We start from the raw sequence: 69336 nt of genomic DNA, 5'->3' as shown, positions 1-69336 counted from the left end.
CACCACATGAACGTGATAAAAAAAATGTCACACCATATTCTGACATACTGCTGTACTATCAAAGAATGCTTTTATAACTCCCAAATTATTTAAAGCTGCAATAATCAATATCTTTATATTAATAATGGACTGTGTGTAAAGTGAAAGAGGCCACCTGTAGTAATAAAATTAACCCCTGACTTTCCACTCCCCTGAGATTTTTATAAAGATATTTTAGCATTTTTAGCTCATTGTTTTGGTTTTGTGACCTACAACTTTGCTGTATGGGCTCAAACTCATGGTTGGCCTCAATGTTTTTATAGGCGCGAATTTTGAAAACTTCCTTTCCAGCTACAACAGACAGTCAGCAGCTGGCTGTTGAACATATAGGTGCACTCAGCAGCTAAATGGAGCCTGAATAATGGACATGTGCTCATAAACGTGATTCGTAATTAATGCTAATGTTGCCGTATGAGCTGGATGTGTACCTGTACTAACAAGTAACATCAGGCGAGGCATTTGCAAACAGATTATGTATGGTATGCAGGCATTTGATGGCAAACACAAAGCTTTAAAACTAATTTAGTTGTTCTTTAAATCTTGAGTGATGAATGATTTTTTTTTTGCAGCAGAAACAAGTTGCTTACTGTTTGAGTTCATGTTAGTACACAGTTCCCTATTTCCACATCGGTCAGATCCAAAGCACCATTTTCATTTATCTGGAGTTGTGCCCAATATTTTCTCTGTTCACATTGCTTTTGATTTTCACTGAACTTCTGAGAGAAACAATCCATCTTTTTAGCAGCACTATGTTTACCAGCAAGCTGCTGACTTTGTCCATCTGTGATGAGAGGCGGGAGCAGTACATAAGTGCATAGTAAGTTGTTAGATCATTTCCACTTAAAACAGCTTCCTCTTGCAGCTCAAACAAGACTATGAGAGTAGTGAGAGTAAACAACAAAAAAAAGGGAGCTGCAGGATGGAAAACCAAAACATTGAGCTGAAAGATACTAAAAAGCCCTGTTTGGAACGGCAGGTTAATAATCCTCCCTGCACAGGTCAGTCAATTTGATTGACCCTTTTCACATACAAGTGAACATGGGATCCATTGTTAACCTAAAGATGAGCTGCTTTAAGTGCCGTTTAATGAAGAAGAGCGAGCCTCTTTTCAGAACATTTGCTAATAAGCTCAAATAGGAAGCAAATAAACCTGCACGACAAACACACTTTAATGATTACTTGTTTTACGACCTGAAGCACAGGCTGCCTCTTCCTGGATCAATTCCAATTAACCTGCAATGTGTCATCAAGTGAAAGCAATTATTCTGATCAATGATGAGGTTAATGAGTTCTCCAGAATGAGCTCCACTGTGTTGCATGTTGGAAGACACCAAGAGTAAACTCCAACTCCTTGAATAGTTCACTCTTTGTTCATGTATGACGTAACAAAACAGCGCACCGGGTTGACAGTGTGGGTAGATGTTTCCTGGGGCTGAAACGATCCAGGGATCAGAAGTGCTCTTTCTACTTTGTTTTACTTGGACAGGCAGCTTCTGCACGCCTCTGGGAAGACAAAACTGTCTTATGTTCCTGAGAACATCAGTATGAATCACACTGATGTCGATCCCTTCAGTGACGAGAAACTAATATGAATTGAAGCAGGCAGAGGCAACCACAAGGACTGAGTTCATGACCTGAACCACAAACACTGCTGATTAAAGGCCTTTTATGACACATGGCCTCATGTTTAAATAAGGAAGAAAAATAAATAAATCTTAATGTCCATCACCAAAGCCACTAAAATAGCACCAAAGTCCGAATTTGTACTATTGAATATTGAGCGGGGTTTTGTTTAGACACGGTTGATCGACACATTTCTTAGGAATTCAGAAAAACTGAATGATTGTAAACTACTGTGGGAACCGAGGAAGCGCTTCATAACGTTTGACATGGTAAAAAACTGGAATTACATGAAAAATATATCAAGGTCTTGAATGTGAGTCACGAGCCAACATTTTTTTTACATGAAAGAAAAATGTGAAATGAGAATGAAGTTTATAATTTCGGATGAAATATTTGAAACGGGACATAAACAAACAGACATTCAAACATGGAGGGAATTTGAATGGAAGGTCTAATGGATGTTGGAGGACTTGTGGCTTTGGAAGGAACTTTAGTGAATCCACCTAATTTTATATGAAGATGATGGAGAAGTGCTGCTGGGTCTTTGTTGTGATCACATCCAGGTATGTCAGGTGTATCGCGCCCAATGCCCCCATTCATGACCCTGATGGAGACTTACAGTATGTGGGTCACAACACGTTGGTCATTCTAAATCCATATTGCCATGTATTGATTAAAACCTTTTAATTTTGCACAAACCCCACAGTGTGCCTTCAGTTGTTTTGAAGGAGAATGAAACCATATTCAACCCAAACAATGAGTCCTTCACAAGATGGAACCAGCACTTTTTACTTTAACACCATAGAAAAATACAGCTGAAAATGATTTGAACTTCTTATTAATGATCATGGCCTCCTAAAGCGTGGCCCTCCAACTTTAGGTGAAGGTTAAAAATGGTGAAGAGTGCATAAAGAAGGTTTCAAATAACTAATCATTTTTTCATGGAGAAATTGGCAGACTGTATCCAACACCAGTGTGTGTCTCTTATTTCATTAGTTTTGATTTATTGTTTCTTTCTATTTGTCTCAGTGTTTGCAGTTGTCCTTTTTTATGTTAACCTGATGGAATAGAAATCAACTTAAAAAGAAATATAATAATTAAAATAATCTCTCTGTAGTTGTAATATAAAATGTGCGCTCCTAATTATGGTGCAATTATATGGGTTTTTTTCTACAAAGTTTGTATTCCTTTTGTCTTTTGCCTATTTTTCCCTTTATTTTATTAGTTTGGCTTATACTACTATATGCCCTTATTTTTTTGGTCCGTGTTCTCTGTTCTTCATTGATTTACTACAAAATAAATGTTAAAAACCAGAAATATTTAGAACATTTAAATAAAACCTTTTCATCTTTAACTCATTAATCAAAATGTTTTCACTAAAAGTGAAAAAGTCATGTTTTTTTTTTTATTTCTTTTTATTTCATTTCTGCTTTGGAGCTTTCTAGTGCCAATGAAAGGGTTCACTCAACTGTAATTGTTGTTTAGCTTGGACTTAAACAAAAAGGGAAAGATTGTACCATGCTGGTGCAGCTGCAGATGTTACCCTCTGACCGCCTGCCAATACACAAACACCTTGAGCACACAAATATGACGGGGCTGCGCTCTGAATCCAAATAAAAAACAAGGCTTCCATGTAAGAAAAGTTAAACAACACCGAATGAACTCTCAGTTTTAATCAATGAAAAACAGATGGTAAATATTACAGAAGAGTTTTGTTCTATAATGTAAATATAGCAGAACACATTATTATGTGAGCTGGAATGTGAATAATTTATCTTTTGACATTTAACCAGGTCGTGAACATCCAGAAAAAGCACCAACATGAAGCATAAACAGCTGAAGAGAAACACATTTTTCCTTTAAATCTCTGCAGTCTTAATTCAGCAGTTCACAGTTATGGTCATATTTACATTTTGTAGGGGACAAAATAACCTTAAGGACATGAGTTTAAATGAAAGGAGAAGATGATCCTTGAAGTTCTATCAGAAGATTTTCAACTGGTAGAACAAAATTGGTCATCTTATGAAGTCCAGCTTCCTGATTATCACAATGTTAATCAAAGTGTGACGGAAAAAGTCGCTCCAGCTGTTTCCACAACATCCTCCGCCTCTCATCACATATCACAGAGGCAACAAAGATTATCATCATATCTATTCCTTTGGGTTAACAGAGTTCACAAATGTTGCTTTTATTGCAGATAAAAGCCTCAGATCAGAGGCAAATTGCATTCGCTCGACCTTTCAGACGGGATCTAAAAGACTTGCTAAAGTTTACAGAGGCCCGAAAATATGAAGCAGGCTGGATATCTGGACCCGCCACGGAGTCCAAATCCTGTTGTGTGTAAATTGTTGTGACCGGGTTTGCGACTGACAATGAGGGCGGCAGACACCGGGTGAAGGAAAACCCGGGATATATTGGGTTTCCCATGTGAACGTCCTTAGAGTTACGTGAAACAGCTTTCTTCGTGTATCCTGTCTCTAATCGTTCCAAAGCAAAATACTTGTCTGTAAACCTGAGTCCTATTTGCTCTTGGTTATGACTCATGTATGGTAAGTTTCCTCAAAATAGGATACCTTTAAGCATCTGGTAATTGTTAGCAGTTAGCATCCAAATCTGCATTTCTTCAAAGAAAGTCAGACATCGACACAAAAACCCAGGAATGCACATTACACAACAAAAAGTTTGACTTTCCCAGTCATAATTATGTTGACCAGAATGCTATTTACAAGTGGGAAACTGGTCAAATATACCAGTTGACATGTGAACGTGGTCTTCCCTTCAGTTAGCTTTGGTGGCTCGCTCACAGCGTCCACTTGCTCTACTTTTGTCATTTGTCTGGAGGAAGTCAGGTTAACAGTTCCCAGCAAGACACTGATGGCAAACAGGTGTGGGGTTTGTCTCAGTAGAACAATAGATGACATATCACAACAGGAACAGGTGTAATATATAACAACATGATTGTGTTCAAGTTTAGGTGAACTCTGTTGCGGTGTTGGTTTTGTGAATAGCTTTTGTGAACACATTTAATAACATGCTTTTCCTTCTCTGACAAGTCAAATGTCTGCTGTAAAAAAAAAAAAAAAAAGGTTTATATCTTAATCCACCTGGAGTTAATTGGGCAGCCCCGCCCATTACCACCCAGCTTGTCACAGTTTCACTAGGGAGAGGACAAACTGCAGACAGCAGGTCAAAACAAAAAACAAACTTTGCTCACAGTTAGGTGGTACATAGTGAATTTTTTTTTTTTTTTTTTTTTAATCCAGGAAAACGAACAAAGCCCTGAGAACAGGCTGGGGCCGATTCCAAGACAGGCAACGAGCAGAAAACACAGACAAGAATGAACAGGCGGGTAAAGAGCCTCAATGCTGCAAGAGTTCAGCAATAAAGACAACATAACAATCTAGCAACAGAGCAGTGGTGAACTATGAGTGTATTTACACTGAGGAAGGTGAACTGAATGGTTTCAGGTGGACTGATTGGGGAAGTGGGAGCAGGTGTGACAGGCAGGAAACCAAGCAAACAGAGAGACCAGCAACATTAAAATACCAAGAGGCAGCACCAACATAACCAAAAAGAAAGAAGGAAATTATAATTGTGAATCTGTTTAAGAAACCCTAATAGTTAACCTAACGCCATGTGGAGCTTTCATTTTTTTAATGCGATGTAATTTGTTATTCTGACTAACTACATTTCACCCCACAACCCTGTTAATTTCTTTCATTTGAATTGTAATAAAAAAGTATTTATTTCAAAATATAGTTAAAAAAAAGAAGAAGAGTGTTTTGATACGATGAGTAACTCTCCAGGTCAAACTGGACTGAAGTCTGCAAAAGTCAATCCACTGTTATGAAATGTGCCCGCTTTCCATTTCACAGACATGTTTGGTGTAAAAGTGAGAGATAATCCCACCTTTTAACTTTAAGGTTTGCACGCAACCACTGATCCATGTTGACGGGATTAAGCGTCTGGATTTTAGGTGCCAAATATTTGAATGAATTAATCTATATAAGGATGCACTGCGGCCCTCCTGGGTCTCCTGGGTCTTGATATTTCCACAAGGCTTCCTTGACATTTGTTTTGAATCTTCTGAGAAGCCAAATTTGGAGTGGAACTGAAGGTAAAAACAGGAAAAGTTCTTATCTCTGTCTTGAGATTAGATCCTTGGACCCCCGAGGTGCCGCATGAATACCCAAACTCGCCCTATTGTTAGCCTACAAAGTCGCACACAAATAAACCAACATACCCCAAACACACACAAAGCAGGAAACATCATTATTTTGTGCAGTTAAGTGAGAATTTTAACAGTAAACACACTGAAAATAACAGAAAAATCAGAGTCAGACTATCACAAGTACAATTGAGAAACACTTCAGCTGTGTGCTCGCAACAGTTTACTTTATAACTGCACCACACAAAAGACATAAATCAGCACTTTTTTTTGGCACTATGTGTCTCAGTTGTTAAAAATCCATCAGCCTGACGTGCCAGTTAAAGCCTCGTCCACATTTGAGGGTGATGAATGATGGTGGAGGTGAAGTGCTGTCTCACAGCTGTTCAGACCACTCTCAATCTCCAGTGAGCTCAGTCCTGTTAGCATTCGCCCTGGAATCTGACATGAGTACACTTTCATCATTGATGTCTGCCTGCTAATCAGGGGGGCTCACGGCCTTACCTGCAAAGCCCTCCATTCACTTGATTTATGAGACATAGTTCATAGTCAAGAGTTTTATGGTTTTCTTTGAGCCATGCTAGTTTCCTGGCCTGGGACTGCTTTGGTAACAGATGAAAATACTGTATCTAAACAACTATTGGATGCTCTGGGACAACAGACATTAATGGTTCCCAGTAGATGACAAATCAGGAGAGCGCTCTTTTATCTCTAGGACAGTCAACGTGGTTTTTGATTGTGGTTTTAAATGAGAAGTAACAGCTATGGATCATCATGGTCCATCCATTCATGTGGCGCACATGTCTCCGGAGAGGAGTTCAAAAAAGAGTCACAAGAAGAGTCGAAGAGGAAACGAGTGATCTCCCTTTTCTTTCTTTTTTTTTTTTTAATGTTTTTTTTTTACGTCCAAATTGTTAAACTTTGACAAGATGAAGATGACTAAAGATAAACCGTAACAACTGTGATAATCTTTTCACTTTTTTTTGTATAACTTTTACAGCCAAAGTAAATGTTAACATGCTCACGCACTAAACTAAGTTGGTGAACATGGTCAAAATGTAGCATTGCGATAATGTTAACGTGTTTGCATGCTGACATCAGGAATCAGCTCAAAACACTGTTGTGCCTGAACGCAAAGAGCTTTACTTACTCACTAAAACCATTTAGAAAACTTGAATGTAATCACTGCTTCACCCATTTAGTCGTTGAATGGATGGAAAAGCCATTCTGTTGTACATTACAGTTTTAGTTGTGGTGACCTCCAAAGAGGTTCAGTAAAATATATTAAACATTTTGGAAGAAAACCAAAAGTCTGCAGATTTCTGAGAGTGTTTATGTGGTCAGGGAAGGGCCGCTCTGGGAACATCCAGATACATGTTGAGGTGAATTAACATTATTTTTTAACACATAACACTTGTGCAGTGTGGGTGCCAGGAAAACATTTGCACGCCATATGTATGGTAGTTTAGTCTACATGGAAGATGGTGTGGGTTTGATGGAGGAAAAATGTAAAAACAAAAACAAATCCAGTTTTTACAGTTATTCCATCTCTGTGTTTGATCATAATTTTGTATTGTCATTTATCTAAAGAAAAAAAAAAAAAAGGTAAAAATGTATGTGGGGCTGTGATATTGTCAAATAATAGTCAAATAGGTCGGTGGCAAATATCGGACGGCATTTTTACTTGAAATGCGCATCCCTGCTTTAAAGCAACACCGTTCCATTTTGGCCATTACGCTTATTTGTTTGCCTGCCTTGTGCTAATTGAGATGACTAATACCACACTCACGTATGCACCGTTAGCTGGATTTTTCCAAGGACAGCAGCGGGATGTCCGGCCTGAAGGAGGGCCTAAAATCCAACGTGACCGGTCGTTACATTGTGCGAGGTTCACCGTGGCAAGACAAGAGGTTCAAGAGCACCCTGCCTCACACTGAGTAAAGCTATTAAGAAGATCAACTTGAATTCAAGAAGAGAGAATAGCTATTTTTGCTCGATGCTATTGCCTTGATCCGTCAGCTTTTAATATCACAGGCTCACGGGATAGTGAGACACGGAGCAGAAAAGGCTTAATAGTCTGGTTTACGATGCCTCCAGGATGTCATTCATCATCGGGGGGGAGGGGGGTTTGTGACTGGGCTGGCCGGCACACATCGATATGTAGCCCACAGCTATCTGTGCGGCCTGACTAGCCGACTGATGGCTCCCTGAGGGGGAAAACCTGCTCTCTGTCCCCTCAGTCCTATTTAGATCACCACTTCTGGCACTATCCCTGTTTAGATGGACACAAAAACACATACAATTAAGTCTTCTTTTGAGACAATGACAGAAAAGAGGAAATAACTGTAAGCTGTCTCTTCTGTATCTGTGTTTGGTGTTGGGAGCGTTGTGTTTTCTGGCTCCGCACCGTGTAGGTGACTGCTGCTGAAAACACCACTTTTATTCACAGAGACACGCCACTGTGGAACGTCTTGTCTTCTCTGTCCTTCAGGAGCAGATATGTTTACAGGAGATACTGTGCAGTCATAGACAGACTTGACTGAGAGGACAGCCCTAAATTTACGCGCGCAGCTTCCTTGCTTTTTCCAGATTCTCATGTCAACAGAGAAGAGTGCAGTTGGTTTATCTGTCAGGGACAAAGTTCAGGGTGCACGTGCTTTGATTTTGTTGTATCGGCTCCCAGGAGATGCACTGTGTAAATGAATTTCTTTGGAAACATTTGATCTGTATTTGGCGAACTGTCAAACGGTGTCACTGTGAAATTCCGATTAATTCGGAGGATTAACAGAGTAAACAAGTGAATAGCTTTCAGCTGGAAGGATTTTGTCTTTAAGACTGTAATAAGGGAAGATAAATTATAAATTATACCTAGTTTTAGTGGTTGTTTTGAAATCTGAAAGTATTTGTCTGCAATAACCCTTTATTTGTAATTAGACGATTAAAGACCCCTTTTTTTCAGATTCTTATTTTTTTTTACACTTTAAAATCAGATTTTTTTTTCAACTTCAGATCTATTTTTTTACTTTCAAATTGTATTTTTTCAGCTTCAAACTTTTAGATTAGGCGTGTGTGTGTGTGGGGGGGGATTAATTTAAATTAATCAGTTATTCAAAAGAATATCAGAGTTGAATCAAAATTATATTCAAGCTGAAAAAATGTCTTTTCTTTCTTTCTATTATGAATACATAGTTGTATTTTTTTAATTTTTATTTTATTTGATCTATCTATGTTGGAATTAACAAAACATTTGGCCCTGACAGGCCCATACAGGCCGAGCATATTGGGTGCATTCACACCTGCAGGTGCTCTGCAGAGAGCTGTTGACTTGTGATCGCGTCACCCGAGATGCATTTTAATGTCAGCTCTAAACGGTGTAAGATTTCTGTTACTCATATCATAAAAATAAGGGTCAATCTTTTCCTGCCTTCTTTTCTTGAAACATGAGTTTGTTTGGCTGTACTATAAACATATCCAATTACTCTTCTGATGTATTTCTGACATCAGAAGATGATCAGATTTCTTAAAGAATAGCTAAACAGAAAATATTTTTCAGCCTTAGTTTCCTACGTAAATCACAGGTATACACACAGTGAGCTTCAGTCCAATGAGATGTAAATTCAACATTAGCTATGCACTCATACCCACTTAGTTAAGTTCAATGGTTCTGCTCCAGGATGCTGAGGTAATATCAACCATCTGGAAAGGTGAATGCTGATTGACCGCAGCCAATAAAAATTAAAGTCTGTGATCCCTGGAGCAGGATTATGAGGAAACACATTAGCATCTCATCACCTGCTTCTTAAGGGCTTTAAGTGTCACTTGTTCCAGGGAGCATCACGGGTTACGAGTCACCATGTGTCCCTTGCTCCCATGGAAATGAGGTCGAGGGTGTCATCCGGGGATATCTTATCAATCTCAGCTCTACTTTAAGCAGCATGAAACTTTTCTGATACAGGATCATTGTGTCGTCAGCAGCTGATTCGTCCCGCTAGGTTTTAATTGTAGTACTTTTATTGTCATGTTTACTGTTATTTATCACGTCTGCGATTTATCATGTCTGATATATAATAATAATGGAAGATACGTCATTGCACAAGGGCAGAATTTTAAACGTTTTGGCACTGTGCTCTGACATTAAAATTTTGTTTTTTATTAGACTCACGCTCTAACTAAAGGTCAGAATTTTATGCTTTTTAAAAAGCCATAACTTCTGTCACACAAGTTTAATAATGAGGGTGAGAGGTAGCAGCTTGCGTCACAGTGGGAGAAGTCTCATCTCCTTAAAAGAGGACGGTTCCTGAACATCTCATCTGTTCTGCTTCACTCTCACCTGTAGTTTTTAACATAATTATTATTTAAAGCTTCCAGAGGCATTATGAGGCCTGAGGCTGAAAGCCATTTTACATGGACAAACTGGAGTTTCAGCTGAATGGGTGTAAGTGAAACCTGTATCTAAAAACATGCTTTCAGCTCTGCGAGTCAGTATTGATCTGTTTGGATGCGCTCTCTGAAGTCTGGGGATACATTAAGAAGACGAGCGCTCCCAGAGCCACTCCATGGATGAAAAGCAGAAGCAGTAAAATGATAATTAGCCACCAAAAGGCTGCAAGGAAGGGAAAAGATAATTGGCTCATCGATTGCTGATGAATAGAGTGCAAAATGAAATAAGTCATATTCTCTGCCGGAACAGTCATAATTGCTGTGGTACAATTGTTCCTGTTACTGCAGTTTGGATGGGGCTTATTCCCTGATTAGTATTTAAAGCTTGTGGTTGAAAATATGATCATTAAAGCTTAAATTTAACCTCTGTTATGCACCTATGGTTAGATAATTACCATAGACTGTACATATGAGTGGATGTAGCTCCTGCTTGTGAAAAGTGAAGCCAATGCACAAGTGCATTAAAGTGCAATACCACTGAGGACCTCTAGGGGCTGGCTCCAAAAACCCTCTCACTCCATAGACTTCCATTTAACTTCTCATGAAGTACAAAGTCAATTATTTCACAAGTCCTCAGGTTATAAAGCTGTCATTCACCAAATTCGCTCCTTCTCATCAGTGTTCTGGTGTTCCTTCTGAAAATAATTCCATCAATAATTATATATTAGACTTAAAAAAGCAGTGTGTTTGAGGGGGGTGTCTGTTTGTATGACTTGCCTTGGGTGAAATCAGGTTTCCCATAAAGGTGGACGGGCATAAAGTCCTCAGATTCTCAATCAGATTTGAGACAGCTCCGCTGCTCGCTCCGCCCCAGCTCGTCCAAATATGGTCAATTCTGCCTCTATGAATACAAGATGGCAAAGACCAAAATGTGAGCCTACAAAACGTCAGTTCACAAACCAAATGGTGACATCACAGTGGGTTTGATGCTTGATAATTACTGATCATTTTAGATGATACGTCTGACGCAGTTGGTGTTGTAAACTGTCCATGTGCCGATGGAGAACAGAGAGCTTGACAGGAGTAATGACTACAGAAGACGGGATGCCTCAGATGGGAGTAGGACTGCCTCCACTGCAAAGGGTTCAATGGAAGCAAGAAGGGAGTTTCAGATTTGCATCTTCTCTTTATTTGTATAGGAACAAAAAAGAAGCAACTCAAGAAACGATTATGTACACAGACACCAAACATGACCTCTTATTCCTCCGAAAACTTTAAATAACTGGTTTGCTTCTTAATCTTGGAACGACTGAGTTTAATTATTTTCCTAGGAATGTGTCCTCCACTGCTTTCCTGCTTATCCTACTTTAGTTCGTGAGAATAATTTTCTTTTGTCAGCTTGTAGAAGTGTCATTCAACCTTCATTCAAGTTTTGTTTGTGTTTATCAGTGACTATAATCTCCCTCTTGCAGTCTCAATAGATAAATATCCGAAAAGGGCACGTGTCATTTATTTTTTTCTGTACACTGCCTGTGATTTTAGCAATAGCAGGATGGAGGAGTTAATGTCTACACAAATACAAGTATTTATTATCATTCACTGTTCTCTATTTGGTTTATTCTGCATATATCATACCCTGATTAGTAATTTTAATCTTATGTAACAGAAACTTTTTGAAACAGCACTCAGTGTATGAAATATGATTCTAATAAATTCCCTCCTCATTCAAAGGTTTTATTTCTTTTACTACACTGTTATTTACGAGCATAAATCTTTTTATTTTGATTTTTTTTTAAAGTCACCAATGGCCAGTTGCAGGAAAAAAATGTTTGTTTTAAGAGGGGAAAACATGTGGTCTGTGGGCACAGTTATTGATATGTTTCTGGACCAAATGAAAGCACATGTTGGAGAGCTGCAGTGGAATTAATATGGAGGCTGGTCTCCCATCAAGCGCGGTTAAACATAGCTTCGAAAGAATTATATACAGACATTATTAATGTCTATTGCCCTTCCGTTATTGTCAGAGGTTTCTGGTATGTGTTTTATTGTCTAATGATGGAATGACATAAACATTTCAGCCCATGTCTGTCCGTCATTGTGACCTTTTATTCTTTGATCCCGAAACAATCTAATTGCAGCAAATCATCAAGCAACACACAACATATTTCCCTCTCCTTGGCTGTAATGAGCCACATAAATCTGATCAATAAAAGTGTTGATGCAAGTAATTCTGGACTGTTTAGTCATCAAGTTGGAATCACTTGGGATTGTTTGTGTATAATTGTTTTATTTCTGCGCCAAATTCCACAGAGGAAACTTTGACAATACCATCCTTCACCATCATCATTATAATCATCAGAACGTTATCAGAACATCATGTCTGTCTGATTTCATGTTGTTAGATCTGACTTCGGTGGAAACTTCCACATATTTCTGTGTTTTGTCAGTGAGAGTGATGAGTCATGCTCTCAGGGTTTTTGAACTCGCCTCCCCGTACTGCAGCTCCCTTCAGCCCCCTTTCAAAAAGACTGGCGAGCAGTCAAGGCCTCTTTAGGAACTAATTTTTTACGCACTCCCAACACTTCCGCTAACCTTTGGATAAGAGGGGAGGATATGATCAGCGCTTCCTCGAACGAAAGGATATTTGGTTTTTATCATAGGAGGAATTTTGGGCAACTCTGGCACATGTTGTGGAGACAAGATGTCCTGAGATGTGAAGAAAATTAAACATCCTTTGTCTGTTTTGCAACAGTAACATGTCAGAAACTATTTTTTTTACAATTGACTGGTTGATTTAGAGTCAATATTTTCAGTATTTGCCATGTTTAGCTTACCTGCTATCCTTGCTTGACCCGCAGTGTCTCCTCTCAGAGTGGAAGGGCTGAACAGAAGCAAGATTGTGAGAATTGCTGGGAATAACAAATTATGTAATCTAATGGCTCCGTAATGGAGCCTTCCTGCGTTTTAGCGAGAGACATAGTGAGTGCCATAGATGTGACTTTGAACAGGACTGTTCAATTTTAAACTCGGGGAGGGAAAGGATAAAAAATAGCACCAGTACTAGAAGTGATGCTGCAAATGTCCGGATATTTTGGGGTTGTTTATATTTTTTGCAGCCGTTAAATAACCAACACCCACTCTCTGTTATGTTACAACTGCTGCTGCACATCAGGCCATATTGCAAAATCATAAATAAAATGACTCATCAAAAGTCCAACATCATTGCAATTAAATAAAGTCAAAATTAATTTTTACACAGAGAGCTGGTGTAGAGATTATTGCGCAGTTAATTGTCATAAAGTTGGGAGATAAGTGTGAGAATTCCCCCGGCGGTTCAGTTTTACTGATACGATCTTTATTTATTTTCCACTTGTTGACAATATAAGTGAGGTGGCATCAACTCCACATCTGAGAGGAAGTCCTATCAATTCAATAGAGAAGATTTATTAGGAGTATTCATTCAACTTAACAAGAAAACTTCAAACTCAAATTTACTATCAATTCAAGGAGTATGTGGCAATACTAACATGCTGGTGGATAGCAAAGAAAATGTTGGTTATGTTCAAGATCTTGGTTAGGCATGTTAGCAAAGTCAGAGGATCATCAAAGTAATGAGGATTCATCCTGCACTTATGGACTTAAATTCATTGCAATCCATCCAGTAGTTGGTGGGATGTTTCACTTAAAACCCAAATTGATTTCCAAACACAATCACCTGCTTTATCCTGAGCAGGGTCATGGGGCTGGTCATTCGGGCGAAGTCATTGTACACCCTCGATAGTCACAGGGTCTGACACAGAGAGACAGACAGAAACAGATAACCATTTATTCACACTCTCATTTACACCGACGGGCAATTTTAGAATCACATATTAACCTGACATGCAGGTCTTTTGGAAAGTGGGAGGAAGTAGGAAAGAACCCACGCAGGCACAGGAAGAACACAGACTGGCAGAGGTTTCGAACCTTCGCATCTTCTTGCTGTGAGGCGACAGTGCTCGCCACCACACCACTGTGCACCTATCACCAAAGTCAGTAGGATGCATCCTGTGGATTCATCAACCTGTCTGTCAGTCTGCACCAAAGTGGTAGACCAGCCAATAATGTCATCCGTTGAGCCATGCAGCGAGTGCAGTTCATAAGATGGTTGTGAGCACTATGAGCCTACTTCAGTTGGTAACCTAAATACCAACTCCACATCAGTACTGGTATCTTGGCTGATGTTCACCCTGTATTGTGCAGAGTGAAGGTCAAGGGTCATTTGGATGGGGACTGTCCTAACTGGTGTGGAGCAAACACACACACACACACACACACACACACACACACACACACACACACAGTTTGTAGAGCTACATTTGGATGGTTTAAGGACCTCCATTAATCGTTATTAGCCTGTTTTTCCCGATCCAAATCTTGTAGACACCAAAAAAGGAACAGCACAGGAAACATGATGCAAAGGTTCCTTCAAGACTACAAGAGTCTGGTTTTGTGGGATGTTGCTTTTCATCCTTCACACCATGACAGTTTTTATGCAATGGAGAAGCAGAGGAGGTAGCGACCAGTGAGGCTCCACAGCTGTGCCGATTAACAGGGGGGCCGCAGCCTGACCACAAAAGGAAAAATACGGCACGTACTCACACAGTGCAGTACCAGAGAGTGAGAGAGATGATCATGCCAGAGCAAAGTCAGGCCTCTGTAATAAACACTATCGTTGAATTTCATCTTTACAACTAGTAATCATGTCCTCAACACATTCCACACGACAACATCAGGACCTTTTACTGTGATCAGGTGCACAATCTCCAAAAACTATGCCCTCTTCAGATTACAATAGAAAAGCCTCTGATTTTTACAGGAATTTGAAACAAATCTTCTTATTAACATCGCTCCGAGAAGAGAAACAATTTGTCAGGACTTAAAACAGTGTCAAGATGAAGACCGTGCATTTGAAAAGTGTACTTCACTGATCTTGCACAGAACTCTACAGCATTTGTCAGATCACGGTCAGATTAAAAATGACCAAAACGGAAGCAGCGGAAGTAGAGGCATCTTCCTTGTAAAAACCTGACATCTACGTTAGGCACAACGCAACTCGACCGCACACAGTTCAGCAGGAAGCTCAGGTGTGTTATGCTAATAGCACCTAATGTAGTTGTTGTGTGAAGAAAAAAGTTAGAACAAAATTTGTAAAAGTTAAAAACAAATTTTGAATCCTGCTTTTCTTTCTCACTTCCAGACACCATCTAATCACCACACAAAGTGTGCATGTTTGTTGGATTGTCTGCTTTAGAAAATAAAAATATAAACGTGTTAAAACTGCTTTTAATTGTTTGTTCCCACTGTATTTTTGTCTTACATTCACTTTTCTTTCATTATCTAATATTTTTTATGCTTTCTCGTGACCCCAGTCTAACTTCGCTGTGATCTTTGGCTTGAGGCTTTGAAGAATGCTCATCGTGCTCCATGGTGGCCAAAGACAAGAGGTGTTGAGCAACAGCTCAGACCCTCCCTTGTTTGTATCTGTATTAGTCCTATTATTAACACTGAGTTATTGTGCTGCAAACCGAAAAACATGCAGTGACCTGGGAATACGGGGACAGTTTGGGCTTCAGTGTGTAAGTGTTTATTGTTCTCACATAATGACTATTGTTGGTCGTCCGCTGTTTAGCTTTGTTACCCACTTCCCCTGCGCCATGAAATGAGGTTATACCACTTCAGAATGTACTCGAACATTATCTTTTATGAAACGTGGAGGGACACAATAATTTAGTGGTTAAAAAAAAACAGAAGCATGTGAGGTCAACAGAACCAGTGCTTTTGTCCTGTCTCTTGTGACCAGAACACGTGAAACAGGCCTCCCTGAAATACTTAATGAAAACCCAACAGTAGGGGACATGAGACTTCTATCTAATGTGGGTAAAAATAGAATAAAAAAATGTAACAGACATATCTCAACATGTTGAAATTAGAATAGCTGGAAGCAACCACAGCAGCGTGACTCTCCCTCTATTCAAAATCATGGCGGAACAAAAAAAAATGACGGTTGGTATGAGTGAACACAAAACAAATCCATATTTCAGACTTTTGGCTGCTTAATCCTGCAGAAAAAAGTTTCAGTTGGACTTTGTTTAGATTCCTGAGTGTAAATGGATGGATGGAAATCAGCCTTTCACAAATCCTGAGTGTGCGGACCTCCCCTGGAGAGTCTTTTTCAAGTCAAGTTATGTTTATGGATTTAGTTGGTCTCTAATTTAATGTTGTTTTTAAGAGTTTGTTATTTCCCCTCCAGGTTACAGTCTTTCTGACTGGTTTCTAGACAAGGGCCCACTGTTTTGGACAAGACACCGGTTATACAACTCAGTACCTGAAAATAGTTTTCTCGTGTTTGACCCTGAGCTCTTCTTTCTTTTTAGCAGCACCGTCACAGAAATCCACTCTTTGATGAATAAATTATCATGGTGGTGTGCGATAATGTGGCAGATGGAATCAGTAAGCACTACCTCATCTAAAAGGCATCGGTAATGAGCTCATTCACACCCCAATAGTATTCTTGCTGGTTGATACATGAGTGGAGATGCTTATTTGCCAGTAAATACCAAAGCATCTGGAGGCTACTGCCAATTCCCCTCAGGGAGAGGAGGTGGCTGATACCACAGCATGTGTTTGTCTGATGAAGCCTGTCACTAAAAATGAACCACGTCACGTGTGCTGGGAGAGCCGATTTTACTGACATCTGGATGACAAAATAAAATCTCAATTTGTTTTAAAAATGAGTGTTGTGTTTTCACTCACTGTGATGTCAGCTGTCGGTTTGTGACCTGCTGTTTTGAAGCTTCCAGTCTGGCTTTTTGACCGTCGCCATTTTTCACCATATTTGGACAAGCTAAAGAGGATTGAGGGGTGGATCTGACTCAGAACCCAAAACTTTGTATTTCATGAGAGAAGTTGAGGGTTTTTAAAGTGGGAGTCTAGTGCAAGAGTTTTTTTTTTAACCAGCTCCTGCTGGCCCTCGGTGGTATTGCACTTTAAGGCACTTCTGTATTGGCTTCACTTTTCAGACCCGGTGATTACGTCCATTTATATGTGCAATTTATGTTTTTTACACAATGTCGGTCTGCTGGTTAGTCCCCCACTTAGGTCCGGACTGAACTATTCTGCATTGCCATGACATTTTTAACAGATATTTTTAGAGCTCAAGGTTGAATCCTAATGAGATCAGTGATCCCCTGATCTTGTTTTTTAGTGAAAGTTTTTGGACTTGACATGACAGGATGAATGTGAAAACTCTGGTGATCACTTAACTTTTCACCTAGTGCCATCATTGTCACATCAGACATGAGGTTATGTTATCTTTTTTTTCACATATTTTACCTTGGTCAGCCACTCCCTCCTCGTTTCAGGTGTCTTGACTTCCTGCCCCCTTGTGTGATTATCTGTCTCCACCCAGACTGTTTCCACCTGCGTTTAAATGTCTGCCCGCCCTCTTGCATATATAGTCTGCGTGCTGTTGGCAGTCTGTGCCTGTTCATTATTGAACTTTGTGCTCATTATTCCAGCCATTTGTTCTCCCAGGATTTTCTTAATGCTCTTTACATTTTATTGATCCTCATTGATCCTAAGTGCCCTTCTTGTACTGCTTTCAGTTTCTGACTGCATAATTTAAAAAAAATCCTTGCCTGTGTTTTTATAACGGTCTCTACCTTGACCTTTTATTAACACACCTGTTCTGACTTGTACATTTGTACATACCTTGTCTTGTGTGAAAACTTTAAGTTTGACTTCACCGTTACAGTAGTCAAAATTCCCACTTCCCTCAGCTGTAGTTGTTTTATTTAGTAATTGTAAGTATTTAGCTTACATCAGAACTGCTGTGCTTGAGTTCAACTTTGGGCTGTAGACTTCTACGACAGCATATTTCCCACGTTCTTATCCATTTTATCTAAACAAAAATTAAGTGAGTTATTTTCATGGCTAAATCCAGATCAAAGTTGCCTTCGGTGAAGCAGGCTCGCGTATTACAACAATGAGTTTGAAAGAATATCCATTTCAGGTGCAGAAACAAGAGAGGTTCTAAACCTGTAACTGAGCTGAAGGTAAACAATTAGGAGGTCGGTGTGCCGAATGCAATTATCTGTTGCCATTACATGGATGGTAAAGTGCTCTGTAACTTATCCAGAGTCTGAGAATTGGTTTTCAGTTGCACACATGTTGTTCTTTTCTGTTATGTCATCCACATCTGTACTGCAAGGTTCAAAGTCTCAAAACATCATGAATGATAAATCAAGTCTCTGCAGCTGCAGACAACCTCGTCTGAAGCAGCATCCGAAACTGGGACAGTGAGTCCTCAGTCAGTGAGTATTTGAGCTCTGGGCTGCTGCTGCGGCTGCTTTAAAGATCAACACATGATAACATAGGCGCAAAACCTGTCGTCCCCTCCTCCTCTGTTTTACAAACTCCATTTTAACCCTCGTGTTGTCCTTGGGTCAAAATGACCCGCAGCTGTGTTCAACCAAGTTCTATTATATTTCTATATTTTTATATTTTTTTGGGATCATTGGTCATCATTCTTTAAAGAAACCCTCACAGCCTCCTTGTCACCAATGATCCCAAAAAATATGAAAATAAAATAGAACTTGGTTGAACACAGCTACGGGTCATTTTGACCCAAGGACAACACAAGGGTTAAAGAGGATTTTGTATGTATACATGCATTTATGTTCCTCCATGTTGGTGAGTGTAGAGAAAGTTGAGCTCTTGGTCTCTGTAAAAAAACAAAAAAACAATGCAAATAGGACATCTGGGAAGTGTCCAAATTTTGAGTGGACCATGGTGCTCAAGGAAACAAGCACTACCCTGAGAAGGCTGGTGGTCAAGGTCAAGAGGAAACTGCAGCAGGTGATTGGATGAATGATACAAAAATGAGAATGATTGCAAATCAAACTGTTTGACTTTTCAAAGGAAGGGGAAAGGAACAAGTAGAGATAGTATCTTTCAGTGGTGTTATTGTTTTAGTTTGTGTCAGCAGGGACTTTGTGGCCCAATGACCTCACATCACCGGGGACTGCAGCTATTTGTCATGTGTGTTTCTGCATGATCCAAACCTTCACAATTCACCCAATGTATGCCACTTAATGAATGTGACAAACAACATCAACTGTCTTGCACCAATAAGCATTACAGCTTATACAGTATGGGCAATTGATGATTTATGACAACCATGTTAGCAAATCACAATGTCCTGCATTATTTCTTATGGTTGCAAATTTGTCAACGGAGGATTTGTTTGTGAGAGAAATCCTTTCAGTATTTCAGTTATCTATTAGTTTTGCTCATATAAGATATAATTTTTGAAACTTTCCTAAAAATGGGGCATCTGCCAGAATCATTGATGGAAACTACATAGTTGTAATGCAATAGTGGTAAGTTTGGAAGGTATAACATTTACAATAAGCAAAGCCACTAGCGGAGCAACAGATTGAGAGACCAGAGTTAGCACTGTGAGGCTGTGTGCACCTGGCATCAAGATCCGATCTGATCCGCCCTGGCATGATTTAAAAATTAGTGGTCTGCTAAAAGTACAGGTGTATATGCACTGAGGAGGCATTGAGATCCGATGTGGTTAGGCCACATTAGGAGGTGGTCTGGGAGGCAGGTCCACATTCTTTTATCAGTGTGTTCCCAATGCACCCTCAATGCGTCTCGGTCCCACTGGAAAACCGCCCACTCAGCTGACATCCTCTGAATAAGCAATAAAAATAGAGGCAGCTCTTGATGCCACGTTTCTGTGTTTGTATCTGACCCGATGCTTCCATGTGTTAACGTCACGTCACAGCAGGTTTGTTAGTTTTGGATGTGTTTTTTTTATAATGCAAGGTGGGAACAGATGGCTTCACGCTGGTCACTTATGATCCATTTAGGTTGGATTGATAATGCCTGCTGTAAACAGCCTCTGTACCTACACATTACAGCCTGTTATTGACTCATATAAGCTACATTTTCACTTCTCCATGCAGTATCTACTGCAGATCTATTAAATTTAATCTCTTAGAATAACCCACACAATATAAATGTTATTCCTGGTGTTTGACTGCAGCAGAAAGTGACAGACAGAGGGCTGCGCTGCACCGATGTGCTGCAGAGGGAAGAATCTGCTGCATCTGGTCTCAATCGAAGAGGCCGCAAGCAGGAGAGACCGTTCCACTCCGACTGGCACTTGGTGAATGAGGCCTTTATGAGAGTTTTGGACACGACATTTAAATTAACTGTTGCTCATGCACATGTCAGGCTACCACACAAACACAAACATTTTGGTAGGTGAGTGAGTGTGGCTTACAAAACAATATTCCAGTATATGCAGTGAAGAACTTATCGGTCGTGCCTAAGAGGGATCATCCCTCTAAAATTAACATGGTCAGGACAAGGTGCTGCTATTTTGCTTTAAAATGTAAGATTCCAATGTTTCTCTACACTGCACTCCTCCTGAGAGACGTGTGGCTCCATTTTAGTACCAGCCTACTTGTTTTATTTTGACATCCCTTGCTGTTGCAGCGAAGACAACTTGTCAAATGTAAACTTTTTTTGAGAGACTTTGCCCTCTAACAAGGCATCGTAAAATATGAATGTTAAATGTAACAGATTGTATGCATTTATGCAAAGAAAACAAAGATGGAAAGTTAGGAATGATAATAATGGAAGTAATTGTTGCCAGAATTCAAAATGACAGATTAAGTCAGAATGTTTAAATGATACAAACGAATTTTAAATTATGTAATCATTCTTAATTTGGACCTTCTGGACCATAATTTTGAAATCAACATGAAAATGTTTGATGTAGTGTGTCATAATTGTGTCTTAAAAATTCATAGTTTTGACTAATTCAAATTTGAATGTGGTGATAAACTGAATTATCTCATAAAATGACCTTATTCCAAATGTTTTTAATTTTGTTATTCCTTACACTTTATCTTTTATTTTACTGACAAAAGCCAGCTGCACACATGATGCTTCCATATCATGTTACAAATAGTAAGAGGTAATCTCTTTCTGACAAATTTGAGCAGAAGGTTTGCTCAGTAACCATTCAGCTAAAATGGTTCTGGGAAATCATGCTGGTCTCTGTGGACGTTCTTGACTCCTGTTCACTTGCACTGTTCATTCGAATTTGCTCGAGTGACATAGAAGGAAAAGAAAGAAAAAGGGTGTGGCCATCGAGTTCCTGTGTTATGGGAACAGACGTCCCTCGGGATGAATCGTGTAAATGGCTCGGGGAGATGTGATAGTGTGAAAACTCATGTAATCATGTATCATTTCAATGAGGGCACCAACACCGCACAATACACACAATGATAAAATCACTGGACTGAAGGCTTTTCTGCCTGAGGGATGAGCTGAAAATATACGATGATATTTAACATGTAATGGAGTGAGAGTAAACACATGAGCCAATAACATTAAATTTATAGTCTCAGTAAAGCTAGATAATTGCACAGAAGTGTTTATTAGCTTGATTTATGGTGCAGTGTGGACAGAGAGGGTTACTTTGGAGAAATGTGCAGTAAACACAGTGTCATGTTCTGCTACTACAACAAAAGACGAGCCTCGCCCTGCTACCAAAGGAAAAATGGCACAGAACAAAGAGCAACCATAGTTTAAAATCTCGTGAAAATCTGCTCCTTTTCCACCTTTTTTTCTGCCGAACCTTCTCTTGCTCCTCTTTACACCCTTCCAGTTCATCCAAGTCAAATATATTTCTCTCAAATGGTGCTGAGCATCAACTAGGAAAATGGCTTTTATCCAAATATTTTAGTTTGTTTACAAGAAAACACAGACATTAAATTACTGCTGTATGTTGTCTTAGGCCTGCAGCACAGTTTTAAATTGTGCTCCAGGCAGCAAAACATGGCACGTGTTGTTGTCGTCAATTCCTATCGCATACCTATTATGAGTAATAATATGTTGCAAAGAGCCGGTATTTCTGATTTTGCAGTTCCTCAGTAGCTCTGATATTTATTCAAAACAAGGTACATAAGAGTAACAGTGGTTCTGTGAAAAACCTACACCATTTAACCGTATGCAGTGTTTACCCTCGCTGTGTGAGGTTTACAGTAAAAGACAAGCTGAGTGTGTTTCCGTGAAATGTGAAAGGCCAGATTGATCTCAGCTCACTGCTTCATGTGGCCGAGCACTGAAAGCGCATTGTCCAGTTTTGTGAACATTTGTGGAGAAGTTATGCACAGTTTCTACATCCGTCAAATTTTGCAAAAGGTGCACAAAACTGGACTTGCACTTTCAAAGAGGTTTCCAGTAACACAAGGCCAAGCAACTAAATGTGAGAGGAAAAAGAATTGGGTGGAGGGAGTGATGCAGGGAACAATCTGAATGAAAGAATCAAAACTGTGACCGTTTCTTCATTTCTTCAAATTGTGCCACGCTGTTGTCCTTACGTTATTGACACCTGACAAAACACAAACGTTACCACGGCGTTGTGAGCTGAATGTTGGTTTTGCTTTTGGGTAAGACTTATCTTTGTAATGAAAATAAACTGTGTTACAACACTCATCACATCAAAGGCTGCAACTCTAACTTAATTTCATAGATCAGCTCCAAACAAGTATGGGAACTACAGATTATATTTGGGTCTTACATAAAGTAACACCTGGTCCAATGAGACCTGATTACTAACATTTCCACTGCCCGGCTTTGCCGGTTTTTCGTGATTAGTAGTCTTCGCTCTGCTGGCATGTTTCGCCGTCATGTCTGACTTATGTTGACACGCGTGAAGGCTCTGCACACCCGGAGCCCTTCAAGTGACTTGGCGGTGGAAAAACTGAGGACAGAGAAAAAAAAGTACAGTACAATTGCAAAAGACAGTTTTGGACTTCACACTTGAGTGAAAGTCTTCCCATGATCTCTTAAAGGTTGCTTTTGTGTTAAGTCTGAAGAGAAATGTCAGAATAAGAAGAGGATCTTGTTGTTGTGTCGTTTGTTTTCTCTTTTAACTTAACACGGCACTGTTTGGAAATGTAATACTTTAAAGCTATAACGCTGAACTTTTACAAATAAATGAACATCTGTTAGATTTAAGACTCTGTTAAGCGGTTTCACACAATGATGATTAAACCCCAGCCAGGTAAATCTTTCTGTATTTCACAGTTTTTACATTTGGTGTCTGGTGAGACATTCCCCTGCTGGTCGGATGAATGTGGACTAGCCATGATTTATGGACAGAGCATGTGCACCAGACACTTCTGCCAGCCGAGATGGCTAACTTTTAGTTTAGTCAATGCTAACTTGAATGGGGATAAATGACTTGTACACGACAGCCCCAAAGTGGCTTTAAGAATCAACTAATGCAGATTTAATGAATTTAAAAGATAGGGAATTAATTTATCTATCTACACTGCTAAAATGACAAAATAACAAAAACAGTCCTGCACATTTATTACACATAAAGCAGAGATGAGACTCTGAGAATTAAAGATCGCCGTAGTCAAGCTTCATTCAAGTGAAACACAATCCAACTACTACTCAGTTTAATGTGACAATATTTAGGGGCAAAGGCATGTAGGAACAACACTAATGTCACTGCCTCAAGCAGATATTCCCAATGGAAGACCAGCAGTGAAGATAAAAATAACTCAGACTGAGCACGTCAGCGTGTCTCAGAATGTGAAAAGAAACTGAGAAAACATTTGTGTTTCCCTCCTCTGAAGGACAAAAGAGTGAAAATACTGATATATATGGCTATCTATCTGTGAACTTGTATTTCAAATATGCTATTTCAAAAGCATGTAATGATAATAAAAATGACTTATAAATGGAATTCCCTCATGGACATATTTTTACAGTGCTGACCAGGCATCAGTGAACTTGAACTTTGAGTGTCTGAGCCGGACATTTAAGAGTCATTGCAGCAAACCCATGGGCCACTGGGCCTTGATGACGCGCTTATCCTGCAGGTCTGCCATTACATAACCACACACTACACGACAAGCCTCATAAACCAACAGTAATTTTTACCGCCATAACTGCAGACAGGCTGGGCTGAAATGAGACAGACTTCTGCATTAAATGGAGTTATGAATCGAGGTCCTCTGCCTTGGTGACTCTCTTTCTGTCGATGACCTTTTCAGAGTGATGCAGTGTCTCTTACACACTGAATAGAGCCTGTTTTTTCACATTCATGTTCACTAATGGAGTTTTCATTTGATTTATACAGTAACTGAATGATAAGTGGTCTCTGCTTTTGCGCCATCGCTATTTCACACTTCACTGAGTCCAGGAAGTGGCCAGTCATTAAGCGTGCTTGGTAAAAGACAGGAATGATAATGTGAGCAGTTTAGTGACTACTGTTCACTCAAGCAGGGGAGATTATATAGGCAGAGCCCTGCATACCCACAGAACAGTAGACAGAAGAGGAGTCATGTGAATGTTTTAAATGTGTGGTACGATCCTTTGACATCAACCTAGTTATTCAAATATTTATATTGTAAATGCATCAGTGATAAACGGTGGGGGTTTAAATCTGCTATAGTTTTGGCAGTGATGACAACAGGGGTCCTGTTGGAGAGGTCAGCTGAGGTGCTCTGCAGAATTTGGTGAGGTTAGAAGCAACAAATCTACACGAGCTGCTCTTTTTGAACAGTCAATAACTGAACAGTAATTAATGGCAGAAATGGGATGATGATGGAGTCAACTGTAAGCATGAAAGAAAGTGAAAATCTAAAGAGCCTTTCAGGCATTATTAGCTGATTTTTTTTTTTTTTGGCCACTTGTTTGTGGTGGAACAAGCTGTACACAACACTGACATATGGTAATTTGAATAATGTATTAATAAACAGTCAGGGAAAGTATTTTTGAAGAACATCATTTTGAAGCAGTTTTAACAGATGTTTTAGGCCACTTGCACAAGTGAAAAAAGCTGTAAAAGCAAAACTAACATATTACCTTACATGTGTTCTGCAGCAGTCTGTTAATTATACATGAAGCATGAGTAGAAAATATATATAGAATACATTAGTACTAATTTAGAGTCACCATGGATTATTTTGTGTGTTTGTATGAGATACAGTAAGCCCGTCTTCACATTGATAACATTGCTAAATTGCTAAGGAGTGGAGGAGGTTGGTGGATTAATTACAGGACTTTAAATCAGCAGGTATTTATTCTGTGTGAAAGCAAAAGTCAACGTTAGACAAATTTTACTCCACGTAATGTATTCGATGTGTGTCACTTATGTAGTGTAATTTGTGTTACGTAATGACTCCCTACATAACTACATCATGTAACTTCCTTAAAAAATTTAGTTAGTTTGTCCCAAAACAAATTTTTCTAAACCTAACAAAGTAGTTTTGGACCCTAAACCTAACCAAACTGCGACTGTGTACAGTGTTTATTATCAATAACAGTTCTGCTATTGTTACCATGACGACAAATGTGTGGTACACCTGGCACTGATACTCTCTAACAGCAAATTTATTTTTCTGTGGTCGTGCATAGAGGTCGATTAAAAAGCTCATATGAGGTGAGTGGAAATCAAGCCATTGTGACGTTTCTGTATGAGGATGCATATACAGTAAATAACTATTCAAATCCCTTCACCTTTTGTGTGCATTATAGAATTTCTTTTAATGGATACAGCTGCATTTTTGTCCATCAATTTACATAAAGACACCAGGTACATCTTTAAATCTTCTTGGATAAATCTCTCCTTACTCCTGAAATTGGCCAGTTTATGAAATTCTTCCGAACAGATTGTCTCAACCTCAGTGAGATTGGATGGAAGCATCTGAACTGTCACCTTTAGGTGTCTTTCAGATGCTCTGTTGGGTTTTATGTCAGGACCACTTATACAATAGAGAGATTTGTCCGGGAGCCACTCCACTGTTGCCTTGGCTGTATGCTTGGGGGACCAACAGTAGCAAGGAAGTTGTGGTCAGCTGGTCACTTGCTGAGGACGCATCCCCAGTGTATGGATCAACTCCCACGGACCCTGAGCAAGACTCTTGATATTCAGGTGGTCTGTCAAGCCTGCAGACCACTACACCACCCACATTGCTGCTATTTTGTTGCTTTGTGTTTTTATTGGGACTCATGGGGTGGTTTTCTTATCTGGTGTATGTGGTTTCAGTACGTGCAGGAATACACTGTAATGCTGACAGCAGGAATTCATATTATTTTGAATGAAAAAGTTGGAAAATTCCAGGATCAAAACAATTAATCTTTTGTTGTATGCGTTTTCTACTTTCTTTTAGTCTCTCAATTGCTTTGTTCTTAACAGCGTACTTACGTACTAACACTCACTATTTCAGTGTACTTTTTTGTGTTTCATTGATCTTTCCCTTGCCTCCTCAGACTAGCCCCTCCCGCTTTCCTGTATTCACACCTGTTGCATCACCTGACCTGAAACACCTCTTCTCTCACCCATTCCTACTAAGCTAATCAATCCCGCAGTATTTATGAGGTATAAATTCAAAAGGTTCAGTTCAAAAGGAGTCCCTTGTAAGGTTCAGTATGTCTTTCTTAGGGATTCTGTTCAGTAAAGTTGTTCCTTTGACTGCCTGCTTCCTGATTTAGTTGTTTTTTTGTATTTGGAACCAAAAAGCTGTTGGTGACCTCATGCTGCTGCACCACAAGCAGCATCCTAACAGCAGGTCGTCTCTGGCACACAGAAGATCACTGGGATACAGCTCCCAGCCCTGGAGGACATCTACCACTCATGCTGCATCAGTACAGCTGCCAACATCTGTGAGGACTCCACACATCTACGCAATGGTCTGTTTGAACTCCTTCCATCTGTCAGATGATACGAAACCATGTACACCCGCACAGCCAGACTGAAATAGCTTCTCTCCCAGAGCCAAAGCTGCTTTGAATCAGTCCACCAACTATCTCCTATAAACTGTCTGCCTGCCACAATAATAGTTTGCCACAACTGACTTCACAGCTGACTTCACATGCACACATAGCTTGCACTATGCCATCAAATAAACTCTACAGTGTAGCAGCCCACTCCCATCTTACTGTGTGTCTGGATGTTGTGTTCCTATCTTCACACTGCTAACAGAACATTGGTCCATTTGGTACTTTAAATTAATCTACATTCATTGTACTGTAGGTTACTGGTTTTGCTGTTGCATTGCATGTCTGAGCCTGACTGTTTATACTGTTGTATACCTATTGTGTTTCTTCATTATGATCGTTTCTTATTTATTCTAGTAACAAAGCTGCAAACTTACTTTGTTATAATTGTGCCATGACTATAAAGACATCCTATTCTTTTTTATTCCAACCACCTAAGTTTTGTTTTTCTGTTTTTTTATTTGTTTTTGTTTTTTTGTATTTGAAGCCTAATGTTATCATTAAAGCTTGTTTTTTTTCTTTTTGGACCTGCCTTTGTCTTGTGCACGTGTTCTTGTGAACCCTGGCAGTAGCACCATTTTAAAGATGGGACTCTAAAATGTAACTTTCTAAAACGGAAACACCTCTGCCTCAGACTACAGGAGCCTATATATATTGATCTCAAAGAAGTTGCTGTGATTTCCGAGACTGACTATTTAGCCTCAACACTCCTGTATAAAGTTTACTTATCAGAGAAATTAATTAGATAGTTTGACAAAAAAAAATACAAAATACTAGCTACAAGTGATAATGTGATAAGCGGATGTATTGTTTGTTTCATTGATGACAAAATAGGGTAGAATACAAGTGAAGCCACTTATGAAGAATGATCACCAAAGAAATTACGCTTTGACCACACACACACACACACACACACACACACACACACACAAACAGACTTCTGCAGACATGGATAACATTTTGTGCTTCAGTTAACTGCTCCTCAGAAACATTGAACTTACTTCCATCACTATTCTCTCGAAAACCCAACAACCACACTACTGGAAGGACAGACAGATCAACTTTTGCTGCGTGTGGTCAGTGGTGAGGTGGCTAGAATGAGCTTTTACAGGGCTGCGTAGGCAAGGTTATCTCATTACATTACTTTATGCATTTTGTCCTGCTTTGAGCATAATATCTTTTGAAACGAGCGAAAGAGTTTTCTGAGACATCCATTGAGATTGCTACAAGAATGTTACAAGTATATAAAAGTTTTGTGAAAGTGAATTTTTTTTGTTTGTCCTACGTTTTCTTTGCTAGCCCCCCCCCCTTTTTTTTTTTCTTACAAATACAGTACACTCTTTAAGACAGTAAACAATTGATTGTAAAAAAAATAAAAACAAAAACCAAATGAGCATGCATAATTATACAAAAATTCCTGGACTAAAATGGTGGTAATTATGAGGTTCTCTGCAGATAAATCCTGAAGTTTTTTTCTTGCATAAATGCCGAGAATGGTTTGACAAACAAACTGCAGCCAACTGTATCTGAACATGCTGTGTGTCTGTTAAAAATTCACAAGTAGAAATTAAGCAAACCAGAAGCCAGCAGGAATGCACGTCTTTTCCTGCAAAATCCAGTGTTTCTGCTGATGTGTGTTTTTACGAGGCCCAGGGTGGTACCATTCAGCCAGCAGATTCCTGTGTACTGAGGTGAGGCATTCAAGACCCAAAACATAACTGGACAAGGATGTGCTCCTTGTGTTGGAGGTAAATCAGTGAGGCGGAGCTAGTATCCAGCTCAAGTAATAATTATTGCTGGATTGATGTGCGTGGCTGTACGTTGCAGCGTGTCACACAAAACCACTCAAGACTTATTTAGTCGTTTGTGGTTTCCTGTCTGTCTGTCTGCCTGCAGAAAGACAATGGGACAGAAGTGGAGAAGAGTTCTTTGAGGCCAAGTAAAATCGACGTTTGGTTGTAATTCTTTCAGCTTTCACATTGATTTGATCAAGTTAGTTTTCCATTTTTGTGGAAACTTTCTCTAAAATGTCGACCTGAAATGATCACGTTTTGTTGCCAAATAACACATTATATGAATAATAGTGAGTTACTCATGAAGCTTTTTTTCAACACAAAGGAGGAGCAGTCTTTTACTGCAGACCTTTGATAGCGTTTGGTGATGCTACCTGAGAAAACAAACTGTTAATTCTTTATTTTTATCTGTAGCTTCTACAAAAGTGGTCACTGCATGGGCTTCCTTGGGTCCCCACAAAAATAGCAAATAAACAAACAAAAATCCACATTACATCAATAAAACAGAAAAAGACAAAAATGTCAAAATAAGTAAAGAATTATACATAATTTTTAATGAAAAAATGGCCCATAATTGTCACCCCTGCCTATTTTGTTTAGCACAGCAGGCGGATTTCCTGCCTCTAAATCTTAATAGCCTGTCGTCTGAGCAGATCACTCTCCTGTGCCTCCAGGTTTTATAGCACAGCAGACTGACAGGACTACATTAACCCAGGCTAATGTTGCCTTAGGTGCACCTGTCTCTAGGTAAAGCTTTGGCAAGCTTTACATTCACATTCAGGCAATGCATTATTCAGATTTTAATGTGCGCCTTTAACAAACGTATTGAAACATATTGATTGAACATCAGTCCTTGCTTCAGTGCTCTGCCAGTCAAAGAAGAAATTTTTCCACACACAGCTGCAGTGTGTGTTTGAACAAAGAGCCGCACTTTGTACTTTATCATTTCACAGCAGAGTCCTCGTACTGTTTTGACATAAGATGACCTCTCCCTGGAGGAGGAATTTCAGATGAGTGCAAAGATTCGGCTGAGGATGGGAATCTGAAACGCTTCAGATTCCCTCTTGTCATCCTCTGATAGTGCATCCTTAATAGTTTGTATGTTCATTCTGGTTGTATTACCCATTTAAAATTACCAGTGGGCTTCTTTTCCCTGAAGTGAAGCCCAGAGCATCACATCCTATAATGTCCCTGAGTCTGGCCGGTTTGATGGAGAACTGGAAAATTCTCTTCGGTCTGCAGCTGGAGTTCCAGACTTGGAGAGAGATGTTTGTAGTGGTGGGAACACAGCTGGTTTACATTGATGTGAGTTGACCACGGAGACTCGGTAGACAAGGGTAGTGTTTTAATTTCTAAAGAATTAACAAACAAGGGAAAGTCTGTCGGGCTGTAAAAACAAGTATGTAATGCAGGTTCAACTCCCTCAGTTTGATCAGTACAGACTGTCTTATTTTCTGTCCATGCAGCTGTAATACAAAGTCAGACTTAGTTAAAACACACCACTTGAGGAAAATTATTCCTGCAACCTCATACAGGTCTGTCCTTAGATTTTACATTCTACTCATTGCTTAATATTTAAGCCTCTCCATCTCGTTTAATTGTTGAAGTGGAGTCAGAGGCAGCTGCTTATTAAAATATTAATATGTTTCTCCGAGTAGCCCATTCTCTTCATATACTCCAGAGAGTCTCCGCCTGGAGGAAATTATTGGTTTTCAATGAGTGAGACACCCAGAGGAGATGTGAGCCCAGTGCAGCTCTGGAGTATAAAAAGAGCCGATCGCACTCAGAGGAACAGAGAACATGCTTGTGCAATGTAACAGGGAGGCTGCTTGTTGTGAGAGAGGAGCTGCCACAAGGTCTTGGTTTCACAGTGAGGAAACACTTCAGGTGAAGAAGTCCACGTACTATGGATCAACACAAGATCATACCAAGAGCAACCTGGATTAATATATTTCAAGAAGCATCAGTTATGACTGACTGTCAGAATCAAAGTGATCCTGATCATCTCCATGAGCTTCTTTTTTCAAAGGTAAGTCAAATATTTTTTATTTAACGATAAATTCAAAAGACAAAATGTATCCAAATTTATTTAGTTTTTTTTTTTTTTTTCAATTTTGAATTAATACTTAATAAAATGTTAACTTTGGTTTCAAAAGATCTACAAACAACAGACAACAGAGAATTTCAAACTTTAAAGAATGGAAATATTTAACAAAATGGGAAAAAAAATGCTCTTATATTAACTAAAAAAAAATTTGTTTTTTTGCAGGGGAAATGCTCACTTAAACTGTATAAATTTAGGTTTTATGTGTCATTATCGTCATCAGTTTTTATGTTTATGATGGCATATTGATGTTTTTTTTTAGGACAGGCACAAAACATTCAAACATTTAAACAAAGAAATATGTAAATTTAAAAAGAATTATAACAACACATCCTCTTGTTTATATACAGAAAACATAAACCTACTGTTTATTTTCGGTGTGTTTTAATGGACTCTTCACGGATCATCAACAACAAGTCAGCCAGCCTAAAGTATGTCTGACTCACTTAGACCTAATCATCTTCGTTACATGTTTGTTTTGCTCTGATTTGATTTGATTTAATGCAGATTTGTTGCTGACGCTGCTCTGTGTTTTAGAGGAATGTGTGCAGCTGTGTTCAGTGTCAACTGAAACTGTCCGAACTTGTTCAGAATTCCCTTGTTGCCTTGTGCGAACCTCAGAGAGCGCTGATGAATAATCTGTTGTTTTAAAAATGGGTAACCTTGCCCTGAACAGCTTTGTTTACCCTGACAGAGAAGTTATTAAGTGTGAGGTACATATGAACTGAATGAAATCCACCAGGGATGAGGGGGACGTTACTGCCAAGTTTCCTCTAGTTGTTTGACTTTTCCGGGACAGCAGGTGGTGAAGGAGGTGGTGTGTGGATCTCCTGGATGTTTTTTCATCTCAGTATTTATAATGTATTTTAAACTTCCCTTGACAGTCACGTGAATAGCTTCATCTGGCTTATGTGACTCAGTCTATGAGTGGGTTATGGCACAGAGAATCGCACATACACTGCATAATTTAGATATGTCAAAACGTGGTTTAATGGACATTTATTTTTTTACATTGTAATCTGGGTGAGGTAAAAATATTACAGCTCAAATTCCTCAGTGATTGATTAGGAGCTCTTGAATAAACAATAAAGTTGCTGGAATATTTTGTTGTGTTTGTGATATAGGACCTATAATATCCGCCACTTCAGACATTTGATATCTTTTATACGTGCAATGGTGGGTTTTGTTTCAGGGATAATTATGTAACATTGGGATACTGTTGAGATACTGGGGTATGCTAGGGGGAAGCTCCAAAGAAAATATTAGTAACGATGGAGAGGGTCTTGCTTTATTCAGATTTATACTAATAAATTTCAACATGCTAATACGCTCCCTTTTCCCTCTCTCAGTATTTTCTCAGCTAGAGGAACCATATCAGAGCAAGAATCCAGCGGTGATGTTGGAAATGCAGCACTCCAATTACTCCGGCTTCACTGTCCCCGTCCCCCTCTCTAACAACACCACCATTTTGCAGAAACCCGAGGTGGGGGCCGTAGTAGCACACAATGCCACCGGTCCGCCGAACAACCCCACAGCTGCTGGCCTCACCATGACTCTGGGCATCCTCTTCAACGTGGTCGCCCTCATCATTCTGGCCAAGGCTTACAATCGCTTCCGGCGGAGGTCAAAGGCCACTTTTCTACTCTTTGCCAGCTGCCTGGTGGCCACAGACCTGGCTGGACATGTTATCCCTGGAGCTCTGGTACTGAGCAGATACTCAGCAGGCACCGGGTCCGCAGCTGCCTCGAACTTTCGGGAGGATCCTGCAGACCCAGACACCTCCTGTCTGTTTCTGGGAGGCTGCATGGTGTTCTTCGGCCTGTGCCCACTCTTTCTAGGCTGTGCTATGGCTGCTGAGCGCTGCCTAGGCGTCACCAAGCCTCTGCTGCACGCTCGTCTGGTGACCACAGCACGGACTAAGATGGCACTGACCCTGATCTGGCTCCTGGCTCTATGTGTGGCCCTTCTCCCATTCTTTAGCCTAGGTGCCTACACCCACCAATACCCAGGGACATGGTGCTTCATCAGGGTGATGGAGGACACTAAAGCCACAGACCTGGCCTTTGTCATGCTGTTCTCTGGACTGGCTTTGAGCTCTCTGGGCCTGGCCTTTGTGTGCAACACCATCAGTGGGATCACACTGGTGAGAGCCCGGCTAAAGAAGAGGTCCTGCTCCTCGCAGCGCTGCTTGGCCAGGTCTCATGACACAGAGATGGTGGTCCAGCTGGTGGGCATCATGGTTACCTCCTGCATCTGCTGGAGCCCTCTGCTGGTGAGTGTGAGGGAAGTCTGACCACAAATCAGGAATATTTTACATGATTAAATGGCACCAGGATGATACAGTTTTGATTTGTGTTGGGAGTTGTCAAACTGCAGATCAGTATTGTAAGTTTCAAGAAATTGCAACAACTTTAATTCATAACACTACGATTACACATTAGTTTTAAAAAGGGACACAAACTCATCAATACATCATCATAAATAATGTATTATTTCGAATAAAATGTAGTTCAATAAAACTAAAACTCTGAAAACACAGTGCCCTATGGCAAAAGACTAATTTTGTTCATGTTTTATTTGAATGAACTTTATTTGTTCCAGACAGATGAAGTGATTTGTTCATTCAGTAGCTCTAGTATCTCCATTATCATTGTAATAATCTACAGCTGTTTGACTATTATAAGACTTTATTACACATTTTATTTCCCACTAACAGGCCTTTGGAACCAGGAAACCATTAATGAGTCAAAGTCTCTATGTCAGGCACCAATAAATAAAGGTTAAAAGCTGAACAGATCATTTGGATTACAGCAAGATTTTCTCTGCAGCAGGAAACAGGACTTTTAGACTCTCCCAATCATTCAGACTGATTATAGGCACCATTTAAAAGGCAGCCACTCACAACATAGACATTTCTGGAGAGAAACCTCTCTTGGAGATCATTTTAACACTGAGGAAAGTTTATTGCCTGGATATGATTTAATATTTTTGGTTCATCCTGACATGCAATTTTTCCGTTACATTCCACTAAAGTATAAACTTGAAAATAACATTCATCTGGACTGCCAGTATCATATTTAGATGTTGTGTATCAGCTTGTTTCCTTGGTGAAATAAAAATATTCAAACCCGGTAATAGATTTTAAAACTCCACCATATTCTAAATATTTGGTGTAAGTGCATTATTTAACGCATATGTCAAGTTTTAAACTGACATATTTGGTATATTGGTTTCTCACCAGGTTTCGAAATAAAGTTCAGCAGAATGTTTAGCAGCACACTGAGCTTGTATTGACAGACCCACCTTAATCCTCACCAGATAAGTGACGTTTAAGATGCTTAAAAAAAAAAGCTATCTTTACTTCTTTTATTCGTAATAAACTGAATAGAATTGATCAACAGACGCATTCAAGTATATTTATGTCACAATATTTTTTTTCATTATTTGGTCATAAATTTAGATTTTTTTATTTATTTATTTTTTTTTTTTTAATGTACCATCTCTATGGTTTGAACTCATAATCCTGTAACTTATATACAAATATACCTATTGAGTATATCAGATGATATGAGATGAGCCTAATGCTGTTTCCTTTTTGCTTTCAGGTCTTTGGACTGATGTCAGCCATACAGTCTTACAGAGACTCGCTATTTGGTGACAGAGACACTTACAGGGGGCTCATGGTGACGGGTGTCAGAATGGCAACCTGTAATCAGATCCTGGACCCGTGGGTCTACATCCTGCTGCGACGTGCCATCCTAAGAAAAATCTATCGCCTCACTAAAAGGCAGGCCAGTTTAAAGGGGAGTACGTTCCGGTCTGTCCGCTGGGATGTCAGCTCCTTTCAGAACTCAGACAAAAACAGCGTTAAAAAGAGTTAGGGGAGGAAGAAAGGGGACATGGCACATGTCTGTTTTAAAGGGAGGCTCTTTCACTTGTTAGTGGGATCAGTAGTGAACACAGCGGCCAATCATCTGGACAAGTGTTTAAGAGTCACAATTTAAAAGATATTTCTGTTTTGACTTGTGGGAAAACAAGCCACAGTGTTTGTGTAAGTGAAGTATCATGAGTGAGGATAAAAAAAAATTCCAGATCTGAAATATTACTGACCCCTGTTGTGGCTAAAACTGGATTAAACAAAGGACAGAGACTTAAGATATGTCTTTCTGTAAGTTTAATTCAGCATCTGCAGATGGACTCACAATGCAGTTAAAAGAATGACCTGGAACAGGAGATATTAAGTTTTATACACACTGACAAGGCATGATGTCAGACAGAGGGTGAGTTACACATTATCTGGTGTCTTGAACAAGAACAACTACTTCTTAGGGAAAACAAAGCAATTCCCAACTTGCCTTGTCCTGTCCTGTCCTTGGACACTTAGTAGTGTTTCTGCAGTTGCTGTGACAAAAAGTGTTGTGCGTCCCGGTTATATATTAATTGAAGGAGAAGTTCTGTTGCATGTGAGGGGCAATGACGATGTGAGTGAGTGGAGAGGTGGAAACTAGAAATTTTCACTACACCCTTTAACTCTTAGGTGGGTCTATGTATCAGAATCAGAATCAGAATCAGCTGTATTGGCCAGGTATGTTTATACATACAAGGAATTTGACGTTGAGTCTAACTTGTTCTCTCAATGTGCAAAAAAACAAAAAACATAAATAGACATGTCAAACATAAATAGACATATATACAGCTAAGAAACATATATACATATATATATACCTAAACAATGGTGCAATTGGCGTACAGTGCTCTGTCGCGCCTACCAGAGGGGAGGAGCTGAAACAGAGGATGTCCAGGGTGAGATGGACCTGCAGAGATCCTCCTTGCCCGTTTCCTGACTGGATCTGTATAAGTCCTGAATGGAGGGCAGGTCGGCACCGATGATATTCTCTGCAGTCCTGACTGTCCGTTGTAATCTGTTTCTGTCCTGTTTGATGGCCGATCCAAACCAGACGGTGATGGAGGTGCAGAGAACAGACTGTATTATGGCGCTGTAGAACTGGATCACCAGCTCCTGGGGTAGGTTGAGCTTCCTGAGTTGCCGCAGGAAGTACATTCGCTGCTGGGCCTCCTTGATGATGGAGTTGATGTTGGACTCCCACTTAAGGTGCTGGGAGATCGTGGACCCCAGAAACCTGAAGGTTTCCACTGGAGATTTATGAGCCAGTGTGACACAAAAACGGGGAAAAGCCCCAAATCATCATGACCTGCCAGTGTGTATCAGAGTGCAATGGCAGTCTGTCCTCTATGAGAGCAGACTTAAACAAAAAAGAAGTGTCAGCTAGACTATAATGTATTAACTTTCTTTTCTAAAGTGAAGACTTTATCTAGTCTTCACGCAAACAGCTCAACTCCTGTCTCTAAATATTGGTTTTGTTATCTAACACAATGACATGATAACAAAAAGAAAAAGGCTGTGCTTTTACCTCAGCTTGAAGATGTGAAAAACACCACAATGTAGTGCTGTGACATGAATGTGAATGTGTGTCTTTATTGTGTGTTTGTGAATACAGTGTATGTTTTTTTTCCCCAAATGTCTGGGTACTGAAGTGAAGCTAAAAGCTAATTGAATGTGATATTGTCCAGAAAAGGGAATGTAGGATTACTTAATAAATGGTTGTCTGTCAATGTGTTGTCTCAGTCTGGATTGTAATTGAAATAATATATATTTTTACAGCAATGTCAGTATGATTCCTTCCTTTAATTAAAGTCATGTGAAATTTCATTGTTGGTTTTGAACAAGCAATCACTTGATCCTCTGTGAAACAGCATCTACAGATAAAGGTGATCTACTCAAATGATGGTGATACATAAAATTTACATTTTGTTGCCATTTTGTTATTTAAATGAATAAAAAAAACATCAGTCACCCCTACATTCATCACACCTTCAATCCCATGAAATTAGAAACAGGGATCGCAGATTAAGTGCTAATATATTATGACCTTCTTTGGGGGTGAAAAATGTCTTAATAAAACCCTGGACATCCAGGAGCTGCTGGTATCTTTACTGTTGAAAGTGATGTGTCATCATGCTCTAAAATGATGTCTAAAGCCTTCAGAAAAAAGGTTGGGTGCCCCTGCAAGGCATTTAGATGAATGATATGAAATAAATCATTCCAGTGAGGAAAAGTATCTGAAAGTAGTGCAGATTTTAAACGTCTGCAAGTTTGTCCTCGGCATGTTCAGCCCAGGGGCAGACGATTTGATTAAAAAAGGGAACCCCCAAATTTTGTCTCAGGTTATAAGTCTTGCTGTTGCCGGCAAACTGTATGTGTCCACAATCAGAGGGCTAAATTTGATTATATCATCATATACGTTATCATCATATCAGCAAAATGATGATATCTTTCATTTGGCAATATTATTTTCTACAAGTGTCATTTATGAATGTATGTTTATGTAGTCTAATTTCTCTGCAGCTCCTACCAGGGGATTTGCACATTTGATGCCATCATCATGTTTGACCTAGGTTACATTTTGTGCATCAGCTCAAGAATGTGAATCTTTTTTTAAGTCATTACCATATTTGTCTGCAGCTGATTTTTTTTTTTTTTTTTTTTTTGCTGCAATAATTTCAAAGCGAGAGGCAACTGTCATTAAAATAAACTGTATCAATATTCTTGGAGCGCAAACTGGAGATTTCCCATAATAAAACTCATGCACTCCAAATAAACATAAATATTCTGTCGTAAATAATTTGTTCAGTGAGAAGTTGCTATTAAGCAGCTTTCATCTGCGAGACCACTGAATGATCCAGACAGCTTTTCAGACGAGACAATTCATTTCAACTCCACGGTTCTAGCCACGCCCCCATCGTTCGGAACTTCTATTTTCTTATTGGTTGCAATTGCAGTCAGTTTTAATTTCTGTCCAATGAGCACCGTGCTTTCCCGGCTCGTGGGCGTTACCAACAGACACTCGGCGACTGCCGGAGACCGGGGAAGCTAGCGGGCAACACGGTCCACTTAGCAGTACCGACACCACGGTAAGTAAAGAAGGAAAACACATCCATTTAGCCCTTAACACTGAGACGGTTAAGTGAAAACAACCAATTGAATTAAGAGAACTTAAGAGGGGTATTCTTTTATTTTAACATGGCCCCATGTGCTGGCAAAGTTGGTTGTATTTGCCTTTGTTGAGCGGAGCTAAGTTGCTAGTGCTAACTCCGGATTCAATGGGGTCTCGTCTCTTCGACCATTTTGGTGTCTGATAAAGCAACAGACCGATTCAGACATTCAAGAGTCGGCTCCCTGTTGAACGTCGACCTCCTTCTGGGTCGAGCTTCTTTTTTTTTTTTTTTTTGCGGTTCGGCAGAAACGGTAAGTAGTAGTTTCGTCTGTGTCTTTTGCGTGTGTGTGTGCGTGTGTGTGTGTGTGTGTGTGTGTGTGCGTGTGTGTGTGTGTGTGTGTGTTGTTGTTGTTGTTTTTTGCGGTCCGGTGAGCAGGTCGACGCGACGCCGCTTCAAAGAGGTGATCGTCGGGGTTGAGAGCTGTCGGCGCCGGTCGGGCTTCGCACTGAATTAAAATGGCGTCTGTTTTTAATATCTCCCCCCCCCCCCTCTCTTTCCCCCCCTCCTCCCCCTCCTCCACCTCCTCCACCTCCCCCTCCTCCCCCATACGGTGGTTCGGGTCCGGCTTCAAAAAAGCGCACTCTTCGTCCGGATGTCGGTCACGTTTCGGTGTGAGAGCCAACAGGTGTATATCGGGTAGAGCTTGTCGGTCTTTGACTGCGGGTCAGCGTGGCTCGGTGACAGGAGCAGTGCTCGTGATGTTCACGGTGTCGCCTCGTTTTACCTTTTTTTTTTTACCTTTTCCTGCAGGTGGGAATGAGATATATATATATATTTTTTTTTTTATATAAGTTTGCACCACAGTATGTGAGCGCTGCAGCTCTGTCACGATACATGTCGTTGTAGCAGTCGTGGTCACATCATGTATGGCAGAGCTATTTAAGGGCCACACAGAGTATTTTTTTTTTTCAATTAATGGCTTCAAATAAGTCATTATTAATGATTATTAATTATATGCTGGTATGTGGAATAAATTAATCACGTGCATCACTTTAATGGTTAACTATTACAAACACGTGAGGTGCATATCCATATTTGTTCCTGGTGAAACGGTGTCTAAGCTAATATTTAGAAGGGCCTGTTTTAATCATCCTAAAACAAATCTTTAATCTTTGCATTCTCACTAAGATAGCATTACGTGGCTCAAAAAAAGTGATTTTTACACACAACAGAACTATCTTACACATCAGATGTGTGTCATTTTCAGCCTGTTTGAATCGGTGAGAGCAGTGAAACTGCCTTTATTACAAACTGGACAGCCTGGAAAAGGTGGTGGAGAGGAGGATGCTGAACAAACTATTGTCCATATTGGATAATCCTGACCACCCTCTCCACCACCTGCTGCAGGGACAGAGGAGCGCTTTCTCCAAAAGATTCCTCCAGCTCCGCTGTCACAAGGACAGATACAGGAGATCATTCCTGCCGACCACAATAACTCACCTCTGGCAAAATCCATCACAGTACAATAACACTGTTGACTGTGTTTCTTGGTTTGTTTGTAAAAAATATGTAGAGATATATACTGTACTGTGTGTATATATATAAGTATATATATATATATATATATATATATATGTTGACTGTGTTTCTTGGTTTGTTTGTATATAGATATATAATGTACTGTAATACTGTGCATTTTATATTTTTTTACTGCTATTTTATTGCTTTTCTATTATTCTATTCTATTATTTTATTCTATTATTTCTATTATTATCTTATTGCTTCTGTATGCTGCTGTAGCGAAAAAATTTCCCCTCGGGGATTAAAGTAAATACCTACCTACCTATACCTACCTACCTACCTACCTTTATTTTGCTATTTCAACATAGTTTATGTCATAACTAGTAAGGCCAATCCAGAAACACTCATGCCATTTATTTTTAAGTCATGGAACAATGTGCCCTTATTTATATGATTTTAAAAGCTAACCTTCGGATATGTAAGTGGATCCGAACGTTGTCAGTATTACCCAGGCCGTGTACTGATATCATGGTTACACCAAAAGTGTACTGCACTCCCAGACTGAAAGGAGGACTGCACATCACCTGATTCCCCTGAACAATGAAAATACTTACATACCCAGGGCCTCCCCTCCCGGCCCAAATGTCCTGTTGCCATGGCTACGCGGAAAGATAGTCCACGAGTGGAGATGCCACACTCCTACTTGCTTCCATCCTTGTCTTTGGTTCAGATGTCTTAAAGTAGAACAGAGATTTATACCGTCTTCCTGCGAGCCCTGGAAAAATTCAGACAGGAAGTATTGGGCCGCAGTTTTGAGTAGCCCTGATTTATGGCAACCCGGATGAACGATCAGTCATCCGTGAAGGTACTGCTGTTGACCTCAACTATGATCAATTAATTCTCGTAGACTACCCATAATTGTTTTCTCCTTTTTAGCAAGCTTAGTTAGAAGTACAATTTTAGGAGCAGGCTTTGTTTGCCTTCATTTTGACATATGAATGTCTGCAGCCTGCAGCTATGAATTTGTATTATTACAGTTATTTATGACAACCAACCACATTTATGCCTGAGGCATGTGTTGCAGCTGATGACCACATTATTTCGCTCTAAGATAAATGGAGTGACTGAGTGTACATTTTTTGTCCTGATTAATCTGCGTCTGTGTCTACTGTGACTGTCTACACAAATTGCTTGAAACCAAATGTATGTCCCGTCCATTCTTTGTTGATCTAGCTTAGTTTTCAGCCTGCTTTTATTTGGCCCACAGTGACATGTGACTTTTGTTTTCCTCTCGTAGAGACGGACAGCGCCATTGTCACCCGCTGCCTAGGAGACACTTTTAATACTGCCATTCACTGGATAAAGTAGTCGCCACGGTCTCGAGAACAACAATGGTAAGGTTTTAGTTTCAGCCTCAATATATTCATCACAGTGTCATGTGTTTGTCATGGGACGAAAGGCAGAGGACATGCTGACCTTTATATTAAATGTCACTGTTAACCAAACAAATAAATTTGTCACATCTAATTTAAGTCATAGAGCGGGTGCCAGCGTGTTATCATTCCAATCTGCCCGGGGCTTTAGGGACACATGCTGCACTTTCCACATCACTGCTCTCCTCTAAATTGGCTTTGGCTGCCTGTGCACACACTCAGCTTGTGCAATCCCTGGTGTGAGAAGCTTGGCCCAGACATGAGGCCTAATTATTCAGTGTTTTAATTAATCAAAGGGACACAAGTGGCAGGGAAAGTAGGTCTTTTATTATAATCAAGTGGAACCTTTTTTTTTTTTAATCTTGATAAATGTTTTCCAGGTTGACCGAGAGCCTGTCTAATGAAGAAGGTTTTGTAAAGATATTTAAAACTGTTCTGAATAAAACCTGGAACATTTGAAATATGTAAAATGGACTGAATTTGAAAGAGCTGCCCTATAAATAGTAATAATTTGTTGTTTCATTTTCCCAGTTAGTCACGGTGAGGTTTTAATGCATCATCAAAAGTGGATTTCAGGGTTTGATTTGCACCATGACAGAGTTAATATATCCCTCCTGCATACTGCTGTCATGCACTGAGACCAGGAAAGCATTATGAAGGTTACGTGTCGGTAGAAACTAGTCTTTACTTGTCTGACTCACTGGATGTCGAATGTTGATACAAACCTGCCATTGGCCGACTATTTCTGGTGCAGTATTCTCCTCCCTCGGTCTATCTGTGTTACCGTTTTGCAAATCTATGCTACAACAACCACCGAGCAGCAACCTGTATGCTGAAAAAACAAGCAAGTTTTGACATAGATTTGGATTGTGCAGTAAAGCAGGTCTGCTTGCTTCTTTTTGGACGTTGGCAGATATTTAGCCCATTAAATGCCAGGACTCACCTCCCCATGTGCAAATGTTCCACCAGAACAAGTCCTCCCTGACACTATATTGGAAGAGCTCTGTTGCTGCCTCCTGGGCTTCATATCACTCAAAATGATTGCGATTGCATGAAAGATATACAAACAGCTGGAGTACTTTTTTCCTCTGTAGCAGAATGATACAAGGGTGCAGACAGACAAGTCTCCAGTGCTGTCACGGCACATTGAAGATAAGTCGACCGATGCGAGGCTGATTCTTTACTCCCCGTGCAACGGAAGGACACTTTGGATATTTCTCCTTGTGTTCACAATCCTGTTTCTTTTCATTTCTAGCCTCCCCCAATGCGCCACCGATCCATGCGTGTCTTCATGAATGACGACCGCCATGTCATGGCCAAACACTCTGCCATCTACCCAACTCAGGAGGAACTGGAAAGTGTACAGAACATGGTGTCTCACACAGAGAGAGCCCTCAAGGCCGTGTCCGACTGGCTGGATAAACAGGAGAAAGGAACTACTAAGTCGGAATCTGATAGCACAGAGACTGATAAGGAAAGGTTAGTTGGTCAGTTAGTAAAACAATACCTCTGTTCAAATGACCTTTAACTATCTCGTACGTCTTAACTAAATCTGCTGTGTCCTTTGCAAGTGAGCAGAAAGATCAGGCCACCCGCTCCCTGCGTGGCGTGATGAGGGTGGGCCTGGTTGCTAAGGGCCTGCTACTGAAGGGGGACCTAGACCTCGAGCTGGTGCTCCTCTGTAAAGACAAGCCTACAATCACTCTGCTGAAGAAAGTGTCGGAAAACCTTGTTTCACAGCTCAAGGTGAGACCATGGCTCAGGATTTATTGCACAAAATAATGTATAATACTTACATTAGAGTCAGACTGATAATGGACCTTCAAAAACAATACAAATATTCGTGCTTTTTTTTTTTTTTTGTATCTGACCAAACGAAATCAATTGACATTCTTCGCTTTTGTGCAAAACGCTCTGCATTTCATTTTATGCCTGTCTTGTCTTTTAAATATTAGGGATGGGCAATGTCTACAAAGCTGTCATATGATGATGGCTACAGTGAACCATGGAGATTGACAATGACATTGGCAGTGGGGGTAGGAGGGTGCATCGTCTGTCGGCCCAACTCGGATAGAAATAAAGTTACTTTTTATTGAAACAAAGAATTGGACCAGGGAAATTATGGATGGCATATTGCACAGTTTTTAGTGTATGATGTTATTGGCCAAACAATGAATTGACGCAGTAGTCTGATCTTAATAGGGGCCTAGACTGCAAATACGTTTTGCAACCAGTTTAAGGTGGCAGTTATTTGTTTAAAAGGTCACACTTTTTTACGTGATGAAACGTACTGTTAGGTGAGCCCAGAGCACATCAAAAATACCCACGGCCGATAATCCAATGTGGAGAAAGTGGGAGCCGTAAAGGAGTCGGGTGAAACAGAAAGTGCAAGAATATATTTTTAAATAAGAGGGATCGTTTTAGTTGCTTTGGCTGGGAAACAAAAATGAGAAGAACAAGGATGCAGTGCAGAGTGACCGGTGCTGGCAAAACACTCTACTAACTTTAAACGAGAAACATTAAAACTGCCCAACGACTGCGAGCTCTGCCTAGACTCCTGCCTGAAAATCAGCTCCATCTTCTCGTGAGTTTTCAGCGTCTTGAGAGTGTTAACTTTGTGTTCGAGAAAGCCAAACTCTACCCGGCGCATCACGTCGCTGAAGACGAGATGCCTTTTAGAAATCCTTCTCCAGAAGAAAACTGGGCCACCGATGAGCTCCTCCTCTGTATTTTCATTTTGCCCAGGGTTGTGTCTCTCATCTGTTCCTGACATCTGTCGATGATCTGAGTTTTGTTCCACATTACAGCAGTGTAGCACTTTATATCATGTAGGTTATGACTGGGTTGACCTGCTGAGGGGGCAAAATGTTGTTGGTGGGCCCCTGTTGAACCCAAGTTTTTGGGTGCCTCGGAAAGTAATATATTAGTTTCATTATTTCTCTTAGCACCCAAAACAAATCAACAAGATACAAGAGCTAAAATCAATTGAGTTATTGACACCGATATTTGCAGTATTAAAAAAAAAAAATATTCGCAAAATTTTGGCTTATTTTTTTAGGCCTATATTTGTTAGAGTAATAGTTTTTGTTGCGTGTAACTCAACATTGTTAGAACAAAGCAAGAGATTCAATGTTAATTTGAGAATAGAGATAATAACGGGTGGATTTTTCACGATTTTCAGTCATATTGTACACTGAACGGTCAATTATTAAAGACATGTTTTGATAATAAAGCTAATGTTTGCTTCCACTGTGTTAATTACTTAAAACACAGAAAATAGAAGAAACATTTTTGGATTAAACACAACTTTACGACAAGTGGAGACTATATAAACGGAAACAATGAAGGTCTAAGAACAACACTTGTGACATTTCCAAGGACATAAAACAGAAGTGGTGCCACCCGTGTGAAAGGTTCATCTGCAGCCCCGGACTGTCTGATCGTCAGCAAAAACGTTGCTGAACAAATTAAACGGCGGCCGAACCTTTTGTTGTGCCCTAAACACATTTATCTCTCGCAGTCAATCACGGAAGACAAGTACGTGGTGACCCAGAACATCCGGGAGGCCAGCATCGTCATCAAGAGCCCCAAGGAGCCCCCTCTCACCCTCACAATTCACCTGACATCCCCTTTGGTCCGCGAGGAGATAGAGAGGGCTGCAGCCGGAGGTAAGCTCCCTCACAAGGGCCTCGGCGTTATTTCAGTGGCGCCCCTCCTCCAGCAGGGAGGCCAGGCAGGCAACCAGACTAGACAGATATTGTTTATTGGGCCTTCAATGGAGCTAGGGGACAAGAATGCACTGTCACATAATGAAACTGTGCTATGCTTATAGCTCTCTAGACACTCTCGTAGTTCCATGTAATGTAATTGTACATTTTTGATGGCCCAATATACAGTATAGGGCAGGTAGTTTACTGACAGCTGACGACATGGCTTTGTCTTCCGCCTTAATGATCGAGGTCACCAACGAAATGAAGGCTTACTGAGAATTTAACCAAATACAAAAAGAGAGACCACTTTGTTTGCATGTGTTTTACCATTGATGATGAACGGTTTGCATTGCAGCAAAAATGAGTAGCAAAACACGTGGTGAAACTGTCTTTGGTTGTTAGACCCAGCAGTGGGCAATTGACTGTCTCTGATGTTCCTTAGCAGGGAAGGCTCAGCGTTACAGATAATGACAAGGAACACTTGAATTTGGCACGTACGTCCAACCACACTAGCAAAAGATGAAGGCATCATGAAATATATGTATAGTACTGTTCAGCTTAATTGCAGCTGTACAACAACAATGTACAATTTCTGGTATCTTGCGTCCTTTTGGAGAGCTCGCATTAATAGTGAGGATCTCAGCTTGATCAGGTGTTGAACCTTGACCTTATCTGTAGCCCCGTGCTAACAGTGATGCCCGGTTTGGGTCTTTCTTTTTATTTTATTTTTTAAAGCCATCAGTTTTGCTGCAGTGTGGACATGTTTTGATACCCACTTTTGTGCATCTGATAACTTCTGCCTGTGGTTCCAATTCTGATTCTCTCTGTCAAGCCTTCTAGTTTGTCAATTTTTAGGGACGCTGGACCTTTGACCAACTGGCCGCTCTCTGTCTCGGAAGGGGCAAAGTGCAGTGTACCCAGTATAGGGGCAAAGGGGAGGGGCTCTACCTCCTGGTAATGCCAGAAAAGAAAGTAGACCTTTTTTAGGCACTGAAACTAAAGCACCCATTTGAGTTGAAACAACCATGGAGAGACAACTTCCCATTTGATACAACCAATATTTTGATCAATTTTAAATTCAAATTTTTTTTTTTCCGCCAGGGATTTCTTTTGGTGTTTTTTTTTTTTTTACAAACTTTTGTTTTTCCGCTCACTCAAGTTCTAACCCACTCCACAACACAGTCGTTATGGTGGGTTTTAAGTGTAACAGTTGTGTGCTGGGCTGTGCAAAACCATATTAACTGGGAGGTTGAGAGCGTTTGGTGGTTCTCCAGTGGAGGGGTCCCCCTCCCCTTCCTCCTCCTGCCTGTGGTTTGGGAAGGCTGCCTGTGTTCCCCCTGGCCGGCTGACAGAACTCCCCTTGGTCAAACTGTACCTTGTCTTCTTATTCCACCTGCCAATAGAAACGCTTTCAGTCAACGATCCCCCGGATGTTCTGGACAGGCAGAAATGCCTAACTGCCTTGGCGTCTCTCCGCCACGCTAAGTGGTTCCAGGTTTGGATCTTGTCTTTATTTGTCTCTAAAACAGAAGTAGCTTTGAGTTTGGTTTTATGCTGTTTGTTCTTTTTCCTTTTTTAATTTGGACGTTACATGTGTTTTTTCTTTATTTACTCTTTTGAAGTGTACTTCCTGTAGTTATACTCGACTTGACCTGGATGTTTGTTTCTTATGAAACCTTTGTCATTACACTGTTTTAGAACTGCTTTTCTCACTTAACAGGTTCGATTGCAGTACTATTTAAAAAAAAAAAAAATTTTAAAGTTCATTGTTGCTTTTTAGTCCTTGAGCACATACATTTTTCTCATGTAGATCAACAGTTGCTTAACTCAAATCAGTAAAATCTGGGACTAATACACCACGTGTCCAGGTGCAATATTTCTATAATGTCGGTGTTGCTGTGAGTGAGTTGTTGTTGTTGTTTTCATTATTGAAGCTACTTGTAGAGCACTTTTTGCTGGAAGTTTGAAAGAGAAACTGCCTTGTAGTTAACCATGTTTGATAATAACTCATCATAGTTTTGTCGCGTGTCATCTTTGGCTTTCACACTATAACAATCAGTGCTCCATCTCTGCAGCTTGTTATTTTAGAGTATTTGGCCTCAACTTTTCCTGCTCTCGCCCCGTGTCTGTTACTGTGTGTGCCACAAAGTCAACGGGAATATTGCACCTTGAGTCATACTTTAAAATCCTTTTGCCACTAGTTAAACCCACGATCCCTTTGAATGACAGCACACGTAAGCACATCCTTTTTTCTTTCTTTTTTTTAAAAATAGTTCACTTGTTTCTTACGTCAAACTTGGTATTCAGTTAGCGGTGGATTTTCTTTAATCGCTCCTCTCCTCCTGATCTTAAGTCACACGCATGTGTTTCCGCACAAACAGATGTTTTACGTCTGATAACGACATCATCGATCATGTTGGCTACTGACTAACAGTCATGATTGTGAATAATTTTAATTACAGTCCTCCAACAAAGTGATCAAACATTGTTCTATCATCTAATATCTCTGGATCTTTCCATAATGACAAAGCTCAGCTGTTATAGTCTGTGTGGCTTCATTTTTTTTAAAATTTTGTTCCACTTATTTGGATGTTTATCTTGCTTTATGAGCCAGACAGTCTTCTTTTTTTGACTAAAGCCACTTGTCTACCTCGTACCCCTCCCTCCCCCCTCCCTGCTTGTGTCCCCAGGCGAGAGCCAATGGGCTGCGCTCCTGTGTCATTGTCATCCGGATCTTAAGGGACCTGTGCGCCCGCGTCCCCACATGGGCCCCGCTTCGTGGCTGGGTAAGTAAAAGGAACCCCTGTGAGGTATTAATTCAGTCCTTCCAGGAAATCTTGTGGTCATAATAATTAATGCAAATTCAATTAATCTCTGCAATATTTCCATGAGTTTGTAATTTTGCAAAATTCCTGCGAGCAGCCATAAAGGCACAAATTGAGCCTTCCCAAACAAAACTTGCTTTCACAACAAAAACAACTTCTCATTTACAGTCAGCAAGGCTCTCCAACACTACAAGTTGCTTCACAGTGTTTGAGTAAATCTGCTGCAAAATCACAAATATTTTAACGCAACAATAACAAGGAAAACTCTTGACATCCTGGTGGCACTGATCAATATACTGAAGTCTTTTAGAGGCTCTGCTGATTGTGGCTTCTGACAAGTGTTAAATATGTCTGTAGTTTGCTGAAGATAGATTTGGCTGCTTCTTTACAATTCCTTTGATAATGCTTTGTCTGCATGGATACCAAAAAAATCAAGGCACCCCCCCTCACGGTTGTTAGACTTCTGAGATACTATTTAACGCAGTGACCTAAAATTCCTCCGTGTTAGTGACTGAGCTTAAAAATAGCATCCTCAAACGCAGAGCCTCCCCCTCTCTCCTGCGTTGCAGCCACTGGAGCTGATCTGTGAGAAAGCCATTGGCACAGGGAACCGGCCCATGGGGGCAGGAGAAGCTCTGCGGAGAGTTTTAGAGTGTCTGGCTTCAGGAATCCTCTTATCAGGTACGCATGTGGGATCCCGTCTCCAAATATTCATTAATTGTGCTGTTAGAAGGGTTCAGTTTGTCCTCTGGGGTCACAACACAATTCAAAACTGCCATTTCTCCCTGTTGCAGATGGTGCTGGTATCTCTGATCCATGCGAGAAGGAGTCCACAGATGCTATTGGTCACTTGGACCACCAGCAGAGAGAAGATATTACAGCGAGTGCACAAGTGAGTAAGATTAAATGGTGTGCGCACAACCACAATTCAGTACATGTGTAATTCACACCTTGTCTTTTTTTATCCTCAGCATGCCTTAAGGCTGTCAGCTTTTGGACAGCTTCACAAAGTGCTGGGAATGGATCCTCTTCCCTCCAAGATGCCCAAAAAACCTCGTAGTGAGACTCCTATTGATTACACAGGTAATCCAGGCCGTCCTACCTCTTGAGATTTAAAGTAGTCAATACTTTTTTTATATTCATAGTGTAGATTCAATCCGATTAGCTGCTTTGTATGTTGTCATGGCATAATTTTGTGTGTTGGGATTTAGTACAAATCCCACCCAGTACAGCATATGCTCCACCAATGAAAAGGCCTATTGAGGAAGAGGAGGGACCTGATGACAAGAGTCCTAATAAAAAGAAGAAAAAGCTGCAGAAGAAATGTAAGTGCCCTTATAGCTTTTGTGTTTGTTGAAACTTACTTTGGTTGAAAATGAACCTTTAACTATCTTTGTCAATGGACAGAAAATAATCAGCAACAATATTGATGATTGATTACTAATTGTAAACAGTAATTAAGATACTGTTGGTTTTTGGTTGGACAAAACAAGCCAACTTGACAACAGCACCTCATCATTGTTTTTTAATACTAAACGGGCTTAATAATGAATCAGCTGATTATTCACTAGATTAATTGATAATGAGCAGTCTTTTTTTTTTTTTTACTGAGTGTTGTCGTTATGAGTTGTGTTATAACTTTTTTTTGTCCTCTCCACCAGCTCCAGAGGAGAAAGTTGAGCCTCCCCAGGCCATGAATGCTCTTATGAGGCTCAATCAGCTGAAGCCAGGTCTCCAGTACAAATTGATATCCCAGACTGGCCCCGTTCACGTTCCCGTCTTCACTATGGCTGTAGAAGTTGATGGCAAGAGCTTTGAGGCTTCTGGTCCATCCAAACGCACTGCCAAGCTGCATGTAGCTGTAAAGGTGAGCACAGCAGTTGCAAGAGCTCTTGAATAACCAATAAATTCCATTGTCTTTCGCCGCTAGTAGGGTTTTTTTTTATATTCGACATTTCCTTGTAGTTTTGTTAAGCCACGTTGTATGTGTGGACATTTTCAGGTCCTACATGACATGGGCCTGCCCACTGGAGTGGAATTAAAGACTGCTAAGCCCATTAAAGTAGAGGAGACGCAGATAGTAACCGCTGTGGAAGAATTGAGGCCAGTAGTAACACCTGTTGAAACTACCACTGCTGCCACAGGAGCAGCCAATGCAGACATCACCGATGCTGGAGAGGTATGTGCGTCAGCAAGTAACAATGTGGTCTTTTTCCTGTACCACTGAATATTCTTATTTTAACCACTATCTGTTGCTCCTGTCAGACTGCTCGCCAACAGGGACCAATCCTCACGAAACACGGCAAGAACCCCGTCATGGAGCTGAACGAGAAGCGCCGAGGCCTGAAGTATGAGCTCATCTCGGAGACCGGCGGCAGCCACGACAAACGTTTTGTCATGGAGGTGGAGATCGATGGGCAGAAGTTCCAGGGCACAGGATCCAACAAAAAGGTGGCCAAGGCTTATGCGGCCCTGGCTGCCCTGGAGCGGCTCTTCCCTGAGGGCTCTGTGACCGAGCCTGCTAAAAAGAAGAAGGGACCACCCATAGTAAGCACCCGATAGAAAAGGCTTTTTTATTTTATGTTTTTTAGGCCACGCTCATTTGCATATTCACAGTTGAACTAAAAGTCAAATTATTTTTTTTTTTCTTTATCGGTATAAATATCTGAATGGACAGATTTCATTAAGAAAATAGTCCCTTGAAGCCTGAAGCTCCACATCAAAACTACCTCAAATCAGAGTTTATTATTTTCCACTAAAACACTTAAAATTGTATCCTTGTTTTATGCAAATGTTTGTGCCTACAGCTGCACTAATATGGCTGTTGTCATATTTTTGTCATTTAAATGATTCAGAGAATTCCCGGTCCAAAACATTTCTATAAGAAGCATCCATGTGCAAAATGATGATACAATAATCAATGCTGCAAACACTGTGAGACTTCACATGAAGGAGAAAACGGATCAAACTTTTACTTCCAGTAAAAATTGAAATATTCAGACACTTTTAATGGAGAACAGGACCCGAGGACAGACACTGTAACAAATTATTTGTCCACAGTTTATAAATTACGACAGATTATGATTTGCCGTTGGGATAGTGATCAATCCTGTCTCTATGTCGGGGAGGATTCACGACTAATTAGTGGAGTTCAAGCTGTTGTGCCATGTGTGTGTAAATAAGAGCAACTCTCTCGCTTTGGAGACGCTCCTTTGGTTCCTGCTGCTGTACGAAGCTGCAGGTATGAAATAAACTCAGAGGAGAGACTCTTAAAAACAGCTGGAAGCAACAAATAAAAACAAAACTAAACTCCGTGGAGGCTTTGATGAAACAATTATCGGGTAAACGGCTGCAATATAGCCCCCCCACCGGAGGCGTAATATCCCTGGGCAACAACAACAACAACAACAACCGCACGCACGCACAGAAGGATTGTTTGCATCGTTGTCTCCTTTTTCGCCCCCTCATGCATCACTGATCCTGTTGGTTTCCTCTGCAGCACAGCCCAGGGTTTAGCATGATGGGAGCCCCCGGAGATGCAGCTACGCCCAGAGGCAGAGGGAGAGGAGGGCGAGGTCGTGGAAGAGGAAGAGGCTTCAATAATGGAGGAGGCTACGGCCAAGGAGGTAAAAATGTGCCTCTTGGTTGCAGCACACGTATGGTACGCAACGTTTGACGTGATGTTAAATCGGATTGTTAAATCGGTGTCCTCCTCCCAGGTGGCTTCGGGACATATGGTTACGGCAACAGCGCTAACTCCGGATACAGTAAGTATTCATTTGGCCTTTTTCTAATGGAGGTGTGGTTGGGAATGTGCTCTGTGTCTGGGTTGCAATCAGGCTTTCATTCACCGTGTGAGCGTTTCAATGAAATTTGTCTGCCAATGCGTCTGCGTAGATGTAACATGTCCTGCGGCATGGTGCATCTGGCCTGGACTCTGGGAATGTGGTCTGTCTTCAGAATACTTCAAACAAGACCATATTATAATATTAATAATAATAATAACAACAAGAGAACATGCTGGGATGTTCCCAGTTCAGTGATTTTACATTTCTCTGCTTTAAGCCACAGGATTGAATCTGTTTTTGACAAGCCCCTTCATATGAGTACGTCTTTCTTCCTTCTGGCAGCCTGTTCTGAGGACTGACCTACCTGAGCGTGACAGGAGCAGAGAAATCTAAAAAAAACAAAAAAACATAACCAAAGATTTAGTTTGAACACAATCAGACCAAACGAGTCATTGAGCTGCCACCTTTTATGGCAGAAAACAAATCAAACTAAACAAAATCTAATTTTGATATTTTTTCCCTTCTCTGCCCTGTCTCACTCTTTAGGTGACTTTGTCTCAGACTGCTATGGCTACCACGAGTTTGCGACATAGATCTTCCCCAGTCTTAGAAAATCAAAAACAGTCCTGTAGAGACGATTAAAATGGACAAAATACTCAGTAGTGTTCCAGCAGCGTCATGAACTCCATTCACCACAAAGTCTGCAACCCTGGGAATAAAGTGACAACACCACCCCCGCCCTGTCTTGCCAATTCCCCTTGTCCCGACATCTCGGGGAGACGATCCACCACTGCATGCATGTAGCCGTAAGCCGCCCTGTGTTCTCTCAACTTGCTGTGGATGTACCCGAACACCCGGACCTCCCCGAGCCTGCAGGGCTGATTTGTTGCAGAAAGTCTTCATGTGTCGGACCGGCGACGGAGCTTTGTTTGTGGAGCATGATTAAGTGAAGGCCTCGGGAGCTGGACAACATACTGCCTTTTGGATTATTGTGAAGACCACAACAGCCTGGTCTCCGTCTTTGTCTTCATTATGTTTACTTGGACGAGAATACTGAGAAAATAAGTTTTGTTTTTATTCCATTTCAATGCCTTTCTGTTACTTCCAAACATGACTAAGCCGGTTTTGTATTTTCTGTTTTGCTTTTTAAAGGATGGCCACATTGTTTATGTAAAAATCTGTCGTATCAGCAACACTGTGAAGACGCGGCTACACCGAGTGCATGATGGTCTTACTTTAACCGTGTTTGGTAGCTGCAGTATCCCATCTGTAACGGCATTAGGCAGTGATGAACTGAGGCTGTTGGCGTTAAGTTTGTTTTTATATGTTTTTGTTTTTTTAAATAAATGTGACGTCATTCATCATGGTGCTACCACAGGGTCCTTTTTCATTTCCGAGTACACGACAAGAACGTAATAATATAAGCAACACGCAAGCAGCAGCAGCAGCAACAAATACGCGATGCTTGTTTTAAGACTGTCCCATGTTGTCACTTCCCAGATTACTACAACAATGGTGGTACAAATGGAGGAGGATCCGGGGCATTAAGCAGCCCGTCGGGTGGACCTCCGGCCAACACGGCACCAGGATCATCACCGAATTCCTACAGTTCATACTACCAGAGCGATGGAGCCTACACTGCCACTGTTGCCAGCAAACCCCCCAAAAAGAAACCCCCTATGCACAAGGGAGGGAAGGCAACTTTTCCAGGTCCCCCGGGGACAAACAGTGGACCCGCAGGGGGCTACCAGTCCATCAGCCCCACGGGGCAGGGCTCCTATAGCCAGTACGGCCAGGGCTACGGGCAGGGAAAGAAGAGTTTCAACCAGAACCAGGGGGGGACGGGTGGATACTCGTACAGCACTGCTTACCCAAGCCAGGTAACGGGAGGTGCTGGAGGTAACCAAGACTACAGTTATGAAGGTACGGGACGGTGTTTCATTTGTTTTGTTTTTCCGTTTTTAAGCTTCATTTTTATTTGAAAAATTCCGTCAATAACTCTCACAACCTCCTAGGTTTCAACAACCAGTCCAATTACAACTCCCAGGGAGGCGGCAACCAGGGCTTCGGCACCAACCACTCTCAGTACAACAACCCGGTGGGCTACGGCAGAGGAGACGGCAGCATGAACTACCAGTACAGATAAAACTGTTTCATTCCGTCTGCCAACCATCGGCACCAATTGACCGAAGCGTCCTCCAAAGAAAGTGATCGACAGCTTGCCTGTGCTCTCTGCCTTCTCCATGTTTGATTCGCTTTTGGTTTTATATGTAGCACATGTGGGCACAAGAGAAGATGTTTGGACTTTTTAAATGTCTGAGCTGAGTTGTGGCTGTTTCAGTGGTCTGGTCAGTGCTGAGTCTTGTTTTTTTTATTTTTATTTTTATTTTTATTTTTAATCTCTGCCACCAGTCCTCATCGTCATCACTTAACATGCAGGCTGATGCTACAAGTTATTCACTCGCTAGCTCTGATTGGTTTCCTCGTGTGACGACAGCATTTTTTTTTTTTTTTTTTTTTTTTTTTTTTTTTTTCTCCACGTGAAACTAGTAAAATCTTGTGGTTTTAAACTACAAAGGTTGATGTATCTTTTGTAACAATTCAATGGACCCGAATAGCTTGTTGTTTTCTTCAGTGCTTGTAATTCTGGCTTTTTTTTTGTAATTTACCTACGTGATGTAGTCATTTTAGTAAATGGTTTTGGAGACTACTGGAAAGTACACATACATCCTGATGTTAAATCCACATTTCTGCTCAGTGTAGCTTTTGGATTGGTTGGGATTTGTTCCTGTTAATGTATAACAGTTTGTGTTTGTATTAATAAATGATTTTTATTTTGAATACAAGTCTTAATTAGAGTTATGACAAAGTATCAACTATTTGTACTTTTCATTGAAAGCAAAAAAAATTCATGAGCTAATAATGAGTGACCAGATTGTCATTTATTGACAAACAATGAGTCATCAGCTTGAGGTTTTCACAACCTGCTTTCTCAGAAATGTTTGAATGGCTCATAAATTTAGTCTCGAAAAATATAAATGAATTAGAATCCAGTAAATTCATTTGTTGTGGTTTACAGATTTATTTTTTTTTCAAGAGTTGAAATACAGTGTCTGAATAATGTGAAACCAGTGGCGGGATGTACATGTACTCGGGTACGCTACGTAAGCACAAATTTGAGCTTTTTGCAATTTACTTGAGGATTTCCATTTGATACAAATTATACTTTCAGTCCACTAAATCTCAAAGGCAAATATTGCACTCTACTACATTTGTTTGACAGCCTTGGATAGTTGTTACTTTTATTTATACCCTTTCTTTCCATCGAAAACCGTGTATCGCCAAATTATGTGATTTTCAAATTTAATTTTTCTTAAGAACTGAAGGATTAGATGTTCCTTCTAAATAGGAGAATATTTTCCTACTATTTAAGCTAAAGAAACTTTTTTAAAACCCACTTGGATTCACTCGGAAATGCATTATTTTTTCTAAATTCATTGACTTTTTAGAGATACATGGTTTATACAGAACACAAGCAATACAAACATAATAATCTTAAGGAATATGATGCATTGATGTAGATTAAACTCAGTAAAGTAGACAAAATAAGCACAACCTCAAATAACTACAGCACTAAAATGCACATTAATTCAACAGTAATAATAAATCGAAAACATGTATGATAGTATAACAATGATGGAGCATTTACTGTATAGTGTGTACATATATATATTTTTTTTTATACTAAGTGTATACTTACTTGGTATTAATGCTTTTACTGAAGTAAGAACCTGATTTGTTGTCTTGAAGAAAGCTAAATAACATATTTATGAATACAGTTGAAATGGTTGTATTTCATATTAAGACATTTAGTGCCTTTAAAAACAAGTCTTTATGTTTTTGGATTCATAATAATATCCCTCTGCTTGACCTCTTGTGTGCACAAAATTAAACGAGGCCTTTACTCGTTCATTTAAATTACGAATAATTAATTTTGCTAAAAGTGCCGAAACATTTAATATTACACAAAAACTGTAAACCTTTTGTTATGTTTTAGGACATTAAAAGGCACAGCAGAAGTAGAGGATTTACGGTAAAAAAAAAAAAAAAATTCTCGTCCCGCGCTACTCGAGCACGTTCGGCCTCTGTAAAACTGACGTCACATCCGGTCTCTTTCGGGCTTCGCAGGGCTCCAGCATGGCGGACACCGGTGCGGTGGAGACGCTACTACAGCGGATAGAGAAGGTGGACGACGGCGTGGACAGCCTGGAGTTGGCGAGCAGCCTCGGGGTGGACCACCAGGTCATAGTCGGAGCCGTGAAGAGTCTCCAGGCCCTCGGCGACGTGAGTTCCCCTGGGCTGAGGCGCAGCGGAAGTCCCGACTGTCACCGTCAACATAGTGTGACTGATGCAATAAGGACGTCAGGTTTAATTGAAGAGGGGAGAAAGTGGCAGGCAGAAAAGTGCAACACCGGTGCAGTCAGGGTGAATGTCGGTAAAATGTCTCGGGACTCTTCACGGTGAGACTCAGGTGAGCTGACAGTCGGTGTTTTTGTTCTCTGCTGTTCAGGTAATCGCCGCCGAGCTGCGCTCCTCCAAACACTGGGAGCTGACCGGGGAGGGCGCTGAGATAGCCGAGCAGGGCAGCCATGAAGCCCGGGTCTTCAGCTCCGTCCCCCCCGAGGGCCTGGCGCAGAGTGAGCTCATGGTGAGTGACACTTCACTACGTACACTTCAGGGGAACACAAACACTGCTGAGTAAATAGTTCATGGATGGTTCGTGACTGAAACGTGGCGAAATAAACAAAATGTGTTGTTTACGCTTTTCTAAATGGATGCTGTAACCTTTTGTGAGTAGGTATTCAAAGTTTTACCACCTGATCAACGTCAGCAACATCAGCCTTATTTGGCAGGCTTTACCTGCTCCATGAACATGCTGTGCTCCGTCCCTGCACAACAGGAGCAGTCTTGTATATGCAATAAAATAATCCAAAGTAAGAGTGGATCTATTGGATTTTATATATAACGGAGGTGACTTGCGCCACATTTAAGAGCAGCAATCTTTTACTTCTTAGATTTCCCAGAAAGTTGATTGGATTAAGAAACTTTAAAACGGGTGCATTAAAGTTTTTTTTTGTGTGTGTAAAGAATAGAAGTGCGATTTGGTTTCAGGTCCACGTTTTTACTTGACATCTCACAACTGTCCTCTCCAGTTTGGAAAACTTTAAACCTCGCACTTCTTACAGTGGATTTTTTTTTTTTTTTTTTTTAATGTCTGAAAGGGGAAACATAAAGGCAACATACGAACATTTTTAAACGTGTTTGATGTTGGGGAAGATCACGCGCGTTAAAACTATTAACATCAGATTGTAATCTTTACAAAGAGTGCTTCATAAAAAGCTGTGTTATTACATGCGAGTTGTGCTCGAACATCACCGACCTGTTATCAAAGACCTTTGGAAGAAAGTGCAGTTTGGTTCTTCTTGTACGGTGATTATCATCAAATGTTTATTTGGTATATCTCCCGCAACTTTAAATTCAGGCGACCTGACACCAAGTGCAGTATTTGTATAAAATGTTTTGTTCCCTCAGTTGTTTGATTATGACGGTGTCGAACCTCTGCATTTGTCCCCCGTGTAGAAACTGTCCTTCGGGAAGATCGGCTTCAGCAAGGCCATGTCCAGCAAGTGGATCCGAGTGGACAAAGCCCACGAGGGAGGCCCCAGGATATTCAGGACCGTACGTGCGTTTCTTCATACCGACCTGCCTTCGTGGCCTTCTTTCGATCGACAGTCCCGTTCTCAGCGAGGCGTGTCCGTGTTTTGGCCTTCAGGTGGAGACCGTAGAGGACCAGGTCAGAGAGAAGCTGCTCCTGCTGCAGAAAGGCAACACCTCCCAGCTGGACGAGAAGGAAAAGAACGAGCTGAAGAAGAGAAAGCTGCTCTCTGAAGTGCAAGTCCACAAACACTTTTATCTCCCGGTCTTTTGTCTACCAGTAGGTGGCAGTAGGAGGTTTGGTGTGGCCCAGTGCTTTTCTATTCGCAAGTTGGAATGAGGTTGGGATTTTGCTTGAACCGATGAAGGTTCATGTCTCAAACAACAGTGTCATTTGAATGGTGGAGCGGTAATGAAGGACAGCTTGTTATTGTTGACCGTGTGTTTGAATAGTATTTCTCAAGTTTTATCGGGTCAAGCAGGACTAAAGTAGATCAAACAATGCGCAAAGTTCAAACAAGGCGTCTGTACGTCAAGCAGAAGGCCTGAGCAGGGACAAGACCTTAAATTAAAAGTGGGTGAGAATATTTTGGACTTGGGTGTTAACTTACCAAAATATGCCCCAGATTGATACCGAGGTGTGTATTTCTTAAAAGTGAACTGGCGTCCAGGCTGCAGATGCACAAAGCTGACGCTACCAAGCATCCAGCTGCTCCGGGACACTTTCCTCCCTTCAGGAAAGATGCTTCAAGGCTTTATTGATGTTTACGTCGTCTGTTTTGTTTCGGCGTTTAAAACCTCTTTCACAGAGCAAACGGCGGAGGCTCCCAGGCAGACACACGCCGCCTATATTTACATTCTCATGTGGCGTTACAGAAGATTTGTCCGCGAGGTCCGCGTGTACGCACTAATGTTTTAATCCCTCGACACCTCTGCCAGGCATCTCCCCGACATAGTTACTTTGGCTCAGAGTAGAGTGACGCTAAAAGTTCATTTAAGGGTTACACCGTTCATCATCTTTTTTTTTTTAGGGCTGGTGGTGAAGTCGGGAAAAGCACTGATTTTTACTACACTCAAAACCGTTATGGACCATTTAAGATGAGAGTAGTCCAAGAAATATGTCAATTCCTCTAAAAGAGACTTTTTGCTCTCTGTTAGGTGGAAATTAGGTGCACATTTATATATTTGGTATCAGCCAAAGAAGTTGGTAAAAATCTGTAATATATTTTACTGGTTAATCCATCCATTTTCCGCTACTTATCCAAGTTGTGTTTAATAATTAGATAATGATATTATTAGGAATTATTTTTACATGTGGCTGGGAAATGCGTCCTAAAATGCCTATAAATTGTTGCACGCGTACATAATTCTTCTCCCTTCAGGTTTTTATTTGGTATGACTGTGAAACAGGTGTCCAGTTTCATTCTACGTGTACACTGTATTTTCATTAGAGATCCTTTGCATGACCAGAAAAATTGGATAAAAAACAACAACAACAAAAAAAAAACTCTACGTCGTGTCCCACACTGTCCTTACGATTGCGATTTTGAAGTAATTTGATTGAATGTGTCCAGGACGGTGAAGTCTTACTGGGTCACGAAGGGCGAGTCCTTCAGCACCACCCTCAACAAACAGGAGACGGAGCTCACGCCCGAGATGATCGCCACGTGAGTGAGGATTCTTTTTTTAACAGACAAAAAGACGTGTCCCGTCTGCCTTCCTCTGTCGGTCAGTGGCAGTGTGCGGGGTCTCAGGCTGAAGACACAGAGAATCATCCGCCCACAAAAGGGGACGCGTCCAAAGATGTGGACTTCGTCCTAAAGGCGGGGCAGGACAAAATGACAGTGGGCGAAATAATCCCTTAACAAGCTAACGCAACTGAAGCCAGTAATTCATTTAGACGGCGGTAAAGTCGAGTTGTGTCGGTGACTGCAAGTCCTGAAAATAGTGAGCCAGAAATTTAAAATTCAAAGTCCCCTGTTGCCTTAAAGAAATCCGACATAGGTCCTTTTTTATAGTCTGTTTTGACTGTTATGTAAAACAATGTTCTGGACATCAAGTGAAGATAGATAGATAGATAAATAAATATATAACAGACATGCGCACGGTGCAGCTGAGACCGTTTTCCATGGTGACAGCGAGGCATTAAAATGGTCTCAGGTTTGCATGAAATCATATCACAGAGGGGATTTAGCTAAAAGGATATCCAGATGTTCCATCATCTCCTGCCCAAAATGCAAATTGATGCTGCTTTCACTTCTGCGCTGATTGAGAGATTGAGTAGATTTGATGGTCTCAGTCATCTCAGCTGCAGATAAAAAATGTAAAAAAACGCTCAAATGAAGCGGGAGAAGTATTATGTGTTTATTATGTGTTTATTACCCGATTTTGCAAAAAAGCTGCTGCCCGTAAAGAAGCGACGGCACCGCGGAGCTTTTTCAGCGTCTTCCTCCTTGTGTTGTGTCGCAGTGGCAACTGGAAGGAGAAGAAGTTCAAGCCCTACAACTTCGAGGCGATGGGCGTGGCCCCGGACTGCGGCCACCTGCACCCGCTGATGAAGGTGCGGACACAGTTCAGGCAGATCTTCCTGGAGATGGGGTGAGCTGCGGTGAAACAGTGAAGGGGAAGAAAAAAAAAAAAGTAAAGTCTCACATCCATAAAAACAAACTCTCTGCTTTCCGTAGTTTCACTGAGATGCCGACCAACAACTTCATCGAAAGCTCTTTCTGGAACTTTGACTCGCTGTTCCAGCCTCAGCAGCACCCGGCCAGAGACCAGCACGACACCTTCTTCCTGTCTGGTGAGCGTGAGGCTCCGTGTGTCTCTCTCTGTCGTGTCTCTGTGTCGTGTCTCTGTGCGTCGTGTCTCTCTGTGTCGTGTCTCTCTCTGTGTCGTGTCTCTCTGTGTCGTGTCTCTCTCTGTGTTGTGTCTCTGTGTCGTGTCTCTGTGCGTCTCTCTGTGTCGTGTCTCTCTGTGTCGTGTCTCTCTCTGTGTCATGTCTATGTGTCGTGTCTTTCTGTGTCATGTCTCTCTGTGTCGTGTCTCTCTGTGTCGTGTCTCTGTCGTGTCTCTCTGTGTCGTGTCTCGCTGTCGTGTCTCTCTGTGTTGTGTCTCGCTGTCGTGTCTCTGTGTCGTGTCTCTCTGTGTCGTGTCTCTCTGTGTCGTGTCTCTGTGTGTCGTGTCTCTCTGTGTCTCTCTGTGTCGTGTCTCGCTGTCGTGTCTCTCTGTGTTGTGTCTCGCTGTCGTGTCTCGCTGTCGTGTCTCGCTGTCGTGTCTCTGTCGTGTATCTGTGTCGTGTCTCTCTGTGTCGTGTCTCGCTGCCGTGTCTCTGTGTTGTGTCTCGCTGTCGTGTCTCTCTGTGTCGTGTCTCTGTGTGTCGTGTCTCTGTGTCATGTCTCTCTGTGTCGTGTCTCTCTGTGTCTCTCTGTGTCGTGTCTCGCTGTCGTGTCTCTGTGTCGTGTCTCGCTGCCGTGTCTCTGTGTCGTGTCTCTCTGTGTCGTGTCTCCGTGTCGTGTCTCTCTGCGTCGTGTCTCTGTGCCTCGCACTGAATTGTCTCTCCAACCCGAGTGCTCTCTGACGATGTGTCCTCTCATTTTTCAGACCCAGCACTCGCCCACGAGTTCCCGCAGGACTACCTGGAGAGAGTGAAGCGGGTTCACTCAGAAGGAGGCTACGGCTCACAAGGGTGAGACACAATCACCCTCCTGTCGACATCGCTGCACCTCGAGGGTTTGTGTTGGTTTTTGTTGTTGTTTTGCGGCATCTTATTGAGCATCTCGCCGTTTTGCAGCTACAAATGCGACTGGAAGATCGAGGAGGCGCAGAAGAACATCCTCCGCACGCACACTACGGCAGTCAGCGCACGCATGCTGTATAAACTCGCACAACAGGTGAGAGACACTCGGACGCGCGGGAAGTCGTGCCGGGGGTTGAAAGCTGCCGAGTCGGGTCGCACTTCGAGTGACCTCTCGTGTTTTGGGAGTAGAAATTAGTTTTCCACTCGCGCGCCCTCCGTGCGTACAAAGAATTAAGAAGAGAAGTTAGATCTTCAAACACGTCCCAGAGAACAGGAGCAACACCTTGCGTCTCCATGCTGTCCTGCATTTTATTGTCCTTTTATTTTTCCGCCTCGTGGTTTGCGGTCTCCGCTCGTCCTCACACTTACAGTAACTTCTCCCTCTCTGCCCCCCCCCCCCCCCCCCCTCTCCTCTTCCTCTCCTCTTCCTCTCGCACGAACCGTCCACCAGGAGAAGTTCACGCCCGTCAAGTATTTCTCCATCGACCGGGTGTTCCGGAACGAGACCTTGGACGCCACCCACCTCGCGGAGTTCCACCAGATCGAGGGCGTGGTGGCCGACTACGGGCTGACGCTCGGAGACCTGATGGGCGTCCTTCATCAGTTCTTCACCAAACTAGGTGAGGGTCTGCAGAGGACTCCGGGGAAACCGGAGGCAGCTAACAGCCGCCCGGCGTCCCGGCGAACGGCCTCATAACAGACAACAACAATAATAATTTATAACAATGAACGAGCGATGCTCCAGACGGATGCGGAAAATGCGCCGATCCGGCGCGCCCGGTCTGTTCTGCCCGTGCAGCTCGGTGCTCCCGCGGGCCGCGACGCGCAAACGGCCATTTGTAAACTCTCGGGACAGAATTCGCCGGTCGTTTTTGTGTGCCGTCACGCGCATTTGTTTTCCCCCTCCCAGGAATTACCAAGCTCCGCTTCAAGCCTGCCTACAACCCGTACACGGAGCCCAGCATGGAGGTGTTCAGCTATCATGAAGGTACACGTGCAGCTCTTCCAGATAACCCGGCAAAATGGAAAACAGCCATTTTACGAAACAAGATGGCAGCAAATCAAATCGTTATGATTGAAATGATTATAACGATGTTGTTTTCGTGCGGTCGAGCTGCCATTAACGGCCTCAACGTTTGACTCTTTTCTAGTATTTTATTTCATTGGTATTATATACTAAAAAAAAAAAAAAAAAAAAAAAAAAAAATCATCTAATCATTTAAACAATTTTAAATGTATAGTTGTGAATGAATTTCTTGTATTGGTTTAAAATAAAGATATTTTTCTAAGACAGCTGAAAGGACACAATTTCCTGGTCGTATTTCAAAGTTGTTTTTTTGCAGTGTTCAATAGTGAGTGTAAAATGACCTGCAACATGTTGTATGTAAATGTATTAGAGCCTCTCTGGTTTGTTTTATAGGGCCGTTCTAATCTTGTGATTTTTGCCTGCTCCACTAGCTGTCTTAATTTCTCCCCCCACCCCCACCCCCCCCACCCCTCCCCTGCCACACACAGGACTGAAAAAATGGGTGGAAGTGGGAAACTCGGGAGTCTTCAGGCCCGAGATGCTGCTGCCCATGGGTCTCCCCGAGGACGTGTCCGTGATCGCCTGGGGTCTGTCTCTGGAAAGGTGAGCTCGCACGTTAGAACACACGAGTCTCGATCCCGTCACGTCCTCAGGGGACACGGGCGGTTCGGTGTCGTCGTCGTCGTCGTCCCCCCCCCCCCCCCCCCCCCCCCCCCCCCCCCCCCCGCGCGGCTTTTAGAAACCGTGAGCGAATGGCACTTTACTTTACCGCCAGCTCGCCGCGAAGACGGCGTGGGTTCAAAAAAAATATCGGAGCACGTCTGTTGAAAAGCGAAACTATATATTTTATTTCTATCGAGGGATTTGAAAGCGTGTACAGACGTCATCCGTGGTCGACTCGCCGTGCAGGCGCCGAGCTCACATCTGACCCACTTTGAAGATATTTAGCTTCGTTTCCTGAGGAGGATTATTCCTGTTTTATACGCACTATTCCGTTTTTACATTTGGTGGAATGATCTGAATATCCCATGTGCATATATCTGCAGTTGATCCTTTTAACGTGCAGTCACAAGGCCAGTTTTTGTTATTCATAGACTTTTCTTAGTTAAATCTCGCTGTTTAGTTGTGCTTAAACGTAATTGTATTGACGTTTGACCTGGAGACAAGTGTCCCGGGAAAGCGAGTGAGCTGGGAAAGGCTCTAATAATCCACGCTGGGTAATCCCCCCCCCCCCCCCCCCCCTGTTGTTTTTCCGTCTGATCTGAGAGACCTGGAATAGACACCAAAACACTTGAAGGTCTCTGTTAAGGCTGCGTCTTGAATAACAAGAAACTGCTGCTCTCTCCCCCCCCCCCCCCCCCCGCCCCCCTCCTCATCTCCCCCCCTCCCTCTCCCGCAGGCCCACCATGATTAAGTACGGCATCAACAACATCAGAGAACTGGTGGGGCACAAGGTGAACCTGCAGATGGTCTACGACAGCCCCATATGTCGACTGGACTCCTGAGTGTCACACAACTGTTGTCGACATTTTTGGATGGACCCAGTTTACCATGTAACGCCCTCATTGCTGCGTCGCCCCCCCCCCCCGACGACGCCCTCCGCCCTCAAGATATCTCCTTCTATCTTCCAGTCAAAGCTCAGCCAATAAAAAAAAACAGCAGGTCCGAAAGCGACTGTAGCACAAAGAGGATCTGATTTTCTCCGTACAACACTTCATCCCAAATTGTTTTTAAAGGGCTTTTAGGAGCGGCGTTTGTACGAACTCCTCCGTCTGCTGCCGTGGAGAAAGATCCATCTGACTCCTCACTTTGTTACACACAAGTTTTTTTTTTTGTTTTTTTTATTTAACATCATATTTCCCCAGTAATAACATTAAATGAGCTTCTTGTACAGGACAAAATGCTACTTTTTGGAGACGAAGACAAAATAAAATGTTTTTTTCCAACTATCAATACGGTCCGACTTGTTTATTGTGTTTGTTTTTTTTATAAATATGTCTGTTTTACTTCTATTCACTATTGAACATACGAGTTAAAAAAAAAAAAAGCCTGGATAATCTCTTTAAAATGTCTTAATAGCCAAATCAGTGCTCAGAGAAAATAAATGAGATGACCAATGAAGGTCTGCCTCTTTATCACATCATATCTGGGGGAAACAAAATCATGCTTTAAAATATTTTAAAGTTTTCATTCTATCAGTGATACTGTTAATTTTCTAAACGGATAGTTTACTAAAGGTATTTTAATATTTGGAGCTTGAGTTTACTGCGACTGCCTCGCGGACAACAGCAATAAGTGAATACATGTTTATATGTAACGATCTGGTTTGTGGCAGCGTGTTACTGAGCTTGTTCGTCATCTGTTGCTTACTACTCTTGGTAAAAAAAAAAATATATATATATATATATATATATATATTTTATATATTGTCAAAATATGTTGTACCTCTTCAAAAACATCTGCAGATCAAACCTTGTTTTAAAATAAGATTCCCGGCACAAGAAGGTCCTACCTGCAAAACACCTGATTTAGAAAACCTATGAAAAATGCAACAGGATGTGAATATACCTGTATGTTTAAACCGTCTTCAGCTATTTTGGCCGATCAAAGAAAACAGTTTTGCGATCACGACGTCAAAACTTGAAACCTCAATCTCTCCCGACCGCTCAGATCAAAGAGACAAAATGTGTAGTTCAAAGCTGACATGATGTTGTGGATCATTTTCGATCTGTACATCCTGAAGATTTGTTCGGATGCGAGATTAAACTGGTACTTTACAATGTGTGTCTTTCGTGCCATGTGCCTACACGAGCTGCATTTATTTTTTTTTATTGCTTATTTAGAAGCCATCAGCTGAGTAGTCGGGTCTTCCGATGTGGCCCGGATGCATTGCGTTTCCACTGATAAGAGAAGGTGGCCACGAGCGTCCCAGATCGGACCTCAATGCGTCCTGGGTGAGTTTCCACCTGTACCTTTGTCGGCCAATCGTGATCCAGTCACGTCAGGACGCGTGTTGATGCCAGGCGGAAACGGTGTGGCTGAATACACGTCATCTCATATCTATATTCTTCATTTTAGCTGCAGATGTAAATTCAAATAAAGCCCAGCGCTCGGATTACTCTGCTTAAAAATGTTCAATCGTTTCACTTGTTTTCAAACTCTTGGGAGAAATATGCTAAAGGAAAGCAAACATCCAACTATTTTGGACTTTGCACGTCTGCGTTTTAAAATGTCGGGAGCCCTTCACTAAAAGCGGATTTGAATTGATTAAAGTGATAATCCCCGTCTCTATTTAGTCTTTGTAAATATGAGTGTAGTTTTACATACAAATGCCTCATTTGAGGGTGACACAGTTGCAATTTCGTCGTGCCTGCACAATGACAGGGAAGTTCTGTTCTGAAGAATCTTGAATTAAAGAGGTTTTGAGCCGAAGCACGGCTTCAAAATACCCCCCCCCCACCCACCGCCCCCCACCTCTCCTTATCAAGACCCAGAATAGAAGCTGTTTGTATTTGAAAGAGAATTTTCCCAGCATGCCTTCATATATTTTAGTGCTTCACGCTGCATTGTTATCGGCGTACCAGACAGGGGAATCCTTGAGTGCGTGCGACACCTGTGACAAAGGCCGCAGGATTAAGGCGACTCGTGTTTGTACGTGTTGAATTGCTCGAACCCCGTTAAGTCTTCCTCTTACGCTAATCCCTCGGTGTCTTGAAATAACATTTTCCTGCGGTGTGCGAGATGGCCAGCTGGTCGGAAGCGGCTTTGTTTGTGTCACAGAAAGTCAACCCCCCCCCCCCTGCACCTTTTTTTCCCCCCAAAGTTACACATTAAATGTAAAAAAAAAAAAATGCAATAACTTTCACAAGTGAGAGGCGCCTTTTTTTGGACTAAGAAAGATGTAAATGTGCGAGCGGGTGGATTCAAATGGTACAACAGATGGACAATCGTTCAATCTCATGCTGCCGGACAAACACCAGTCACTCACTCCTCTCCCAAGCCACTTGTTTCCATTCAAAAAAAAAAAAAAAAACTTCACAAAGAAAGAGGACAGTGGGTTTGCCCTACTGACAGCACATTTAGTTTGTATTAAACTTCATCTAACATGTCAAAGTTCTCCCTGAAGATCAGGCACACAACAACAACAACAACAACAACAACAACATCCACTGATCTTCTCCTCTAAATCTCTTTGGCTTCCCCTTCTCAGGTCGTCCGCCTTGACTTCATACGACGTGCGAGACAGACAACAGTCTCACACTGACGAGTCCTTAAACACGTAAGAGACACACTTGTTGCACTTGATTTGTCGGCTGGTAATAAAGAGGGAGGGGGACACGGGACAGGGTTTCTACAGTTTCACAGTGATCTCTTCGTATCCTGAGCATTCGTCCTTGTTGGTTAGACATGGAAGTCATATCCGCCCGCGTGTGTTCGAACGCTTGCCCTCATCAGAACTCTCTCGGGACGATGATCCCCTTGCTCTGCCCGGGGCTGCCGGGAAAAGCCAGAGACCTGTAACTCATCGGGCTGTGCGCGTGCGGGAAGAAGGAGGGGATGTAAGGGATCGCGGCCAGCAGCGGCGGGCTGGTCAGGGGGCTGTCGTCATCGTGACACAGCGGGATGACCACCTCCATCTGGTCCCACACGTGGAAGGCGTTGTGGGGGAATGGATGCGTGGGGGGAGGGTGGCTGGAGGTCATGGTTTGCGGGTTGTTGTCGATGTCCTTGTCTTCGTCACCAGTCGGGCCCAACATACAATCTAAAGAAGAAAGACAAAGGGTCAGAAGAGAAACCCTAAAAGATGATGGGGTGGGGGGGAAATGTTAAAATAGATGTTAAATGATTTGATAAATGGTGGAATGAGGTCAGTGGAAATTCATATAAGTAATGAGAAAATAACTAACTATACAAATTAGTCATTGGCAAATCATTAATAGTGATAATCTGAGAGGTACGTTTATGACTAGATAGCTAAATGTGATGGATAAATGGTGAAAGCTAAATGTGATGGATTTACTGCTGAAACAGTTAAATGTACTTGGTAAATGGTGAAGTAACATTAGGTCAGATTAATAGGTAAATAAATGAAAAGGTTAAGAGTCAAATTAATGAATGAATAAGTGTCTGAATTGCAGCTTTCTAGTTCCAAACACCCCAAAAAAACTGGAGTGCACTTTTATTTTGTTAGTTACGAAGCACTGCTAATATAACATCCAGTTTGAATTGAAATGGACAAATCTGGATGATGACTGGTGGTGTTGATGGATACAGTGCAGAAAGTGTGTGTGTGTGTGTGTGTGTGTGTGTGTGTGTGTGTGTGTGTGTTGGGTGGGGAGTGGGGGGTTGGAAATAAGAAATTATTATTTGACTATCACTATTATTGTTGTTGTTGTGATTATTATCATGATTAGACACCCGGATGCGCTGAATTTCTGTCTCACTTACAATCCTCACATTTCAACACAACTTTGGACTGACAGGTAAGTAAGTAAAATCCACTACCTACTATGTCGATGGCCAGATCCTTGATGAGATGTCCCACGATCGCATAGGCAACTCCAACAACTACCAGCGCGGCCATGAGCAGGTAGATCACCGCCTTCGATAACGGGATGAGGTCCTTCACGGGGGGCTTGTACTGCCGGTACAGAGGGTCGTCTATTGACGTGTCGGGATACGGGTAAGGCTGTCCCTTCCCCGTGGAGTTGAGGCCGCTTAAATTATTCATGGTGACTGATCCTTGTGGGGGCTTCCTTCCTCTTCCTCACTTATAACTGGACCATTGTGCAAATATGATAAACCCTCACATGAAATGGAAAAAAAAAAAAAAAAAAAAAAAAAAAATCGCGCTGCTGTGACGTGAAATTCTCCAATTCTGCAAAGAAAACAGGAGAAACATGTCCAAAAATAAATCAACATTAATTTGCGTAACAGCACTTAAACGCTTTTCATTCTTTACCTTGTTTTCCAGCTCCACGTCCATCAGCGTACAAACCGGCCGTGTCCTCGCGGTGAACAGACTGTCCCCCCCCCCCCCAGTGCCGCAAGGCTGGATAGCGGGTCCTTATGTAAGGAGCCGGAGCCCGCAGCCTCGCCCCCGTCCCGTTCCGCGGCGCTGCAACGAAGCGTGCACGCTGCCGGCAGTTCGTGACCTGTCGGGGGTCAGCTCCGCCCACTTTAACCAGCAAACTCTCTCCACACGCCTCCAGCTGCGATTGGGCTCTCCTCGAGGCTTAAGGCCCCGCCGTCGCCCTTAATTCCTCGAAGTTACCGAGAAGTCGCCCGGTGGGACATCGGTGCTTTTCCGATGCGCGCACGGCCACTGTCGCTGATCTAAATATTTGTAGGTGAAGGTGACAAACCTGCGTGCCTCGTATAAAGGACGCACGGAGGTGTCTCGGAGGTGTGGGGGCTTTTGATGTCTGCAAAAGAAAAAAAAATAATTTATACCTGAATTTATTTTTAAACATTAGTTTTGTGCTTATTTACTTATTTTGCTACTACCATGCTACTGTGATTGAAAACATTGTATATACTAGGTCGATAATGTATTTAGCATTTGCTATATTTTTAAATGTATAACTATCATTTTGATCAGATTTTTGTTATATTTTTTGGGGTGATGTGTTAAACTCGTTGATGTGTCTAGTTTTTCTAATTGCTGTATTGTGCTCCACATTGTCACATGAAAAGTATATTGATTATGTCGGTTAGTATTACTTGATTGCAAAATTTCAATAGTTTTTAATTGAATGCTGGGAAGGTTATATTTATTAACTTAGTTTTCTTAATAGTTTTCTTTTTTTTTTTTTTTTTTTTTTAATCCTGTAAGGCTTTTGAGCAGAGTTGAAAACGTGAAAATCTTTGTTGAGCTATAGTTTAAGTCCACTTCACTGCATTTCAGAGGGAAATATCGTATTTTCTATTCCACTATTCGACAGCTTTTAATTACTCTTCGGATGAAGATAATATAACAAGTTTTTTTTTAAAATACAACAAATTGTTGAAGATTCTGTTTTTTCTTCCGACGTCTTACAAAAAAAATCAGGATGTTAGTTGAGGTCACATTTCAGATGTCTTCAGTTGATAACAGCTCCACCAAATAGTGACTTTTCATTTGAATAAATGTTCATGTAATTGCAATGTAAATATGAAGGGACTAAATAAACACAGAATGCGGTGCAACATAAGACAGCGCAAAAGGGATGCAACCAGAAACATTACATTACGTTTCATTTAGCCGACGCTTTTATCCAAAGCGACTTGCGATAAGTGCATTTCAACCATGAGGGTACGAATTCAGAACAACAACAATCAAGAAGGTCCAATTTTCTTCAAGAAAGCCAAGCTTCAAAGTGCCATCAGTGAGTGCCATTTTAAGTGCTTCTAAAGTGCTACCTATTGAAGGTGAAGTCTGAAGAGGTGTGTTTTTAGTTTGCTAGAAACCACAGTGATAATCGCGTAGTGCCAGTAGTTAGTCCTGAGATGACCGTTGCGGGAGCAGAATGTTTTGACAGGTGCAAGAAAGTGC

The 69336-nt window shown here is 41.4% G+C and overlaps 3 protein-coding genes across 5 annotated transcripts; all 3 read left to right on the top strand.

Moving 5' to 3' along the window:
• The first annotated feature begins 30685 nt into the window (after positions 1–30685).
• Positions 30686–37421, top strand: LOC138198143 (prostaglandin E2 receptor EP1 subtype-like). The gene is made up of 3 exons (XM_069149365.1): positions 30686–30895; positions 32320–33242; positions 34576–37421. The coding sequence occupies exons 2-3, from the start codon at positions 32367–32369 to the stop codon at positions 34849–34851; spliced, it is 1152 nt and encodes a 383-aa protein (XP_069005466.1). The 5' UTR covers positions 30686–30895; positions 32320–32366; the 3' UTR covers positions 34852–37421.
• Positions 37422–37866: 445 nt separating this feature from the next.
• ilf3b (interleukin enhancer binding factor 3b) lies at positions 37867–54127 on the top strand. Of its 3 annotated transcripts, none has more exons than XM_069149361.1 (18): positions 37867–37963; positions 40806–40902; positions 42197–42420; positions 42513–42687; positions 44462–44609; positions 46055–46146; positions 47342–47437; positions 48046–48157; positions 48271–48368; positions 48448–48559; positions 48688–48801; positions 49138–49343; positions 49479–49655; positions 49742–50023; positions 50976–51102; positions 51196–51243; positions 52765–53187; positions 53280–54127. In XM_069149361.1, exons 2-18 carry the CDS (start codon positions 40900–40902, stop codon positions 53408–53410), a joined length of 2568 nt encoding a protein of 855 aa, XP_069005462.1. In that variant the 5' UTR covers positions 37867–37963; positions 40806–40899; the 3' UTR covers positions 53411–54127. The 3 variants fall into 3 exon arrangements, with proteins under 3 accessions (XP_069005462.1, XP_069005464.1, XP_069005463.1); XM_069149362.1 differs by having other exon boundaries at positions 37912–38297; XM_069149363.1 differs by lacking the exons at positions 52765–53187; positions 53280–54127 and adding an exon at positions 51811–52628 and having other exon boundaries at positions 37868–37963.
• A 1298-nt stretch (positions 54128–55425) lies between these two features.
• Positions 55426–63755, top strand: farsa (phenylalanyl-tRNA synthetase subunit alpha). The gene is made up of 13 exons (XM_069149360.1): positions 55426–55608; positions 55835–55972; positions 56905–57003; positions 57098–57216; positions 58554–58646; positions 59449–59577; positions 59664–59779; positions 60580–60664; positions 60770–60869; positions 61227–61395; positions 61686–61763; positions 62291–62405; positions 63202–63755. Exons 1-13 carry the CDS (start codon positions 55462–55464, stop codon positions 63305–63307), a joined length of 1494 nt encoding a protein of 497 aa, XP_069005461.1. The 5' UTR covers positions 55426–55461; the 3' UTR covers positions 63308–63755.
• The last annotated feature ends 5581 nt before the right edge of the window (positions 63756–69336 follow it).

Source organism: Embiotoca jacksoni, unplaced genomic scaffold (assembly GCF_022577435.1).
Source record: "Embiotoca jacksoni isolate LCO1_2020_lvr unplaced genomic scaffold, fEmbJac1.0.p SCAF_15, whole genome shotgun sequence".
In the NCBI taxonomy this organism is placed as follows: domain Eukaryota; kingdom Metazoa; phylum Chordata; class Actinopteri; family Embiotocidae; genus Embiotoca; species Embiotoca jacksoni.
Note: the sequence above shows the minus strand (reverse complement) of the source record. Positions and strands in the feature narration are given on the sequence as shown.

Coding starts and splice junctions, on each gene's coding strand:
- farsa (XM_069149360.1), top strand. CDS start 55,462: ATGGCGGACACCGGTGCGGTGGAGACGCTACTACAGCGGATAGAGAAG. Junction 59,578..59,663: donor CAGATCTTCCTGGAGATGGG/GTGAGCTGCGGT, acceptor TGCTTTCCGTAG/TTTCACTGAGATGCCGACCA. Junction 61,764..62,290: donor GGTGTTCAGCTATCATGAAG/GTACACGTGCAG, acceptor TGCCACACACAG/GACTGAAAAAATGGGTGGAA.
- LOC138198143 (XM_069149365.1), top strand. CDS start 32,367: ATGTTGGAAATGCAGCACTCCAATTACTCCGGCTTCACTGTCCCCGTC. Junction 33,243..34,575: donor TCTGCTGGAGCCCTCTGCTG/GTGAGTGTGAGG, acceptor TTTTGCTTTCAG/GTCTTTGGACTGATGTCAGC.
- ilf3b (XM_069149361.1), top strand. Junction 49,656..49,741: donor ACATCACCGATGCTGGAGAG/GTATGTGCGTCA, acceptor TGCTCCTGTCAG/ACTGCTCGCCAACAGGGACC. Junction 51,244..52,764: donor CAGCGCTAACTCCGGATACA/GTAAGTATTCAT, acceptor GTCACTTCCCAG/ATTACTACAACAATGGTGGT.